We start from the raw sequence: 72089 nt of genomic DNA on the forward strand, positions 1-72089 counted from the left end.
TCTCATGGACAAGCACTGATTTTACAGAAAATGCCAGGCTCAACTAACTTAAAAAAATATAAGGTGTTCTTTCAAATATGTTCAAAAGGTATTATTTTTTTATTTTATATATTACGTTTTTTGTTATGATAATCCCAACATCATTCCGCATAAATCCATAGATTTTTTTTTTTTTTTTTTACAAAATTCTGCGCAGAAATAGCAAAAAATGTCAGTAGATTTTGTCTGGCCCTACTTATGAGCAACTAATCACCTTGATACTGCTGTTAACACTTCTTTCAACAAGCAGATGTGATCATACACATAGGGCTGCTGCTGACCAAAACAGTGCCCCAAGCGAAATTTTACTGTAGTGACCCCACTGAGGGACAAAACACATACCCACACACACAACATCATATGTATTCAAACATGTATGTATGTATATATTTCTTTATATTAATATACATATACACACTAAATGAATCTTTACATTAAAAAATAATAGTTTACATTCAAATAAACACTGGCGTGTCTTCTGCAAGAACATTCCTAATTTCAAACATTTACAAAAGGTAAGGAGTAAATCCTCTCTGTACCTGCATAGCTGGTGTATGGAAGGTCCTCAGTGCAGCATCCTGTGTCTGTATCTGTGCAGCTGCTGGGCTTCTCTGAAGCAGTGCTGGATCATGCCACCTCATCTTCTTTTGAGTCAAATTTCAGCACTGAACCTCCATATACAATCAGAAGAAATTAGTCATTAAAAAACTCATAACACACCATTAGCACATACAATCACAACCAAACTGTGGATTTAACTAGCACTTTAATCTATGTTGACAGAAAATCACACTTTGTGTCTAAAAATCAGAAATTTTTTGGTTTTAAAAGGCAATTTTTCTAAATACAATTAATGTGTACCTTTAATAAACAGTTATTTTTAACATTCAGAAAAACAAATAAACAGAGGAGTCCATGCAATAAATGATTGGTAACAGTAATAATGGTTCATAGCATATGGCTTATTAGTACAGTAATTTGACTAATTTTATACTACTGAGATTTCAGAAATCACAGAATATTACTCAGTTTGGTAACTTTATTTTGATGGCCCATTTGAGTATTATTAGACTGTCTGCTTGACATCTGTTGATACTACTCCTTCAACAGACATTTAACTGATTATAAGAAACTTAGCAAATACATGTCAACTTACACTAACTCTAACCCCAACCTAACAGTCTACTTATAATCTAATGGGAATTAGTTGGCATGTAGATGCAATGTAACTTAAAATTAAACAAACGGACCATCAAAATAGAGTGTGACCGTCGGTTTAGTTATTTTATATAGTAATGTACAAAAAGAAAAAAACACACCATTCCACAAATGTAAATACAGTAATGCAACAAACTTAGCTTGAAGAGCAGCAGTAAAGTGTAAAAGTAGACAAAATAATAAACAAAGATAAATGCACTGAATTATAATAAATATTACATAGTGAAATAAATGTCCAATGCATTTGTATGGTGTGCAAACAGTATTGCACAATTAATAATGATATAATAATCACGGCTTGGTTTATTATGAATAGTCATAGTTCAAAACAATGCACGGCAGCAAAGCAATTATAGCCTATTACATAAACTGAATGTAAACACTTGTGGTGATGTTAAAAGTTCATTAGCCTCAATAATTGACTTGAATAACCAAAAATATAATGTTTTCCAGGTTTATGCACATACCTGAAAGTGATGCATATGATTAGTCTTGGTTTTTTCCCTCTTCTTAGCACCAGACTGCTGTTGACCTTTCCTGGCATAGCAGCTGCAAACACAACTGGGACGGTGCGCGAACGAAAAAAATAAATAAATAAATAAAAATATTAATCGCATATTTGTGTTCGCCATAAAATGCATTGTTAATTTTTAAAAAAATTTACCTGTAGTTTGTGTTATAATTATTATTAATGTTTCTTTAGCAACCAAAATGGTGCCCCCTTGCAAAATTGGTGCCCTACACAATGTGCGTACTGTTGCAATCTGCAGTTATGCAGTGTGTTACTGTATTTTATAGTTGCACTACTGTAAAATATACACATTTTCACAAAGATATTCAAATACATATACAGCAAGATAAGTGGGGCTGTAAATACAGTATTTTTCCTGTAACTGATTTACAGTAAGTTACTGTAGATTCTACAGAAAATTGTTAACAGTGTAACATTCAGCCATTTATGAACACTCTGGAATACAGATCCAAGACCATTTACTTCCTTTGTTTGAAGATAGTTATTAAAGTTCTACTAGAATATTCTAGTAACGACAATTACTATAAATCATGTCCAGGTGAGGCAATGCTCATTTTTATTTATGCAAACTACCGTACAACACTTCATAGGAATGGTACGAAAATTACAGTCTGCAGAGATCAAACACTCACCCTGGCACAAATAGGCCAAGAAGGCATTTGTGACTGCACAGCGGAGCATCAATTTTTCTCACCGTCTGAACAAATTGGTTGGATTAAAGCAATCAGATATACAAAAGTGGAAATCTTGAACACGCATTCCTCTCGACAGTCTCGCTACTTTGTCTCAAACCTATTTAAAGCGGATCTCCTGATGAGGCCAAGCAATTAGACTCATCCCTACAGGCTCTCCAATCTTCTGCCTCTCCTCAGCTCATGACAGAAAATAGAGCTGCACTCTGCCTGTTTATCATTTCAAATGATGTGGTAATTTTCTGCCCTAAATTATAGGTGCGGCGGATGATTATTCCGGTATTGTTTAGCAAGCCTGGATGCCTCGGATCAGGCTGATGCTTACATGCCTCCCTGCCGATTTCTGAACGCAGAGAAATAGGACTAAAAAACAAAAAAACAGAGGCTAGACTTTGTCAGTGCGTCAATTAAGTGACTCAATCATATGTCAGTGACAATGACTCAGATCATGGCAAAAAAAAAAACAAAACAAAAAAAAAAAAAACATAGTGACACATAGAATCACAGTCTGTCTCAAATGTACAACTATACACAGTGCCTGTAGTAAATCATCATACCCTTTGAAATAATTACTTTATTTGTCATACAGCCTGAAATCAAATCACATACCAAATAACATTTTCAGCATTTGAAATGTTTTGTAGCCTTCTCCTAACTTGTGCCAGGGTGTAATGAGAGCAAAGCAATAGATTTTAAAAGGGTATGATGGTTTTCTATAAACTGAAAAAAAGTGTTGCATGCAAAACTGTTGCAAATAATTTATTTGTGTTGAATTTAAACAAACATTAAATTGAGCAATGTTCAACTTAATTTGTTTGTTTAAATTCAGCCCAAATAAATAGTTTACAACCACTTAACGTAAAAAAATTGAGTAAATCCAAGTAATCATCTTTGAATAATTTTTTTCAGTGTAGGTACTATAAACTCACCATATCTACCTACACTCACTTTATTAGGTACACCTGTCCAACTGCTCGTAAACGCACATTTCTAATCAGCCAATCACATCGCAGCAACTCCATGCAAACTGCATTTAAGTCAAGCAGCAACCTCCCGCTCTCCCTTGAAAAGCCAATACAGAAGTAACTAAAACTATAATTCATCGACTTGCCTTTGGGGGCTGGCTCCAGGAACTCCAGATGTTCACTGACTGCAATGGTAAATTGGACAATTTTACAGCTGATGAAAACATGTTTACAGCCTGGTACAAACGATAGTTTTGGTGCATATAGCTAATATTACCTTTCATGACAATTGTGAGAGGGGTAGATTTTTTTTATAACTCACGCGATTCATTTATATTAACTCTGCATAATTAAGGGCGTGGCCACTTGAGCGACAGCTAGGTCTCGTCACCTCAGCTGATTCCAGCTGATTAGCCACTGAACTCAGCATATACATCGTATTTTTGTTTTGTTTTTTTGTGGCTTTACACAGTCACTTACCTTTTGGATTTTTTCCCTACAATTATCAGCTAATATGGCATGCTGTGTGCACTTAATTGTGCTCACAAACCATTCAAGTTGCCTTTATTTCCCAGGTGAGTGAAATTATATACCGTATCTATAAATGTATTTGTTTTATTTAGGATAATTTATCATCTATAATTTTCTTTAGAACTGTAATGCACCCCAGAATCTGACAATCTGATTAACTGTAGGCTATAAAACAGTCATCTGAAACGTTGTCATACAGTTTTATGCCTGAATTTCATAAATAATCTTGCATTTACTAACAAACACTTTTTATATTTCATATTTTAAGTATTTGGAAGTAATTCACGTTTTCCTCCTGTAGCAAAACATCATAAGAACAATGCTTAGTGGCTCAATGTATTACAACAGTGTTTTTTAAAAGCTAAACACTTTATTGATATAGTATGTAACTAAGCAAATGTGGCAGGTGTCTGTAGCTGCTAAGAAAATGGCGACAGTTGGCCACGCCTACTTGTAGCCTCATTTGCTTCTGCTCTTCAGAAACCTATGGGTGACGTACTACGTCCATATCGTTCACAGTCTATGATTTAAGCATGTAGACATGGTCAAGACAATCTGCTGCAGTTGAAACCGAGCATCAGTATGGGGAAGAAAGATGATTTAAGTGACTTTGAACATGGCATGGTTGTTGACACCAGACAGGGTGGTCTGAGTATTTCAGAAACTGCTGATCTTCTGTGATTTTCACGCACAACCATCTCTAGGGTTTACAGAGACTGGTCCGAAAAAGAGAAAACATCCAGTGAGTGGTAGTTCTGTGGGTGCAAATGCCTTGCTGATGCCAGAGGAGAATGGCCAGACTGGTTCAAGCTGATAGAAAGGCAACAGTAACACAGATAGCCACTTATTATAACCGAGGTATGCAGAAGAGCATTTCTAAATGCACAACATGTCCAACCTTGGTGCGGATGGGCTACAACAGCACAAGACCACACCGGGTGCCCCTCCTGTCAGTTAATAACAGGAAACTAAGGCTACAATGCACACAGGCTCACCAAAATTAGACAATAGAAGAAAAGAAAATGTTGCCTGGTCTGATGAGTCTCGATTTCTGCTGCGACATTCGGATGGCAGGGTCAGAATTTGGTATCCACAAAATGAAAGCATGGATCCATCCTGCCTTGTATCAACGTTTCAGGCTGCTGCTGGTGGTGTAATGATGTGGGGGATATTTTCTTGGTGCACTTTGGGCCCATCACTACCAGTTGAGCATTGTGTCAACTACGCAGCCAACCTGAGTATTGTTGCTACCATGTCCATCCCTTTATGACAACAGTGAATCCATCTCCTGATGGCTACTTCCAGGAGAATAACGTGCCATGTCATATAGAGCGAATCATCTCAGACTGATTTCTTGAACATGACGAGTTCACTGGCCTCCACAGTCACCAGATCACAACCCAATAGAGCACCTTTGGGATGTGGTGGACCGGGAGATTCGCATCATGGATGTGCAGCCAACAAATCTGCAGCAACTGCGTGATGCCATCATATCAATATGGACCAAAATCTCTGAGGAATATTTCCAGTACCTTGAATCTATGCCATGAAGCATTAGGTAGTTCTGAAGGCAAATAGGGGCCCAACCTGGTACTAGTAAGGTGTACCTAATAAAGTGGCTGTAAGTGTATCCTGTTTATACACTCAAATAGGAAAACTACTTAAATTCAGTTTCTCTAGATTTACAATTGATAGTTGTGTGAAACAATATTAATAAAAGCTAAATTGTGTTTGTAAAAAATGAGTTTATTAACAATAGATGACATTAAGTCCAAAAGGAAAATGACAATATTGTCATTTATAGCAGTGTTTCTTAACCACGTTCCCGGAGGACCACCAGCACTGCATGTTTTGGACGTCTCCTTTGTCTGTCACACCCATTACAGGTCTTTCAGTCTCTGCTAATGAGTCGATGATCTGAATCAGGTGTGTTTGATTAAGACGACACAGAAAATGTGCAGAGCTGTTGGTCCTACAGAAAAGTGGTTGAAAAACACTGATTTGGAGGACTTTACGGGTAATAAGTGCCATATTTTCTGATTTTTATATTCATATAAAAGTTTATATATTACATTTCAGTTTATAGTCATTTTTTTAAACATGTGAACTTTGTGTTCAATATGAAATAATTGACAATTATTTTGACCAACTGTCATTTTCTGAAAAAATAAAATAACCAAAATTACAATAATTTTATTTGAAAATATCGCCACATCTTTATAAAATAAAACAAACATTAACATTTTACTCAAACTAACACCTACTATAAATCCAGAGAAACAGACTCTTCAAGTGCAAACAAAAATACAACAATTTTTCAGACCTCATTCCTAATTTTTGCAATGACAAATCAGAAGTAAAAGAGTGGCGGAAGCAGGGCTACACATGCATATTACATTATGCTTTATTTCTTCCCAATTCCTCGCACAGTACGTTTTCGCTCCTCCATTTTGTCTTCCCCACATGCTCCCACACACCATCAAAACTGTGATTCATCATCGCAAGCATCCACCCCGTTCACATCCTGCCATTCAGTGCCAACAAAGAGACAGACCTGTTTCAAGTCCCTCACCCTTCCCCTTTTTCCTTTTATGCCATCTTAGATAAGGGCACGGGCTGCGTGCTGCGATCGGCAAATTCAATTACCCATCTGTTACATAAGCATTTGTTCAGTAATTCAAACGAATAGTCCTTTGGGTGTCATTAGGCATCTGGCACACAGTTTTACTGACATGGTAATGGAGAGTCTTTATCATGTGAGTGGCACATATTAATGGTTGGTGACAAGGTGATAAACAGAAACAAAGAACGCTGACAAGTGAAAAAAAACAACACACAACCCCATAAACTTTAACTTTGTGCTATATTTTGTGCGTGAACAGTTTTAGATCTTGAAAAGCAGAAAGTGGTTAGAGAGAAACAACAGTTTTGAATTCATATGCATAAAGGATTAAAGTAAACAAATAACCGTAGTTTAAACATACAGAAAAGACAAATATCAGAGATGTGCAGTAGTGATTTCTGAACGTCTATTCTAAATCTAGCAGCACAAATGGGTTCAGTCTTCCATATATGAGCTTATGAAAACTGTCTATCATCGCAGTTAAAAGCAGCACTAGTGTTCTAGGATAATATATTATGTGCCATATATGATAAAAATCAAAAAAGTAAAAATAAAAATGTAGCTAATAAAAAATAGACAATTGTGTATGAAAAGTGCATTGATTAAAAGACAAACCCTCAAGATTATAAACACTGGTTCGATTAAAAATATATAATAAAACAAAACAAAAATTCCTTCAAGCTCATTTGGCCATTCTTGTACGAAGACGTTTCTTGATGAGGTTTTCACTCTCTTTGTCCTCTGGATTTCGGCCAATAATCTACAAGGAAGTCAAATGTCAGCTGTCAGTCTTGTATGTTATTTTAGACTGAGAATCATTGTAAATATTGATAATATTTTACAGCACAATTTTGTTTAAGAGCTTGTGGTCAGTAAGATTAAAAAATATTGCTTATATAAATATTAAATATGATTAAGATGACAAATAAACAATGTTCTAAGCTTTTTATGTAAAGGAAACCTAACGGTCACCATTTCTACCAAAATATTAAGCAGCACAACTTTTTTTCCATAATTTTGAGCATCAAATTAGCATATGAGAACGATTTTTGAAGGATCACGTGAAACTGAAGACTGATTAATGATGCAAAAATTCAACTGTCATCACAAAAAAAAAAAAATAATAATATTAATAAATCGAATAAATTTCACAATAATTAAAAACATTTATAATAATATTAATAATAATAATAATTAGGGCTGCACAATATATCGTTTCAACATTGATTTCGCAATTTGATCATTCAAAATAGTCGCACCACAGTGAGTTTGTATTATAATTCATCATATGCACGTGTTTTTGATGTCTGTGATTGTATAATGGTTTTAAAAACATTCATGTATAAGAAATTGTACCATTTGTGACTTAAACAACGATTAATTTTATTGAATTATTTTTATCGTTCTGTTACTGTACTTGAATACTGTTAAACTCAGGAAATGATAAAACAAGTACAATTGTATCTTTTTCTTGATTGTGTTTATAGATTGTTATAAATGAAAATATTTACAACACGTTCAAATAGAGAAATGCACAGGACAGACCACAATGAAAATGTGTCGGGGGACCCCAAAAAGTTTATAGATTGCTTATTAGATTTTATGGAGATGCAAATAGTAAACATTAATTCATCAATCATTGACTAAACATGTGCATATAGAGAAATGCACTAAAAGTAGCACAGTCAACAATAAAAATGTGTTGGGGACCCCAAAAATTGTATAGATTTAATTTTAATAAACAATTTTATAAATTGTTTATTAGATTTTATGGAGATGAACCCCCACTGCAAAATCATCCCAATCGATCTAACATTATAAATTCCTTCCAAATAGAGATATTAAGTCTTGTATTAAGAATTGTATTCATATTGCGATACATAATCGCAAAATAAAAAATATCATAATGCTAGGTTTTTCGAATATCGTGCAGCCCTAATAATAATAATAATAATACATTCTTAAACACCCCAAACTTATAGTTAGAGTTTACCACTGCTTGGCATTACCCGATGAGCCGGTATGTCCATTGGTGAGGAGATATCCGGTCTGTCACATTTCCATTTATCACGTTTAGATTTTAGTTTTCGAGAAGAAGTCGACCCACCATCAGGGGATTTTCCACTCATCAATCCCATGATCCTCTTTGCTGTGACAGAGAAAGAATGTGATTGACAAATATGATGCCTGAGTATGATGAAGTCTTGAGAGAGAGTGAGTAATAATGGTGTAATATGTGTCATCCTGACCTTTACTCCCAAGAAAGGTGGGGGAGCTCTGAAGAAAATCTCCAATCTTCTGGAGCGTTTTGTCCTTTTTCCCTCTTTGGTTTGACTCCTGGGAATTTGGGGACTGAGAGGATGGAGAACAGAGTTCATCACTTGCTGTAATCACTCAGCACAGCTATGATGATCGGGATTCACAGCTCTCCCAATCACAGTCTCATGTGATGCAATGATGGTGAGCCATTTTCTCTTGATGAAATGTATTCAACGACCAAATTGAAAATGCATTGAAATGTATGCTCGAAAACCAGAATCAGAAAGTTTTTGCTGTGTGTTTTTATTTTAATTTGGCCAATAAATATACCGCATTTGCATTCAAACACATTTTATCATCCTTTTTTTTTTTTTACCAAGTATGTAAATGAAGCATTAACAGAGGTCAGAGATGGAGCACCCAAGGAAAAACACAAGATATTCTCAATTCATTTGAACAAATATTGACCTTCATTTCTTATTCCCCGATAACACAATGTTCTCAACCTTAAATACAAAGATTAGCCTTTTGTGTTTCATTAAAGCTCATGTTTAAGAGATAACCTGAATATTTTTTCCCACAAAGTCAAAAAAATGAGCAGGCAGAGCATCATATCTCGCTGTGTTTTTACTTTCCATTTAAAAATTACACTCATCTACCTTAAATCACAACCTGTCCAAGCCATAAATAATACAAAATTGGTAATTAGAAACCATGATGGGCAATTTATTGTTTGCAACATACTGTTAAAAATTCTTAACCCAATAAAAATCAGTCTCATAATAATGATGCTAAAACTTATAGTAAAATCTGTGAAAGCATTGAGTAAATGTGCTACAGAAGCATGCTTAAGATACAGATTTATGTGTGCATGAGCTGCTTTACAAACAGATTTACTGACATACTTTCACCCTTAAAAGTGTTTGAAATAACTTTTTTGCGACCAGACGCATATCACAGAATAAAGAAATCATGTAATAAAGACTAGGTCAAATAGCTTTGAATTACAAATATGCTGTACTTTATTCTTCTGAAATACCCAGAATGACTTAAATAAAACATGATCCACATTTTTGCAGCGATCATTTACTGTCATCATATGTTTCTCAATTTATTTGTCTGTATTTATAAATGTTTGTTTTGCCTTCTAGCATTCATTTTTTGTTCAAAAAAAAAAAACTTCCCTCTAAAGATACAGGATTTTTGTCTCTCAGTGTATACATATACAAATTGTTTTCATTGATATCATTATCACAATACCCAGAAAATTTTGTTATAGTGCATATATACAGTTGAAGTCAGAATTATTAGTCCCCATGAATTATTAACCCCCTTGTTTATTTTTTTCAACACATTTCTAAACATAATAATTTTAATAACTCATTTCTAATGACTGATTTATTTTATCTTTACCATGATGACAGTAAATCATATTTGACTAGATATTTTTCAAGACACTTCTATACAGCTTAAAGTGACATTTAAAGGCTTAACTAGGTTAATAAAGTTAACTAGGCAGGTTAGGGCAATTAGGCAAGTTATTGTATAATGATGGTTTGTTCTGTAGACTATCCAAAAAAATGTAGCTTAAAGGGGCTAATAATTTTAAACCTTTAAAAAAAAATGCTTTTATTCTAGGCGAAATAAAACAAATAAGACTTTTGCTAGAAGAAAAAACATTATCAGACATACTGAAAAATTTCCTTGCTCTGTTAAACATCATTTTGGGAATATTTAAAAAAGAAAGAGAAAAAAAAAAAGAGAGAGAAAAAAAAAAAAAAAAAATCAAAGGGAGGGGGGTGGGGGGTGTCTAATAATTCTGACTTCAACTGTATGTTTATAACTCCTCTCTAATTGTCAACTGAAAACAGCTACGATCAGTGCCTCACTATTTATATATATGCAATATCTACCATATTAAAACCTTATATTTGACACCTTTTCAAGCAAGAATCTCAAATTCATTGGTCATTAGATTGAATACATTTAGTACTTCCCACATACATCACCTGACAAAGTCTTGTTGCCTATCCAAGTTTTAGAAACAAACATACTTAGATCGATTACAAGACTTCTGTCAGGTAGTGTAGTGCTTCAATATGAATGTGGTCACTCACCTCTTCCCGATGAGGTGTTAGGTGAGGAGTCAATCTGCACATTGTATTTCTGACGTTTTCACCTTCCACCCCATCCTAAGGAATAGCAAAGCAAAAGAGTAAACAAGACTAGTGATTTGGTTTGCTTTAGTCCCATTTTGCATGTTTAATGTCTGCGAAGTGTCAGTAAAAGTAACACCTATAACAACAGGCTTGTGTTGTGCTTTCACACTTTTCAACAATGTTTCTGCTGTGGAACCCAACTATGACTCTAAACAAGTCATTTGTGGCTAACAGGATGATATTTATTGTAATGAAGCCTATTGTTTTATACTATAAAACCGCTATTGGATATGAGCCATTAAAATCTGACTGAACTTTTGAAAGCGTGATCATAAATCTGAATATTAAAACATGTTTATCCTCAAAATCACAGCATATGAAATGGTTCCTATAATGCTCAGCAGAACTGAGTACACCTCATTGTGAAAATGAATATTTTGATCCATTTCTCAGTGAATATAGGCAATGTATTTGGTGCACTTAAACAAAACAGATTTATTAAACAGATATATTTATTAAAATAGTATTTTAGTCACCAAACACCAAAAATTAAAGGATAATACTATTAAATTCTAGCAAAACATTGCAAAAAATTTACAACCTACAAAATTTCAACGATATTTTTCAATTTTCTAGCTTCTCTTTATTTTTTCTCTTTTTTAAATGTGCATTTAATATTTTTCTGTAACATAAATTTGGGTGTACTAGTTTTTGGACCGTTATTAGAAGTTATTTTGTTAGATAAGCTCCAGATTTGGCTTCAGTACTGACTAATCTAATGTACACGCACAAATATAATATTGTAAAGCTTTCTATTAAAAATATGAATTTAAAAGAGAGATTTGTGAGGGGTGTACATACAAGTAAGATAAGCTGAGCACTGTATAATAAGCTAAACTTTATAATAAGCTGTATAATAAGCTAAGCTTTTGTTCTTAACGTGGGCACGAAAGTGATATGTGCAGCTCACACTTCACAGACAGTGAAACAGGCCTTTGTTAAATTCATATGCTTGGTCAGACAAGATGTGATGGATGTTATGATGATCAATGGTGAGCTGATTTACTACAGTTGTAGTGAATTAATGAAACCTCTCATTGAGGTCAAATCAAAGGCAATCAAACACCACCTGCATTTACATTTACTTGATCCCTAATAATGTATCTGTAAATCAAAGTAGTTACCCAGTCTAGGCATGGGACGATAACAGTTTTTAAAAGGTATACAGCGGTTTGGAAAAGTCAGAATTTTAAAACCACAAAAATGTTCTGCTATAATGTTCCTACAGTATATGTAAGTTTTTTTTTATGCTTTGTTTTAAGATTTTTAGGACAACAGTATATCCAGCCAAAAAAATATTTAAAGATGCCGTTTCAAATTGTAAAGAAATCTGTGTTTTTGAAACTGACATGTTTATTGTTCCAAAATATTTTAAATCTTTCTCAAAATAAAATATTTAGTGTTCAATGGAGAAAAAAGTTTTAGTTTTTTACCCAAACATTTAAAAAGAACTTATTTTAGAGCAGTAATCACAATACCGTAAAACCATGAAACCGTGATTTTTTTATTCAGAGTAATCATATTGTCCGAATCTTATACCGGCCCATGCCTAGCCGAGTCGGAATAAAAATGTAACATGTAGCCACCTCTTTCAGAAAGAACTGGCTGAGGTTCTTTTGCTAGGATAAAATTTGATAGGATAAAAATCAGAACGAGCTGTTGTTGTTGAATTATAAGTGTCAAAAATGACCAGGGTCATTTAAAATAATAATAATTCAACTCATGTTCTGTGAAGCAGTTCTGGAGAATGCTGTCCCAGCAGTCTTTTCTTCAGACACTCATGCACAGATGCACTGTTTCGGTGTGTCAACTGGGAAGGGGTGTTTTTATGCTTAAGTATAAAAAAAAATAAATAAATAAAAAACAGCAAATAAGTAAATATACAGGCTAACATGCACATTTTAAACTATGTCAAAGATTGAATGGGATTTGAAGCTGTGGACAAATTAACATGCACATCAATGCTTTATATAGCATTCATATAAACACAACATTCAGAATGATTTCATTCTGACTGAAACTAAAAATATCCATGTAAACAATTTTATACTAAATGCATGTGCAAAACATACATGGCAACTCCCTAATCTAAACCTTAATAATCCTTATTGACTAAACACAAATTGGTTTCAGGTCGGCTAAAAAGAGTGGCGGTGAAATTTGTGACACTCAAAAGAGCACAAACCCCTGGGGATTAGTTGACAGATGTAGTGCCAAGAGTGTGCAGAGCATTAAAGCATCTTTAACAAGACAACACAGCATCTGCCCTATCCCTCTCAGTCTCCTTCACACACACACATAAACAACTAATACATGAAAAAATAATTTAATCTGCAAAATAAATGAATGATTCAGTCTGAAAGCATTCTTAGTCGCTCTCCAGTGACTCATCAGTTTTAGCCGCTTCCTTTTTCTCGCTCTCTCTTCTCTCTCTGTTTTCCCTCCATCACCCCCTTTCTGTCGCTATCTTTCCTCTAGACAACAAGATCGCATCTGTGACATTGCGTGTGACAGCCAATGCCATGCTCGTAACACCCGGCAGTCTAAACGGGGTGGACAGGGGCGGATCTCTGTCTGTCACACCTGTCACCTGCTGTTTCCAGCATCGGGAGGTGAGCTACTTTTGCCCCTCTCTGACTTGCAGGCTCGCATTAAAAGCAGACTAATTCTTGGACTCCAAGGAACCTGCCAAGTCGTTCACCGTTCATCCGAAGGAGATGCGTGCAAAATCAAGAATGATGGCTTGTTCTGAAGTCAGGGGCTGGTGTTTTCATGCCATGAAATGGGAAGGTGTAATTACAACAATTCAGAAGTGTTGAGGGTGAACTTGTTGCAAGATTACAATGATTTCTGTAAATAGCATATGAAAAGTCATTTTGTGAATGAGTGAGTGAGTGAGTGAGTGAGTGAGTGATGAATTATGGGTTTATTTAAAGTTTTATAGAGCATCATCCTCCAAAGCCTTTGCCTTTTATGCATCACATAGAAACAAATGCTCTACTGGTGAGGGCACAGAAGCTCAGTATTATCACTATAATGGATCTTTAAAAACTAAATAGCAAAACCCGCTCCATTTAAACACCCACCTTAATAGAAAGGTTATTATTTCTTTGATGCATAAAAGGTTTTATGGGATAATAACTCCTAAGCTGCATTTCCAACATCAGAAACTCTAATCAAATGGTCTGGATAAAATTGTCACATAACTTAACTGCTAATACAACTACTGGTAGCTGCAAAGGGTTAAGTTTTTGCACTTTTACGTGTTATGTGCACCTTGTTCAAAGAAGTCTGGATTGGTTATGCAAGTTTAGATACTTAAAAAAAAAAGGCTCCTACTGCATCAGCTTCAGGAAAAATTCTGTGAAGAATTGTATTAACAAGTATTCTGTGCATTATGTATGGAACCGAACTGTGTGTTTACGTAAATGTGTATTAGGAGTAGAGTGTCTTTATGCTGTTTTCATGGTGCAAGAAAATAGGAGGCATGTTTTTAATCATTTGTGTTGCCAAATCTTGCTAATAAAGCAAATTAGAACAAGTCTATAAGAAACTTAAATCCAACCGTATTATAATAGAATTAAATTAGCCACATACCAAAATCTTGCCTAGTTTATGAACTCCATAAACTGAATCTCTCAGACCCAAAGGCAACTTATAAGCATAGCTTAAAATAAGTGGGCCTGGGAATGTTTGAAGAGCATGCCTTCTGAAGCAGCCTTTCAAACACAGCAAAACAAAACCCTATAGGTTTAATGATGATTTAATTATCAAAAATAAATAAATACATAATAATAACAATAATTATTTGCTAACCATAATGAGATGCTGGTCATTGTAATATTACTTTGATGAATGATAGCAGATTCAAAAGATTCCAAAATATTGCTGTGGTCAGTGTCAATCATGGTGATTTAAGGATCGAGACAGGTTCCATACATGCACAGAATGATGAAAACTATTGGATAAATTCCCAGTTGTTACTCATAAAACTTTGAGTGTTTGTGGCCAAAGTCATCAAGCATTTGCAAACTTTAGTATCAGAATATTCAACTAGAACAGGACCATCAGTAAATGCCTGGATTGTAGAACTCAATCTGTTCCATATATTCAGCACAGGGTTGCACCTGAATGCAAAGCTGCATCCACTTTTAATGGAGAAATGGAGGCTAAAGCTTAACCTCTACTGCATTTTTATTTATCCAAGTGGCAATGATTTTTAAAACTTAATTTCTTTTTTATCTTTACTTTTATTTAGTTAATGTTTATTAAAGAGGTTGCACCTCTTCCAATGTCTAATTTCACTACTGTTCAAACAACCTTAAATTCAGCAACTAAGCATTGTGGAAAATAAGGAACGCCTTTCAAAATCATTTAATCTTACTGATTTTTTAACTGTATTTTATACACAATATTTAGCTAATGACTAACATCACATCTGGCCTATGCGATGTCAGATGATGAAAAAGTCCTACACAGAAAGACTGGGAAAGTGCATTAAAGGTTACAACAACTTAACAATGAAAGTTCGGTCCTTACATTACATTATAACAGCTCTGAAAACATGTCTAAAAACAAACTGATTTGAAAAAGAAGGTCCAAATTTGTATGGATTATGCTTAATGAAAATGTTTTCAACTAGAATCCCAACAGAATTGACCTTTTTATTCTGCAATGTGGAAGTAAACAAATTTTTGCGATTCAGTCACCTATAGGAGAAATTACTTGAAATAAAAATTTGCGTCAAATTACAGTCAACATCCAACGGCAAAAAAACGGTCAAATTATATGCTCTACAAACAAATTTGTTCATGACGATACTTAATAATAATAATAATAATAATAATAATAATAATAATAATATAAAAAAACATGCAACATTATGCTACAGTTTGCAACATTATGCAGCATGACAAGCTGTTTTAATGTCTTAAAATCAATGGAAGTGAATGAAACTGGAAGTCTTGAGCCAAAAAGATTCCAATGGCTGCGTCTGCTCATACATGAATAAAATCAATATGAGTTTGGAATGACATGAGGTTAAGATCCTGTATTGTGACTATTATAGATGTGCACATTGCGATATCAATGCAGAAACAATATATTGTGCAGCCCTACTTCCTAAGTTAAATAGAATTCCTCCATCACAGACTTGCCCACATTGATTTGCTGTTCAGAAACAAATACAGAGAGGCCAAAAAAAGATAATTAGATAATGTTTATACTTCCAATCTCCAGCTCTGTGGGTTAACCCGAGGAAATTAACATGACCCTGAGTGTCTAGGGAGTAAATGTCTGGTTCCAGACCATTAGGAGTCCTGAAGGTGGAAGGGCTGCTGTTTTAGCATTCGTCAGGAAAATGTACCTGTGGATTGGGCTCAGAGAAAGCTTTCTTTTTCACAGCGCTGCTCCCGCCTCCTTTCCTCTTCAAGCGAACAGAAACGGCATTAAAAATAGTTTTGTGCCATTCAATTACAAAACTCTCGAACAATTAGCAGTTTCAGAGCCTTGTGAAAGCGTGACTCTGTTGCCAGGGACAACTGGCGAGAGAAAGAGCACACAATTCTTTGACAATAAGAGAGAGCACTTATTCTGAGTGGAAAGCATTCTTTCAGTGAGCAGCATAACATCTTCGCTGCGGTGTTCTGAGAGAACGACATGACCTACACAGGCTAGAGACTATTAAGTGCACATCCACCCTTATAAAGTGTGATTTAATAAAATGTTAACAATCTTGTTTAGTCAGCATTTATGTCAGATTTGTATTTGTGTATTCGTAATCCCTTTGTCTGAACAATTTAATTAAATTCCCACAAGCAGGTTTCTCAAACAAACTATAAACCTACTGTGTATTCTTACAGTTATTGTTACTGCTTCCAAAAACAAGTGTTTATGAGGTTATATCGTGGCACGCTCGACCACAGGCACAGAAATATATTTTTACACACAGAACTATTTGCCTAATAGGACTTCCATTTCGCTAGCCGTGCACAATGAACACTGATCGTTAAGTGTAAGTGAGGAAAATTAGAACCTTGTTAATGACTAATTAGGACGATTTATAGAGCTGCTAGCTGTGCATAGCAGAGTCAGCAACAGATGGACCACTGATTTTATAAAGAATATCAATAATAATTATATATATATATATATATATATATATATATATATATATATATATATATATATATATATATATATATATATATATATATATATATATATATATATATATATATATATATATATATATATATATAATTCAGAATTATTAGCCTCCTTTTAAAATGTCTTTTTTTTTTTTTATAAATATTTCCCAAATGATGTTTAAGGCAGCAAGGAAATTTTCACAGTATGTCTGATAATATTTTTTCTTCTGGAGAAAGGCTTTGTTTTATTTCGGCTAGAATAAAAGTAGTTATTAGCCCCTTTAAACTATTTTGTTTTTTCGATAGTCTACAGAACAAACTATCATTATACAATAACTTGCCTAATTACCTTCTCCTGTGTAGTTAATATAATTGTCCTAGTTAAGCCTTTAAATGTCACTTTAAGCTTTATAGAAATGTCTTGAAAAACATCTAGTAAAATATTATTGCCATCATGGCAAAGATGAAATAAATCCGTTATTAAAAATGAGTTATTAAAACAATTATGTTTAGAAATGTGTTGAAAAAAATCTTCTCTCTGTTAAACAGAAATTGGGGAGAAAATAAACAGGGGGGCTAATAATTCAAGGGGGCTAATAATTCTGACTTCAACTATATATATATATATATATATATATATAGCTTGAAGGAGTGATTTTGTGAACTCAGACAACAAATATAATTGTCACGTTTATTCTTCTTAGTGTTGTGCTCGTAAGATAATTAGTCCTCCTCAACCCCACTCTCAATGGTGTGCTGAAGCTCATTTCCCAAAAGGGCTAAACTATGATAGAGAAGACATGCACTGGAAAAAATGCTTTTCTTACTTAGATTTTATGTCTTGTTTCTAATCCAAATTTCAAAACATTCTTAAAACAAGAAGATTTTTTTAGACAAGCAAAACATTTTGTCATCTTTTAAGAAATAATGTGCCAAAATAAAAGTTTTTAAAACAAGCAAAATAATCTGCCAACAGGGTAAGAAAAATAATCTTATGTCAAAAGGAAAAACAAGATTATTTTTCTTACCCCACTGGCAGATTATTTTGCTTGTTTCAAATAAAAACTCACTTAATATTAGCATATTATTTCTGAAAACAAGACATTATGTTTTGCTGGCCGAGAAAATACTTCTTGATATAAGATGTTTTAGACATTTGGACTAGAAGAGTTCAGTCAAAGCAGGGTGAATCGGCTTTCAGCTACTACGCCCCTCGCTGCTGGAATCAGCTTCCAGAAATGATCAGATGTGCTCCAACATTAGGCACATTCAAATCAAGACTGAAAACACATCTGTTTAGCTGTGCCTTTACTGAATGAGCACTGTGCTACGTCCGACAGATCGAACTACTATGTTTTTCTCTTCTTTTTAACTCTTTTATAACACATTTTATCAGCTTTTATTTTATTTTATTTTTATTCTGTTTGTTTTTATTTCTCTTATAATTGTTTCTTTTATTCCTGTTTATGTAAAGCACTTTGAATTGCCACTGTGTATGAAATGTGCTATATAAATAAACTTGCCTTGCCTTGCCTAGAAACAAGACAAAAAAAAAAAAAATCGAATTAAGAAAAGCAGTTTTTACAGTGTGTCAACAATTTGTCGTCTCTGTATAGTTTAAGATGACCAAATAGTACCAACTGTAGAATGGGGATGGATGTGGACAACGAAAACCATCTCATACAATAAAATGTAGAAATGGCATTACAGAGAACAGCTGTGTCAACAGCCAAGGAAGGTCAACTTCATTAACATCTACAAGGCAGTAAATTAAAACTATATAAAAGGTTTGAGTTTAAGCATGTTCAGGGTTCATTCTGACTCTGCTGAACCCAGGGTACTGCCGTGTACATTGAAGATATTTATTCAGTATAGCAGTCTCATTGAGATCTTCTATGTCTTCATCATTTTTACTTACACTAATGCTGTCGGCCCTTTTGTTTTTTGTACTACAAAAGGAGAAAATTATAAACATGCTTACGCAACTCCAAACAATGGCAAATAAACTCTCCTGCAGAAGACAGTAGGATATTTTAAAAGGTAATGCATTATTAATGAAACTCCTGATTTTGACGGCTTGTCTATGTGCACGACACAAACAAATTGACATGCATTCACAAATCTATGTTTACACCAACATGTCCTGATAAAGCACATAAGTGAGCCACTAACAAATTAAAATTACCATAAAGCCTACAAATCTCCCCAAAAAGTATCTGTATAGTTTATTTACTGAGTTGAATATCTCAAGACTGGATCTCTGGTTGTCAGATGATTGTCAGAAAGAATGTTGACAGATGAATGCAATAATCAGCTTATGATGAGCAAAACAGGTGTTTGCTTCAGAGAACAAAGTGTTTGATTATATACAGTGGGGGAAATAAGTATTCAACACGTCAGCATTTTCCTCAGAAAACATAGTTCTAAAGGTGCCGCTGACTTGAAATTTTCACCAGATGTTGATAACAACCAAAGAAATCCATATATGAAAAGAAAACAAATCTAATTAGTTTACAAATTAAGTTATGTGTAATAAAATGAAATGACACAGGATAAAATATTAAACACGTGCGAAGACCCAGACAGCAGCTGAAATCTCTCAGTAGTTATTCAGCAACCCTCTGTCCTTCCTCATTGTAAATTAATATTAGCTGCTTCAGTCTAACATCTACATTTATTAGGATTATGAAGACGAAACCAGAGTAGACATTTCAGCAAGATAATGATCCAAAACACAGCCAAGGAAACTCTCAAATGGTTTCAGAGAAAGAAAAACAAGCTGCAGAATAGCACAGCCAATCACCTGACTCAAATCCAATAGAAAATACAAAATAAAGATCAGTGCGATATTTATTTTCCCCACTGTATTTATGATGCTTTTTCATAAATATGGATCCCAAAATAAACAAATAAATTAAATAAAAATAAAGCTGACATGCTAATGGTAACATAAACACATTGTTTTGCACAAAGACAAATTGCCTAATGCGGATTCATTACACAATACAATTAGTTTAGGTTTTTCACCAAACATGATTAGTATTGGGGGCCAATAAAGCATTTTTTTTACTGACAAGATCTCTAAAAATTAGGATCTAATATTAATACTTTATTGCTGTTTTAAAAAAATTAATGCTGGTCACTTTTCCCTGTTTTTCACTTAAAAACAAAAATGTCAGTTTTTGTGGTATAATAAAAGGACAAAGAGCATACATCAGAGTAAGTGCCTTCATTTTAGGTCAAATATCAGTTTAATCTGCTATATAATCAGCTGAATATTCTACACAATTTCCAATAATTCTTAAGGCCAAGAAATAGCAAAGATTAGACATAATGCTAAAGTACAAGATGACTGAAGGCCATTCCAGTCACAGCACTCAATTCTAATTTGTGTGAACCCTGCTCTAAACCCCCTTCATGCGATTCTCACCTTGTCCATCTCGCCGCTCTTCCTCTTGCGTGTGGGTCTGGAGATTTTAACAGTGACAGCAGATTCTTCACCCTGACGCTTGAGAGCGAAGCGATCGGGCTGCAGAGGACTGAAGGAAATCTCCAGCTCAGGTCGTGGAAACCTGGACCGTCTGCCTGTTTCCGTGGAGATCTCTGATGAATCTAGCACCAGCGGACCGCTACCGGATGAGTTCTGCCATATGAACATTAATATCAACTTCAGTATTGTAATCAATGGACTGAGAAATATGTGCATTTATTTAGAAGACGCTTTTAATAATAGAGAAATAACCTCAAGCAGAAGCATGAGAGCTGCTGCAACTGTGAAACAACAGACTACTGACTATTAATTTATTTAACGAAGACAAATAAGATTTATTCATAACTAAAATTAAAATTAAATAAAATAGCGAGACCATTTGAACTGACACTAATTGGGATGACTGTTAAATGGCGAAAAATTTGCCTGGATGTTATACCATTTGGAAAAATGTGCGGTTTTTAAGGTTCCAGATGTAAACATTTCAGACTTGGATATCTCTGGTACTGTTTCTTCCCATTTCTCTCACAGACCATTTTAAATTTCAAAAATAGACTTTCGATCATCCACTGTCTCCCTAAAGCAAGGTGTCCCCCAGAGATCTATTCCCAGATCGTTATTATTCATAATTTACATGTCTCGTGGTCAGATTTTACTATGCCATGGTCTAAATGATCAATATTACGCTAATCATAACATCCAATTATACTGTCTGTATCTGTAAATCTCCCTGCCCAAATTAACAAAATATCTGCTTGTGTGAATGAAATAAAAGATTGGCTTAATTTAAACTATTTGAATCTCAGCATGGACAAAACTGAGATCCTTTGTACCATCAAGTACTGTTAAAAATGTGGGTGCACTTTTTGATTCTTCTCTCTCCTTTCAGGCTTTTAAATTCTATCACCAAATCAGCATTCCTTTACATACAGTCTCAGCAAGTACTAGAAGTCCATTTCATACAATATTTGAAACTCTGCTATTGTTTTCTTATTGACTATTGAGTGAAAAGAGTCTTCAAGTCCTGTATAGGCACTATATAACAAAGCTTTATCTTATTATTATCATTATTATTAACATTGCTTAATGCATTATGTAACACATTAAAAGAAGATTCACTAGTTTTACAGCATTATGAGATGGTTCAAATGTATTTATTTATGTTTTAATGCCATATCAGCAGCATTGGCTATATTCATGGCAAAACCTATACTAAATACACAATATATAACATACAATCATATCAGCTTTTTAACAAACATACATTGTATCAAGCTGTGGAACCAAACGATACAAAAATAGTTTTGATACCAGCAGGCATTAGACATTTAATTAAGGCAAAGACTAAAGCAGAGGTCTTTCTTTCTGTATTGTACATTTTTATAGATGCTTTTAAACATTTCTTTTTTGGGTAGACACTTGAAGTGATTGTTTATTCTTTTTGTTTTGAAAGAGTGTTTTGTATGTTTGTTTTATGTCTGTTTTATGTACTCTATGTGAGTTTTTTGTGTGGCACTGTTATGAAACGAGGACTCTTGACTGCAAACCAAATCTACCTTTGGGTATAAATAAAGTAACCTAACCTAACCTAACATAACTGTGCAAAAAAACAACAACCCTACAAATAGCAACAACACTCCCTGTGTTTGCGTGGGTTTCCTCGAGGTGCTCTGGTTTCCCCCACAATTCCAAAGAGTGGTATAGGTGAATTGGGTAAGCTAAATTATTCGTAGTGAATAAGTATGAATGGGTGTGTATGGATGTTTGCCAGTGATGGGTTGCAGCTGAAAGGGCATCCGCTGTATAAAACATATGCTGAATAAGTTGGCGATTCATTCCGCTGTTGCAACCCCAGATTATTAAAGGGACTAAGCCGAAAAGAAAATGAATGAATAAATCTCCAATTGTAGGGCTTCCTGGGCTGCTTTATCTGCACGTTCATTTCCAATGTGATATGGTTCAAAAGTTGCTTAAGAATATGTTGTATTAAAAACTGCTGTGCTGCATATTAGAAAAAAAATCTAAATAATGCATTTCACTTTGGGCCATTTATGTATCCTGGATGAATAAAGTATTTTTTTTGGGGAAAAAAAATTAAAGATATTTTACACACTCTAATCTAATCGTTTGATCAGCAGTACGTTTACATATATTTTTCCCAAATACACACACTGTATATATTTAGCATTTTAATTTCATTTATTATAATCCAAGCTACCATTAATCTATAATGAACAGCTGACAACTGTATATTAATTACAGTATATTGTAATTAAAATAAAGTCTAATAGTTAGTTTGTGACAGTTTTCCTTGTAGGCTTTATCTAATGTTACCAACGTATGGATTGTTCAAAACTAGGGCTGTTTGTACCTGGTATATAGATTGCAGGTCAAAATCAATAAAAAACACTAAATAATACAGGGATAAACAAGGTGTAGAACCACAAAGGTGGAAAAAACATATCAGAGGTAGTCATAAATGTATTAGACTGGATCGGCTTGGTAGTGTTGTCATTTATGTGGTCTAAAAAAAAAATCCACAAAAGTTAACCTGAAGAAATGGATTAAAACAACAGGCATGAACCATAATGCAACTTAGTATCTGGTTAAACCATAATGCAACGTAGCATCTTGTTAAACCTGGTGTAAAAGAGATGAATGTGTCACAATTAGACTCTCGATGTACTTGTGTTTTACCTGACTGATGACAGATCCTCTGGTTCTGCTTTTGTGCTTGATCGTACTGCTGTTCAGAGGCTTCATATCAGAAAACTCAGCTTCCATCGTCTAGCACAGCAATTACAACACAGCCAATCATTCAACATTCCTCACTTTACATCTAATTACCAGCTCAATTTAATTACATAGCTATGCCTAACAGAGACATATCACCACAGGTTGGCACAAAAATTTTTTTTGAGATATATACAAATCAGACAGGGTGGAGGCATGATGCACTAAGGAGTGCAAAGTAGAAGAGCAGTTTAAATTCTGTAGACAAGAATTATACAATAGAAACTATATAAAAGCTCCATTCTTGAACCTCTAGCTCTTGAAAACTCAGCTTATCTTATTCAAGGTGAGTTATATAAAATAACAATAATGGTTTAAAGGACAAGGCTAGTCTTTTAAACAGAACATTTAGAGTAAAGCCACTTTAAATTACATTTCTGCTCTGTTGATAGTAATTTTATTTGTCATGAACGGACTCTAATGACACATCAAAAGGAATAGATGAATAGGCAGTAATAAGACACATGTATGTCTGACCTGTGTAGTAGAGTTTCTGCGAATGCTGCTGTGTGTGCACTGCTGCTTCAGTTTCTGGATCTCGGCCTCTTTTACATTCAGCTCTGCCTGCAGTGCCTCTGTCCTGCTGTCCTCACTGACCTCCTGACATACAGACAGAACGTTAAACCACTTTACATAAGGAAAAACTGAATCAAGAATGAATTCTAGAACAATGAGGTATTTAAAAACTATGAATATTTTCAGTAAAACAATTATTGTGGTCATTAAAAAAATAGTCCCCCGAAAAACTAAAATTTCCCCACCATTTTCACTCCAAAAAAAAAAAAAAGTTTGCTGTTTGTGAAAATGAGCTAAAACAACACAATTCTAGAGTTTTTGTAAAAATTAATAAGCTACGTTAGTTTTACAGAGATGGGTTGCGACCATAGACTGTAAAATATAGGTTGCAGCTGTAAGGGCATCCGCTGTGTGAAACATGTTGGTTCCAATTGTGGCAACCACTGATTCATAAAGGGACTAAGCCGAAATGAAAATGAATGAATGAATAAATTAATTAATAAGCCAAGTTAATCGCAAATTGATTAGGTGGAACCCAACATTTTTTCACAATATAGTGAGGAGTGAGTGGTTTGTAACGTTTTTGAATTTCTGCTGAGCACAAAAATATATATATTTTGAAGAAGGGCTGCATGATATTGGAAAAATCTGACATTGCGATATATTGTTTTTCTGCAATATATATGCGATATGAATACAATTTCACCAGATGGCTTAAATGGCTTATTTAGGGGGGAAAATCATTCATTTAGATTGTTTGGTGAGATTTTGTAAGGCTGTGAATCACATATAAAAATATAATAAACAAATTGTAAGCAAGAATAATTACAATACAGCAAAAAAAAAAGAAGCAAAACATACAGTGCTTTATGGTTTTCCCGACAGTCAAACAATATTCAGGTACAGAAAGTGAAAAATTTTATGGAAAGTAAAACTGTATAGTCTTCATTGTTTTCATTCATTCATTCATTTTCCTTCGGCTTAGTCCTGAGGCTAACATGCAAATTCCACACAGAAACGTCAACTGACCCAGCCGCGACTCAAACCAGCGATTATTCTTCAATAAAGTTACAAATGTGGTACGTTATTCTGCTTGAATGCTTTACACTCTCTTGAAATGCCTTTAAAACGCATGCAAATGATAAAGTTTCACTCTGTTATCCACTTGTTAAGTGTGATGTCATGTGAAGTGGCTTTCGGCTAGGCATGGGATGATAACCGTTAACAAGGTATACCGCGGATTGGAAAGGTCAAGGTTTTAAAACCGTACAAATTTTCTGCTACGCCGTTCCTAAGGTATGTGTACTATTTTTTCAAATGTTTTTTTTTTAGGACAACAGTATCTGAAGCAAAAAAGATACCCAAAGACGCCATTTTAAATCGTAAAGAAATCTGTGTTTTTGAAATAAGCCAATGATTCATTTGACTTACTTAGCCTGACATTTTTAGCTACTGCTCCAAAATATTTTTAATGTTTCTCAAAATAAAATATTGTGTGTTCAAATGGGAAAGAAGTTTTCGTTTCTAACCCAGACATTTAAAAAGAATAGACGTTAGAGCAGTAATCACAATACCACAAAACTGTGAAATCGTGATATTTTTATTCAAAGTTATCACACCGTCAGAATCTTATACCGGCCCATGCCTACTTCCAGGTCAAATCACTCTATCAAACTGTATGGGGAGACTCGACAAATGGTAATAATAAACGGTTACTTTTGAAAAATCACAATATATATGTATATCCATGCCTAACATCTGATGGCCAGAAAGTGATACATTTTTTTTTATAGATTGTTAAATTATTGGTGTCTGTGACGCAGCTAGTCCAGAGACTGTTGTGTACACCATGATCTTATCTATAATTCATTTTAACGTGTGATACTGTATGACTAAAATGTGGTTATAAACAAATATCTTCTCAGTTCAAATGAGTAGTGGCTTGGACCCGGAAACAGTATTCCATACGTCACCGATACATCACGACTTAACAAGTGGATAGTTATACTTTGCAATGACTCCACAAGTCTCATGTATTCTCAATTGTTGATCAACTACAATCCCAACTCAACATTGCATATCCTGCGATGTGACTATTGTGGACACACGCATTGCGATATCGATGCTGAAACGATATATATCATGCAGGCCTATTTTGAAGAATGTTGGAAAAAAGCAGCAACTGACATACAATGAAGGTACAAAAATACTATGGAAGCCAATTGCTGTTTTTGTCAGTATATCTACCTTTGTGTATAACAGAAAAAGAAACTCAAACATTTATTGAAGAAGTGGAGGATGAATAAATGATAAGATTTTTATTTTTGGGTGAACCATTCCTATAAGATTCAATCTTGAGTCACACAGATAACTTAAGTGTTAAATAGGCTACTTATGCCTCTGTATTATTGCAATGTTTTTTCAGTGGCCTCATTGAGCTTTAGTCATGCTAAAAATAACCCGTCATTTTTATTAGATTTGCTTGGCATCAAAAGAGCTGTATGGTCTTTTGATGTTCAGCTAATTTGAGTGATATTAAACTGTAACAGTAAACAAATGTGAACTAGTTCGCAGCAGGAGTGTGGAATATTCATTGAAATCCTAACTGGTGCTTTAACAATGCTAGCATAATTTAGTAATAGGTCACTCAAACAAACAAAAGCACATCCAAAACATTCACTGTGTTATGATGCCTATTAGAAATGAAGTATAATTACAACTATAATTCAAATACTTTAATTCATGTTATTTTATGAAATCCAAATATATAAATAAAAATAAATAAAGAATTAGAGATGACATCACACAAGCAAATGTGCAGTTTTCGCATAAATCAGCTCACGAGTACAATCACAAAAGTAAAAGTGATTTGATACAACAAAAAGTTAATTTTGAAGGAGTTTCATTCATTCCCCTTCGGTTTAGTCCCTTTATTCATCAGGGGTCACCACAGTGGAATGAACCGCCAACTAATCCACCAAATGTTTCACACAGCGGATGCCCTTCCAGCTGCAACCCAGTACTGGAAAACATCCATACACACTCATTCAAACACATACACTACAGCCAATGTGGTTTTTCAATTCAACTATTGCGCATGTCTTTTAGAAAGAATATTTCTTTTATATCTGTTTCCCCAACAAAAATAGTTCCAAAAATGCTGTAGCATAATGTTTTTCTTAAAAGAATTGAGTAAAACAACAATTCACTGATCCATTTGTAAAGAGTCACTTAGTAGACTTGTTTCTAATTGATTTTCTCCATAATATCAGAATCAACCACTCTTTTATATTAAGTAATTTTACTTAAAAACTGACTAGTTGGATGAAAAAGTTAATAGCAGACATAAAGTACAGACTGTAGAAAGATTATTTTTAATTATAATGCACATGGCATTAAAAACATTCCATGACATTGTGTATATGATACAATTCATTAATGATTTATCCTTAAATAATAAAGCTGAAATTTTAAAACTAATTAGTCTTTAGCACAACAAGATCCTCAAACAAATATGCTGACTTAATAAAATCAACAAACATTTCTCTTCATAATTAATCAAATTAGAAAACATCTGTCCTTTTTTCATGATTCTTCAACAAATAGAATCAATCGAAACCACAAGAATTATTAGAAACACACTGACACTTTTAAATCAAATTAATACCTTCTTGATAGGACTTGGCGATATGACCTAAAATCAAAACCACAATTAATTGAACACTTTACCTTAAGATTAACTACTGAGCGAATACTTTATTTTTTATTTTACTTTAATATGTATTTACTTACACAGATAGTAAATAAACTGACATTAAAGAATATGATTTATATGCAGGGTGTCAATTATCTGATGTATGACAGACTCGCATGCACTTTTTTTTTTTTTTTGAAGATATGAGAAAAATCATGAGTTTATTATGTTGCGTCAGACTGCCAAACATATAAACAATGCACTCAGTAATCAGTGAAACTCTCAGTCATGCCGTATTTTGTTTTTATAGGAAAAGTATTAACAGGACTACAAAAAAACTACATAAACAACATGGGGAAATTACTTATTACTGGTTATAGCAGGGTTTCCCAACCTTGTTCCTGAAGGCACACCCACAGTAAACATTTTCCACTTATTCCTAATCAAACACACCTGAATCAACTCAGAAGAACATTAGAAGAGACTCCAGAATCTGAAATGAATGGGTCAGATAAGGGAGACACCCTAAATATGTACTGCTGGTGTGCCTGCAGGAACAGTGTTGGGAAACACTAGGTTATAGTTTATAATTTTCGGTTTTGGTTTCTTTTCGAATAATCCCCCAGCTCCAAATCTCGGTGAAATCAAATATTAAATTTAGCAAAGAAAAATTTTACTGACTGCAGATTTATAAAAAGATAGAAAAGCAGGACCTTATGAGAGCTGCATTGGATACTTCACTGACCTCTGCTGTTTGGGCAGTGTTACTGGACTGCAGGATCTTGATCTGTTGGTCTTTCTCTCCATTGGACATGAGGAGTTTCTTCAGCTGAACCTCCAGAGCAGAGACGAGTGTGTCTCTCTCCTTTCTCCACCTTTCCATCTCTTCCTCACGGGCATTAAGACGTGCAGCCAGAGACTCCTAATAAACATGCATCAACAGACATTCATTAACTCTAGACCACATCTGTCTGATATTGACTTTAAAACCACTCTTCTCTTTACCATTTCAGCCTGTTGCCGAACATGCCGTTCTCGATCATCAGCGAATCGTCTCATGTCCTGATTCCTCCTCTCCTCAGCTTCTTTAGCCTGACCAATCAGAACCAACTTCTCCTCCATCCACTTCTTGCGCTCTGCCTGCTGCTTCTCATTGGCAAGCTAAAAGCCATGAAGAACCGAAAAAAAAGACCATGAGCAAACTTCTTTTTTTACACTTGAAGTGAAATCGAGAATAAATTTGGACCATGCACCTGTAAGCTCTCTTGGGCCCGAGTGATCTGTTGTCTGGCCTGTAAAACGTCTGTAGAGATTGGTCTGGAATCACTCCTGTCCCTCCCTTCAGGCAGCAATTCTCTCAAACTGGCCAGTTCTGAAAATAAACAGTCCAGAAGATTGACCACATTGAAAAAATGGGGTTTTAATCTTTTTTGGATTTTAGTTTTTGGATTTTAAAGGGGTCATGGACTGGGAAATCCCTTATTCTTGACATTTTAGAGGTCACTGTAATATAAAAATCCTGTAAGTTTCAGAATTTTTTTTAGTCCTCAAACAGCTTATGTTGAAATCAAGTTATATAAATGACAGGCTGTGTAATAGTGTGACTAAAACCACCTCTGCATATTTAGTATTGCCTCTCCGCTGTCACCACTGGCTTGCATGGTTGGGATCTGTAGAGCTGCGCATCGTTGGATTTGCTCTTCAGTGTTTGGACTCTCAGTAGTAATTTTTAAACCACACGGAGCTAAACTGAACTAAAACACTACAAACTGAACTACACTGTTCCAATTTACTGTGACCTTTTATGTGAAGCTGCTTTGACACAATCTACATTGTAAAAGTGCTATACAAATAAAGGTGAATTGAACTGAATTTTAGATTGGTGCTCAATAAAACAATATTAGGACACAGCTATTTTTTTTTAGAACCTTTGCTTTGTTCAGAAAGACAGGGAGAGAAACATTGTCTTGTAAATTCTTGGTTTTGTTTTCTTTCACAAAGCAACATTTCTAAATGAATCAAAGTTTGTTCACTTGATTAAACTTGAGTTCCTACTTGAACACAAATATCAAATTGCTTGACTTCTCCATAACTAAAAAGTAGATTTTCCATGACATCTTATAAATGGAAAAACTGCTGTTGTGCTTATATACAGTATAGAAATATAAATAACAATACTTATTTACTCCCAGGGCTGTTTATATCAAAGTTGATATTTATCCACACCATGTTAGTGTTTAGTAACATCTTATTTTTACGAGGTGGGTCGTTAGCCCAAAGCTCAACCTCTAACCTGGAGGACCAGGACATACACTCTGGACAATTTAGGTTACTCAATTCACCTATACCGCATGACTGTGGGGGAATCAGAGCACCCGGAGGAAACCCACGTGAACATGGGGAGAACATACAAACTCCACACAGAAATGCCAACTGAGCCCGTCGAGGCTAGAACCAGCAATCTTCTTGCTGTGAGGCAACAGCACTACCCACTGCGCCACAATGTCACCCCATATAAATAGTAATATAACATAAAAATAATAAGTTAAAATAATAACAGTATTAAAACAGTTTGTTTTGCATGACTTTAATAGCTAATGTGAGAAAAACAACAATGAATAATTTACCTCAGGTAAATTAGCTTATAAAAATAACAATAGGAGTGAAATTTTTCTGTATAATTTATAGACAAAGCACATTAATTAATAAATGGAAAAAAGCAAAAAAATTAAAAATAAATTAAACTCCAAGATATTCCATAACTTCAAAAGAATTTTTTAATTCTCTGACTTTCAATGTAATAGACTTTTTCTGTAACAGACCTTTTAAAATCCCATGATATTCCAGAAATTCCATGACCTGCAAAAACCCTGAAACTTGGTCCGCGTAGTTTGTTCCTTGATTCTGCTCACCACAGCCCATCAATTAAGCCCAAACATGACTGTAATATTCTCCATTTAACCTGTACCTTGAGTAAGCTCATCTATCTGGGTGTCTCTGTTGTCCAGCTCCAGGTCCAGCTGTGTCTGTGTTTCCTCCTGTTCTGTCAGAGCCAAGCGCATGTCTTCAATAACACGCTCACGCTCTTGCAGATCTAGACACCGTTAATACATACATTAATATATGTATTGCTGCTTGTTGTCACGCATTTAATGAAACACTTAAAGATAAATGAAAACCAATTATGCAAGAGAGATACCTTTACATGCTTTCTGATAGAGCAGCAGATTCTCATCTGACTTTGAACCAGAGGATCGTTCCTGTTCAAGAAAATTGAAAACATTCAAGTCACATGACAGTTTAATCAATGTTTCACTATCTGTAGATTTAGGTGTTCAATTGCTGGACATGCTTACAGCTTTTAACTGGTTGATAGTGCGATCTCTATTGGCGATCTCATTCTGAAGCTGCACTTTTATTTTTTCCAGATCGCTGAGCTTCAGTCGTAGAGATCTCTCAGCCTCACGCATGGATGAGATCTAAATCAGTGCACAAAAAGAGTTTTAAGACAGGTCAACAGCACATAGATTCAATGCAAGTTCTGACATGTTTCAGCTCAGACAGTAAAGATGTTCAAAACAGTGGGAGTTCTCACCTCTTTCTGGACCTGCTGAATTTGTTTCTTTGAGTCACAAAGTTTTTCTCGAAGATCAGATGAATCATCTTCCCTTCTGCGCAGATCAAGGGCCAGACTGCTCATCTTACACTCGCTAGTTTTAATCTCCTCTTTTAACCTAAGAGATGAAAAACAAAACACGGGAACAAAATGAATATGAATGAATGAAAAAAATCAAGCAAAGCATATCAATGCGCTTCATTTGCAAACAACACTTCTTAAATCATTAAATGCTTGCTCACTTAAGAGGGTTTCTCCTTTACTTACTCAGTTCTGAATACTACTTTTTACTAATTCTATTACATTTTAACTAGTGGCTGATTAATTTTATTTGCTGTGAAAAGGCAACTTGCAAAGAAGGTATTAGGGCTGGACGATATATTGTTTCTGCATCTATATCGGCACGTGCACATCTGCAGTAATCACATCGCTAGATTTGCAATGTTGAGTGTGAATTATAGTTGACCAGGAGCTACAGAAAACATTTGGTTTGTAGAGTCACTGCTAGGTTTAACTACTGTATAATAGTGAAAGTTTATGATTTGCATGTGTTTTTTAAGGCCTGTGAATGAGCATTTCAAGACAGTTTAAAACATTTTGGAACAAAAAATGATGATGCTTGGAGGTGTAACAAAAGATTAATTAAAGATTAATACATTAATTGTTTTTAATTATTTACACTTGGAAAAAAAATGACTTATAATTTTTGTCTTATTTATAATACAAATACTCTACATTTTAAAGATTGTTTTATTTACCTCCTTTTATTTACCTTTGAAACCAGTGTATTTTAATGGAAAACACGTTGAAAGGATACAGAGATATAAGCATCTTGGCACAATCTTTGATACCACATTAAAGTTCCAGCAGAAGCTGTTACTAAGAAAGTGCATTAAAGAATGAGTGTTCTAAGGAAACTGAACTGAACAGTTATTCACAAAAAATACACCGAGAACTTTTTATACTATCTATATTGAGAGTATATTAAGCTTTTCCTATTCATGCTTGTACCTCTCACTTTCCATTAGAGGAGAAAAGAAGAAAAAAAAATTAATAAAAAATAAAAAATAAAAAAAATAACTACTTTATAACTTTGCCTTCATAACTTAGTCAACACTTGCTCCAAGATTATTGGTTTGCCTCTGTGGAGTCTAGCAGAGTTACATGAACAGCAAACAAGGAAAATTCAAAGTGTGATAGGAGATGATTTCCATCCTCTGAAGCCATTTTTTGTATTGTTGCCCTCTGGAAGAAGGTTTAGAAGCATTAAATAGATATATTGTTTTTCTAATAGATATGAATTCACCTTTGTTCCTGAGGCAATAAGGCTTTATAATGTTACATTTCAGCAAGTTTTAAATTTAATGTATGGGTCTTTTGTTAATGCTGTTTTTAGTACTATTTATGAAGTGATTATGAAGCATGCTGGATTGTGTTTTTTAATATTGTTTGTAAGTGATTTGTCTCTTATGTGTTTGCATTTGTTGTGCTACCACTGCCCTAATTTAATTGCCCCTGGTGGGATTAATAAAGTTGTTAAACTTAAACCTCATTGATAGATAATTTAGCTTGTTTTAAGAAAAAAAAAAAACAGAGAAGAATTTTGTTCTGAAGGTGAAATAAAGCAATATTTCTACTTGATCTATGAATGAGAGATTTCGACTAGAAACATGAAAAAAAAGCAAAGTAAGAAATTATTGTTTGCATTGTGATTAATCAACTTCTGTACCTGAATAGTATTAGACTCCCAAGACAACTGACACAGAGCTATTCAAACCATTTTGTGAAACTGTAATCATATTGCAATATTTATTCGCAGAAAAATAAAGATTGCAATATGCAATTTTTCAAATATCGTGCAGCTGTAGTAGAAGTTGTTTTCTTTTAATCGTTACTATACTTCTCCACAAACTTTGTCATTATTGTACTTTTTTAGCGTCATTATTATATTGTCATATAATATTACCACCCTTGCCAATAAAAAAAATCTAAGTAGGTAAACCACTAGTTAAGATTAAAAACAGACCTTTATAGAAAAGGAACTGACCACACTTTTTAATGATAAATATTCATGTCAACTGTCTTTTTGTCTATTTTGGGTATAAGAAAAAAACACAAAGTTTTCAAACTACTAAAATAAATCACTGTCTTTTTGTGTGGGATGATCATTAATCCAAAAGAAGCAGAAATCTTGGGCAATATCTTTGAAAATCAATCAATGGACTGCATTTCAGGGTATAAAGAACACAATTTCTCATGCTGTTAGATGCTATCCTGATCACTTAGTGTTTGGGAAGACTGTCAGCACTTTAAGGAAAGCTAATGCCTAACACCATTTAAACAAACCAAAAAAACAAGCTTTGTTAAAAGGGGTATATGTAAGAATATATAATTTGAACTAGCCCCTATAATCAGATTCCTGTGATGCCTAAGATTATGTTTTTATAAACTCCAAAAAAAACAAAAAAACATTAATTTCTATTATAAGGGATGAAACAGATGTGCCATTTACTATCTTATTAAAACAATGGTACTTATACGCCAGTATAATAGACAATTTATTCATATAAAATGCAAAAGAAATGTAAAAAGTGTAAAGAAAAAAATTGATGAACAAAGTCTCTGTAGGTTTCACCAAGTAAATTTAAGACATTTTATGACCATTATGAATTTATGAAAATTTGTTTTTAAATGTACTAAACTTCAAACCATCCAAGATGCAAGTCAACAGCAATTAGCACTACATGAGTCACAAAGCATATAGAGTGCATATATAAACTACACCCCTCACAAATCTATCTTTTAAATTCATATTTTTAATCCGAAGCTATACAATATTGTATTTGTGCATATACATTAGATTAGTCAGTACTGAAGCCAAATCTGAAGCCTATCTAACGAAATAACTTATGTTAACGGTCCAAAAACCAGTACACCCAAATTTGTTATAGAAAAATATTAAATACAAATTTTAAAAAAAATGTAAAAAGCAAAACAAAGAGCAGCAAAAAAAGAAAAGAAAAAGAAAACAAAATTCAGTTGAAATTTTGTAGATTGTAATTTTTTTATTTTATTATTTTAGTTTTATATTTTGCTTGAATTTATTTGTATTATCTTTCAATTTCTAAATGTTTGGTGACTAAAATATTATTTTAATAAATATATCTGTTCAATAAATCGGTTTTGTTTAAATGCACCAAAATAGATTGCCTATATTCACTGAGAAATTGATAAAAATATAATTTTTCAAAATGGAGTGTACTCAATTTTGTTGAGCACTGTAATTCAGCCAAAACCAAATACCCTGTACTTTACAATACAAACCAAAATATATACACTATACTCACGATACTTTGTCTTTTGAAATGTACTAATCAATCAGTGCAAGAGATTGAACATCATTTAATCAAATCATCAGTCACAGGTATTCAATTTGCTGAGCATGTAGGTTTGTGAGACTTTCAGTGTCTGCTCCCTTTGACATACATTTTATTAATCAATCTGAGCTTAAAATCTTTTTTAATGTTGTACTAAAGAAAAACAAATATAGCATTGCCTCAGTGTGAATAAGTCAACAGCCAACTATAATGCAACTTGTGTTTTAGAAAACTGTGTTAATGTTTACAAGGCAGACAACTGACCGGCTGATCTCTTCTTGTCTCTTCTGTAGCTCTGCATCTTTCTGAGCGATGGCCTCCTCTGCCACAGCCAGGATCTCTCTCCTTCTCTCCACCTCTCTCCTGCGCGCCTCCTTCACCGCCTGCGCCTCCTCCTCCTCCAGACGCTCCTGTGTTTGCTTCAGACTCTTCTGTAGTGCTGAAAGCTGAGTTTCCTTTAAAGTTAGAGCATTCTCTCTCTGTGCCAGTTCAGCCTCCTTTCCAGACAACATGAGGTGTGTTTGGCTATCTGTCTCTTTACTTTTAGATCCAAGAGCGTTAGGGTTTGCCAGCCCCACCTCCTTATCTTTAAGCTTCTCCTTCTCCTTCTGAAGGCATATAATCTTCTCCTCGAGTTCAACTTTGACCTTACATATCCTTGTGACTTCAGCTTGCAGTTCAGAGTTGAGTTTTTTGAGATCTTCATAGTCAGATGTGTGTTCAGCTTTCTGTTTCAGTAGCGCAATTTCCTTTTCAAGAGTCAAGATGCGTTTGTTCTTTTCTCTCAGCTCAAGATCTTGCTTAGCCATTTGTGATTTAGCAGCAAACGCACCTGTAGTGTTGCTACATCTGGACGCAACTGCTACGTTCAAATTGCTAAAATCCACAGCAGTTGCCATCTGTTTGGTCTCCAATGTTGTCTGACAAGTGTCTTCTTTCAGAATATGTTCCGGTGAAACTCTTTCTTCCAGATTTGACTTTAGATCCTGAATGCACACTTGTAATCTGTGGCATTCCTGCTCCAGGTCTGTGATCTGCTTGTCTTTTTGTTTGCCTTCAACAAGGCAACACTCCAGCTGACCTTTGACCTCAAGAAGGGCGGAGTCTTCCCACCCATCATCTGCTTCATCTTCAGGCATTTTTAAGTCCTCCATGGGACCTACAGAGAATTGAGAAAACTTAATAAGGTGTGTATATTTTAATATTGGTGATGATGTGTCTGTGGCATGCAATATTACTGTGTATGCGCTTAAAATAGATCATTTTACATATTGACATTCAGATTAGCTTGGTACAACCAAGCATTTCAGATTTACTGCTATTGGTCTGGCAACAAAGCCAGTAATTAATTTCATCTAGAGTGCATGACTTACACACTGGGCCATAAAATAAACGTTCATTCTGAAGATAAAAGAGGAGAATTGGAAGCACTCAGTCTGAAAGCTTCCTGTTTATTCTCAGGAAGCACCTCATGTGTGTCTGGGATACTTTGATACTATAAGAAACATTTCTATTACTCTCTCTTTTTGAGAGGAAATAGAAGCATCCTTGACACTGCATGCTCTTATGTGACTTACAGTGCTTTTAAGTTTGTGCAATGTTGTCCATGTGCAAAATAAAAATACTTTATTCAAGTTGTGCTCATAAAAACAGTACACTTCACAGAAGTATGTCAGAATACAGGGCTTAATATGCATTGGGTTAACTTTCTAAAACAGGTTTAATATGATTATTTCTTTACACTCGAAAGCCTTTTTCGAGCTCTGAGGTATTGACGTCCTTTGGCTCGATTCTCTCGGCCAGCCCCTCTGGTTGTGACAAATGATGGGAGGGCTTTTTCGAGACGAGGAGCGGAGTCTGTACCTTTCTTGAGCGGGGGCTGTCCTTCAAGCCCTTCTCCTTCCTGACGTCGCTTTCTGGTTTCTGTCCGGGAGCTGAGGGGCTCTTTAGTGGTGCAACTGCACTGGGTGACCTCCTTTTTGACAGAGTCAATTTGAGCTCTCTGGAAATTTGTAATAAAAATAAATAAATAAATGTTTAATAATTGGGATGATAAATTTACATGATTTTTTTTAGGTTTATGTTTGTTTAAATGTTTTTTGTTTAAAAACTAAAATACACATGTTTTTTCATTACAGTGGTTCATGGTATCAAAAAGCTATCAAGCTCCATATAAAACAAACACATAAAAGTTAATAATTATCACTAAATAATGATAATTTTTAACTCTCACAGAAATGTATACTACTTTTCACAAATTTGCAGACCTTTTATCAATTAAATTAAGCTCAATGTGTTTTCACAATTGATATTACTAATATAAAAAAATGACCCCCCCCCCCCACCACTAAATATATTATATTGTATTGTATTTCTGAAGAATCATGCAAGACTGGAGTAATGACTGATGAAATATTTAGCACTGCCATCAATGGATTTAACTACACAATTTTCTTTTACATATGAATAATTGGTAACACCATTTCTTTTTTGTTTCTTTATACTTTTATTTCTATTTGAGTATTACTAGACTGTCTGCTTAATATCTGTTGATACTGCTACTTCAACAGACATTTAACTGACTAAAAGAAACTTTGCAAGTACATGTCTACTTCTAATCTAATGAGAATTAGTTGGCATGTTGATGCAATGTAACCTAAATTCAAACAACGGACCATCAAAATAAAGTGTGACCGAATAATTTTGCTAAATGGTCAAATTAAAAAAAAAAGTCTAAAATGCAGTTATATTCTACAATATTACAGTTTTAACTATATGCAAGCAGCCTTGGAGACTTTCAAACTTTCTAACTAAACAGTAGCATGCATCTAATAATCCTGAACATTAAAAAGTCTGTACATTCACACTTACATCCTGAGCCTTTTTTTCTACATTCTTGTCCAAAGTAGCCTGCAGTTTGGCAATCATCTCATCCTTCTGTCTGCACATGTCACTCAGATTAAATTCCCTTTCCCTGTGGCGCTCCAGAGTCTAAAATCAGCACAACAAGCCACAACATCACTACTGAATGCACAATTTCAGAGGAAAACCAGGGATTGCTTGTGTAAAACAAACAGTGATGCAGAAACTGGCAGTCTTGTCCTCATTTTGCCTGTAAAAGTGGCAGAAGCCGTTTACGGTGGTGTTGTTTACCTTCTTCACCTCCTCCAGTTCATCTGACAGCCGGCTCTGGGTTTCCAGCTCTGTGAGGGAGTATTGGGTTTGGCATTAGATCTAGTGATTAGGAAGCCTGGTAGGTTGGTGAGTGAACTTAAAATCAAGCGTATGTGGTTACAGTTTTAATGTAAAAGCATGCATATTTAATAAAACAAGACTAATGGTTAATGATTATCTATAGAAGTCTGAACCAACAAAAATCAATGTGACTGAAGAAGCACTTGAGGACTGAGGAAAAATAAGCAAAAAAACAAAGTTTGCCAATATGAATTCTGAATTCACCGCCCACCCCAACATTTATGCTCTAATTTAAGTTGTTTTTTAAGCTTTATTTTGTGCAGGGGCCAATTAGGTCTTTTTACAACCTGCAGAAACCCTGCATTAAAAAAACTTTTGCAGGTTTTAAGTTGAGGAGAAAACAGCTTTTTGATATCTTGAAGATTACAAAACCATGGAAACCCTAAATGGTAGGGATGCAACGATACAGACTTCGGTTAAAAATAAATAAAAATACTAAAATAAAAATAATAAATAAAAATACTAAAATAAACAGAGCTTTTCAGGTTTCTTATGTACCAAACAGTAGTTTACAGTTACATAATATAAAATCAAATATAACATCGCATAGTGTTGTTACAATCTGCTCCTTTTCTAGGGTTCGGAAAGAAGGTAACAAAAATAAGGATCAAATTAAATTAGTTTGAATTAAAAAAGTAATAATAATAATTATAATAATAAATTAATATTTCATTATGTGTGGAGAAATCTTAAAAAAGAATGTCATTTTTTTTATTTACGACTTAGCAAAGTCAAACTTTTATAATATTCAAAGAGTTTAAACAACACACTTAAATAGCCAAATCGTCAAGAGAGTGTAATGCCAAAATAATAAACAAAAAGCTACATAAACTTTTAGGAATTCGTACATTTCCTATTACAAAAAAAAAAATCAAATTAAAGACATTGGTCTTACCTCACTCCCTGACTAAAATCAAAACAAAAGAAAGCACTGAGATAGTGAAAACAGGGACTCTCTCTGTGCTCTGCCTCTCAAAAAAGCCTGGACGCTCTAGCAACAGAACTAGATCACACCATAATCTTCACTGTATAAATTAAATAAAGGTTAACATTTTGAGCTATATAGCTATTCAATCTTTTGTTTGATCATTATTAAAAACACAGCCAGGAGGAATAAGAGGTTTTCACTTTAAGATGCAGCACACTGAGAAAGTTTAGATTTTAAGGCAAAACCAAATTAATACTCATCAAGTCGGATAGGTGGACATAATTAATGGTCATAGCTGAGTTTTATAGTCGAGAAGACTTAATATGCATGTCATAATTTTCACTTATCGGATGTCCGGCATGCACTGACGTGGCACACACTTTCATTTTCACATGAAAGCATCTATTTTTGTGCTCACTGAAGAGAAATTTACTCGCAGGGAGCCATGTTTCAGTACATGGACATTCATTCTAACATGTACAGGGCCAGTTCAGGAAGTAAGTAAAGGAATGGGGAAAACGCAAAATACTTTAATTTTAAATGCAAAACCGAAAAAATTAAAATAAATATATGTGCATTGAAAGATGAAGCTCGTACCGAACGGTTCGGTATTATACCAAGTATTGCAGCATCCCTACTAAATGGTAACACACAAGGGGAAGGGGATGCACCACAAATTTGTGAAAGTGTGAAGGTAAAGATTTTTTATAGAACTGCTCATCTTCAAAAGATTCTCACCCTTTGTTTTGAGCAACAGCTGATTCTGAGATATGCTGAGCTGTTCTGAAAGTTTTGTGACCTTTTTCTCGAGGTCATGCAATGTCGCTGAGACTTTGGGATCAGAGGTCACCAAGCAGGACTGGGCAGCCTGGGCATCATGTCTGATTCCTGCCAGGTCACCACTCATAGAGTCAAACAGGCTGTCTAGAGAGACGCGTTTCTCCTCCTATACACGCAAACAAACAAATTAAATTGAACACAGAAATAGAGACAACACTTGATGTCCATGATGAAAACTACAAACTATTAACTAAACTGATATAAACCTCTGATTTGGCCACAGTTGAATTCATACGGTCATCCTCCATAGCTGTTTTTTCCACTAGGCTTTTGAGAATCTCCAGTCTCCGTTCACACCGTTCCTCTATCAGCTCCCGTTCTCTGGACATACGTTCACTAAAATAAAAAAGCCATGAAAACGAAATGAATCCGTTCAGTTAATCATAACATGGACTGTCATTGTTTATAATTACACATAACTGAGCAAGGGAGCTTGTAATCTCTGACCTGTAATCTTCATGCATCTGGGTAATGAGTTCTGAGAATTCTTTTGTCACTTCATCTCGAACACGTGCTTCTAGGGTTAAGAGTTCGGCTTTCACTGCCGTCAACTGCTGCTGAGTATTCACTATTAACCGCTGCTGGCCCTTTACATGCAAACACAATAAACAGCCATAGTGAAGCAGAAACCTCACTGTCATACAAACAAACACAAATACTACAGAAGTTAAAGGTTACCAGTTTACTCATTACATCGTTTGTGTTCAACAGTACAAAAATACTGTTCTGAAACAAGTTAAGAGTGAGTGATGTCAGAATCTTTATTTTTTTGGCTGAACTATTCCGATGCCAAATCCTACCTCATAAAGCTTTTTATTGATTTGCACAGTCTCTGTACATTCATCTTCAGAATTTAGTATGGTGTCCTCTATTTCACTCTGCTCTTCATACTCGTCCTCAGTGTCAGAATCTTCCCGGACATCCTCAAGACTTGGGTCCCATCGTACCAATGAGCTGCGTCTCATTTCCCGGCAATCAGCATTGTTGATTATGAAGGAGACCTCTCTTGCACTCCTTTTCACTCCCACTGGGATGTTCTTAGTGGTGAGGACCACCACCTATAAAAAAACATGTTTAAATTCATCCCAAATAAAGCTGAGAAACTACTCAGAATTTCAGAAAAAAATATAAACTAATAATTATTTACTAAAAGTGTAAAATGCATTGCCTTTAAAGAAATGGTTGACTCATAAATGTAAATTCTGTCATAAGTTACGCAGTTACTCATAAGTTCCTTCCTTTCATCTGCTAAACACAACTGAAAACTTGAAAAAGGTTTCAAAACATTGGTTGGTAACTACTAAATTCCTCAGTATTTTCCCTTAGCATGCAAATCAGTGGTTTCCATCACCTATTGGGTACCTCAAACTTTTATCAAAACTTTGCTTGTTTTCAGCAGAAGAATTTATAAAGGTCCGAAGGTGAACTATCCCTTTACAGTTATTTCAATTGCAGTTATTATTGCTCACCCTTACATCATTCCAAAACTATAACACATTAATTTATCTTTGAAACACAAAATTTCTTTTTTTTCAAATGAATCCAGAGGTATTTTTGTACTCCATTTCACCAAATATGGAGATCATAAATGTATCTTTAAAACTTATTCATATGTAGGTCCGTCACAATACTCAATATATCGACTTGTTCAATACTTAGAGATGAACTCAATTTTTGCCATTGCAATATATATATAAAATGCCATATGCCATATAAATATATAAAATTATAGAATCTAAATAACCTTAAGAATGCTTAAAAGTCTTTTCATGTGTTTATGGCTATTTGCATTATGCTGTTATATAATCATTATAGAATCAGTGGCATAAAATGATCTAAAAATGACAATAATATCGCACAGCAAATATTCCTTATTGTGACAAGCCTATTCATATGAAAAATTTCTTATGCTTAAACTTTTATGCTTTCTTATGCTTTATATATTTAGACTCATATACATGCAGAATTCTTTTACTTGCATGTAAACATACAGACTGCACATCAATTATGGTAAACTGAAGTAGAAGAACCATAACGTCTCTTTAGAAGATTTATTTTTAATTTTCATCAAACAATCTTTTTATTTAAAAAATTTATCGAGGAATCGAGGTCTCAATCTCATCTTTTATTTTACATTTCAAAAATGACAAATGATTAAATATCAGGTTACATTAATTCACATGTTAGTGATGCGTTATACATCATTTTCAGTTTTCTAAATGATACTGTGTGAATAATTTTGACTGCGTTGTTTGATCTAAAAAAATGCTAATAAATTTTTTTTTTAAATTCTGTTTTATATAAATAGATCTCAGGTGCCCTAAAGCCACAGATGGAATGTCACAGCTAAATAACTGATGACAGAAATTAAACGAGGGAGACCAAAACTTAATAGGTTGTCACAAACCTTCTGAGCCACGGCAGAGAACTTGAGCACATTCAGCGTCTCATCATACATGGAGGAGCACTGATTAATGTTTACAATCATACAGGCTGAGCCCCGGCCTGTGAAGTAGCCCTGCAGGTAGTGAGTGAGTTTACTCTCTCTGAACGGAACATGCTGTCTGAAAGGACACACACACACAAAAAAAAAGAATGATTAAAAGACAAGTGGAAAAAAAAGAAAAGAAAAAAAAAAAAAAAAAGAGAGAGATTTGTATACCTAGCCTGTTGGTTATTCCTTAGTGCATTAATGCACTTTCCAAGACTGAGCAGAGATGTATTGATGTTGCCAGCCTCTTTTAGCCGTTCACCTTTATTTTGAGTCTTAGCACAACGCTCTGATCCAGCCAGATCACACAGCGCCAGCCTGGAAGGAGAATATATATACACTTTTACAAACCATTAAGCCCAACCTAAACACCATGCAGAGAGAGAGAGAGAGACTCACTCGCTGACTGATTCCACTCTGGGTATTCCCACATCCTCCACCTTCAGGATTCGGACAGAGAAAATACTGTGGCTAAAAAAAAAGAAATCAAACAAGTAGACATGGACATGAAATTAGTGTAACAGATGCAAATGAGCTCACTATACTAAAATGGATGAACAACAGGAAGTTGCAGAACTTTTGTAGTCTACCTTCTGCTGGAGAGCAGGTTGAGTTTAGTGCTAGAGATGCTCTGGTTTCTTTTGCCCAGTTTCATCACTTTCAGGGCTTCCTCTGCACTGCTCACCTGGACCCATTTCAGATCTGGGGATTTAAAATGCACAGTTATGAGCAATGACACAGTCTGCTTAAGTTACACACACCACATATCAGGCTTCTTATCATCTGACAAATCAGCCTTAACACATGAGAATGCTGTTAAACCTATGCAGGTTTTTCTTTGTTGCTCTAGCACCAGCACCTGGCCAGTTTGAGCTATTACACAGTATTTCCTTTAAAAAGGGTCACTCCAGTACCTACAAAATTAACATTTAAATGCTCTTTTGAATTAGTTAATTAATGAAGGACTATTGGAGCTTAAATATATCACTGCAAGGTCACGGGTTTAATTCCTAGGGAATCCATGAAGCGATAAAATGTGAATGCAAGTCATTTTGGATAAAAGCATTAATCACATGCATAAAGATAAATGTAAATAAAGATGCTTTAATTGCATTTCCATTCTAGCATTAAAGTCATCTTTTACTTTGATGCACCATCAGTTCCATCTTAATTTGTTGACAGAATAAACTAAATTACAGTGGAAGGTACTGTATGCCTTTACCTTTTATGAAAGAGTTTCCTTTGACATCCTGACAAAGGCGAAGGTTGGTTTTCCGTGAAGCATTGCTTGCATGCTGTTCTAGCAAGTCGTGGATGTTCTCGTTGTAGATCTCGCAGAACGAGACCCAAATAGAAAACCTAGTGTGCATGTCCATCTCCACATCCAAAACCGCAGAGTTGACGTCAGAGAGAATGGAACCATCTAACAGGCAACACATCAGCCAGATAAACAATAAAATCAGACTGTCACGCACAACTTCAGAGTTTAGAAATAATTAAATTAATTATTTCTTTTACCTTCAATATCAGACTTTGAGCCGTGGCCAGAAATATTCCTCTGAGCATCAGACTAAAAAAAAAAAAAAAAATCAATGAGTGAAACCAAACATCCCTGTTAAAATCAAAAGCGTTTACTGTGGTTTTACATTTAGTGACTGTCTGCAAGTACCAGGTCTTGCTTACACTTGGTATATGCAAAGTCAATACATATTTGCTATTAAGTGGCATTTTTTTACAATTAGACAATGCCAAAAACAGTGCCAGGTTAAATGGGGTCTAGCTCCTCCACTCCTAAAGGTAGTCAAATCTAGGCCTGTCACAATAGTTTTTTTTTTTGTTTGTTTTACAATACATTGCACCTAAATATATTGCGATAAACTATATTAGTCATTTCAAGACCATTTTATGCCAGTCATTATATAATGCCAGAATGACAATATAATATCATCACAATTCAAGTACCCTGCCAAAGAACAAATTATATTTTATACTTAAGAATATTTAAATAATTACTCATTTTAAAGTCCTAAATAAATAAAATGTTAAAAAAGTGCAAGGTAAAAAGTAACAGGAGCTACAATATCTGGTACCAGATGTATTTTCAGTTATATTAGGCACCCACATGAAAATATACTTCAGAAATCTACAGTAAAAACTATAGATAGAGATGTTGTACAATCAGCTAAAGTGTTGCTAGAATTGTTTATGTATGGGCAATATATATATTGCATCACCAAAAATGACTGAGGTCATGTCCATGTGTTGAGCAATAAGTTGATATATTGATTATTGTGACAGGCCTAGTCAAATCCATTTTCAGTACTTCACTGTATGTGTTGAATGAATGTAAATGCTATCAAAACAAAAGCAGCCTCCTCTATGCCCACTGACCCAGCCCATAAACATTACAGAATGTGTTGTTGAATCCTAGCAGTCTAGCATTGAAAGTTTGCTTTGATTGTGCCTGATTAGTGCTGAATGTAACAAACGCACAGCACTGGGTGTGGTTTACAGCTATGAGAGCAGAAACAAAAGGTGCTGCTCTCTGTATAGTTTCATATTCAAATGTAAATTACACAAGCTCATTTCAGAGCGTTAGATTAAGTCAAAACAGGCCCATACATAAACATTGGGGTGAAGATGTTTTTATATTCACACATTCAGACTTCTCCTTAATAATATAATTTCAGAAAAGTATTCTATCAAAATCTAAATAGGGAAGTCATATTAGTAGCCAACGACTATCAATGTACAACAATGTTCACAGTAAAAAAAAGTGCTTATGTTGTTTTGAAGTTATATTTACATGCCATTCAGAGCGAATATATAAACTAGTCTGGTAAACTATATAGGGAGCATGTCACCTCACGGTTCAAAAATGAATGAATGTGCGAATATAAAACCCACCCATAAACTTTCCATATTATAGGAAATCAGAAAAGACTAAAAACAACACGTTAACAGGAACGGGTCTTCCTCATCTATGGATCTTAATACCAAGGCTAATCATGGCCTTAGAGTTTAACCGATCATGGTTTACATACATGACAACAAAGTATAAAAAACACAAATAGTTAGAGCCAACCAATTCAATAGCTCAATAGCCGTATCACTTTTAGTTTTATGTTCACATCAGTACGCCAGACCATCCTATCACAGGTACATTCAGGTATTATTTGTGGGTGTGCACACAAGTATAGAAACCAGCAGTCACATTGCCTAAACACACCAAACTAGTCAAACAACTCCAGGCGAGTGTTAAAGCCTGCTCAAACACAATACAGCTTTACTGCACCTCTTTGAAAAGCTTGAGCAGGTTGCGTTTGCTGGCTGCTTCCTCGTTTTGTTGCTCTTTAGTGAGTCTGATGAAATCTCGGCACCTCTGGGGTTTCAGGCACATCTGGGTGAAGATGCGACCCTCCAGACTACTGAAGATCATGTTGAGGGAACGAGGCAAGATGCCCGGATTAGTGTCTGGACCTAATACATAAATGCAAAATCAGGATATTATGCTTGAATTTGCTTTCTTTTGGTTTGAACATTTTAATCTGAAATTCACCCCATGGATTTGTATGATGCCACTGTAAACAACTCATCTGTGCATATAAGATCATAACCCGATCTTCGTTCATCAACATACGCCAGATGTCAATAATTGCAAGCTTGCATTACAAGGCTTCTACATAAACAACCAATGTTTGACACACTTTTTTTTATATATGATCCATAAGGAATGGTCTTTTGCTACTGTACTTCTGTTTCATTGTAGCTTTAAGCATCTGCAGCGGAGTCAACAAACACCATTTTAAATGGAAAACATTCCTTTATTACGGAAGTTTTTTTTTTAAAATCACTATAAATTAGAAATAAACTTCTTTGTAATCTTTCATTGAATGTAACAACTCCGAAACAATGTTTATTGCTTGTTAAATGTAAAATGTATTTTAAAAAAAGTAAATTTTTTGGTTCTCCAGACATTAATAGCACCATATTAGTTCCAACAAAATTATAAAAACAAAATATACCAACCTAAAAAAGTAAAGGTCTTCCCAGCATTGGTGACACCGTATGTGAAGACCAGAGAATTTTGCCCTTCTAGAACATTTCTTACAAGTCCGTTTACTGTGCCATCAAATATATCCTTCTGTGTAGTGTCTGGACCATAGACCTAAAAATACCACAATATTTAGGAAATGATATTTGTTCACAAACAGAGAAATATAAAAAGATGATTTAGGGTTGTCAAAATCAGAAAGCTATTGGCTTGTTTCAACGGTTATTATTTAGGACTGTCTGTGTTGATGTGTCTGCTTGCCTGAGAGAACTGGAAACGCTGAGCTGTAACTGGCACTGATTTATCACTGAGCCTGGCAGAGAGAGATGTTTGCGGAGGTTTGAGAAGGACAGTCTCCGGACGCTGAATGGTCACACAGTCCTTCAAAAATATTGAATATGCAGATAAATTTTAAATATTAACAACAGTTTTTCCAGGGGCATTTTCCAACAAACTTACAAAAACATTTATACTCAAAAAGAGTTGGCTCTGGAAATGTGTGCAATACATTGCAAATATAAATAAATATGTATTTTTTAACCTGTGATTCTCCATTCTCAATCTCAACTGCTGAAAATGGTCTTATCCTAAGATACACCTTCAGATGTTCCTTCAAGTCTGACGAGTCCTTTAAAAGAAACATTACGGCTCAAACATTTCATTAAAAAAAAAAAACAACACAAAATCATGCATAGTGGGTGCTCAACAAAACATAATTGAAAAAACATGCTACGTAAATGCTTTTTGAATAAATACTTTGAAATTATATATATATATATATATATATATATATATATATATATATATATATATATATATATATATATATATATACACACACACACATCACTGCATTTACTTTTAGTTTTGTGCATAAAGTTATGGCCTGGTTGTCCTCTATTAAGGTAAAGTTGGTTTGATATTCACACGTTCCTTTGTTTTTTAACAATAACAACTTAAATAGCAGAAATAGCATGCAAGAATGACTTCAAAACAACATTATCTGTAATTCATTGACTGTGAACAATGTTGTACTTTCATAGTCATTGGCTGCTAATATGATTTACAGTTTAGAATTATGAAAAAATACCTTTATGAAATTAAATAATTAAGGAGAACGTCCAAATATGCGAATATAAAACCAAATTTAACCCAATTTGTCATCTTACCTGCAAATCTGAACAATCAAATTCTGTGGACAGATTTCTCCTTAGATCTTCTACAACTAATATAGCAGGTCTTGCTGGATCATCTTTTAGCCCTGACTCCATCATCTTAATCTGAAAGAACGCATAAACAAATAAGAAGTCATGAAACGGTATGAGGGGGGAAAAGCCTCAAGTGACAGAAAACAACCCATGGGCAACCTTTAATCGATTCGGATCTTTACCATGCTTTCATATAAAACAACGCATGTTTTTACATTTTCCCGAATGTAATATTTTACGTACAATATCACAGCTTATTAACGTTAAGTTACATAACTTTAAAACATACTTTACAGGCGAAACAACGCAAAAATGGGACATAAAGACCCTCCCAAATGTACAATCGCGGGCGTTCATTGACTAAAACCACAAATATAAACAAGACAGCAAAACATGCTAACTGAAACAAATTCATTTGGTTGACTTACAGAGCTGTCAAATGAAAAAGTGCGTATTTGATTGTTTTGACTTCGCTGTAATGTTTTATTACAGCTGCCTCATCCCCAAACTGTCGCGCGTACTTATTTTCAAATTCTACCAATCGGAAACGAGAGGGCAACGGCAAAGGCTGCTGGGAGCGTGTACTAGTGCGCGTCATAGTGGGGCTCTAAATGCGCAGAAAAGCATTCTGCGCATTTATAGCGCCGTTTTGTTTGAACATTTTTATTCCAGTTCAACTCGCAAAAAGAGATAACAAACATATTACTACATTAAGCCAAAGTACAACGGAGCGCAAACAAATAAGCAGGCAATTAATACATAAAAGACTTGAAACTAATCATGAAAGAAAACGTTGTAGATAAATTATTTAAATTAGAGGTTACACAAACTGGGAATGAAAATGAAAACATTAAGAATGTTAAAAAAAATACACATCACAAATGTTTAAAAGGTTTTTATATACAATTAATTTTATTATAATATTCATTTTTAAAGATGTTGTAACTATCTAAATCAGAGATGGTGACCAAAAAATTGGGGCCCACGGGCCAAAGTTGGCTCATTGTAACCTTTGACCTTTGATTTTATTGCTGAGCTGCAAAGAAAAAAAGAGAGAAGCAGCTAATTAAAATTAAATGTTTCAATTAAATGTTGTAAATAAATCTGTAAATCTTAAAAATGTAAACAGTCAACTCCATTATTCTGTTATAAATTTATTTTACTGTAATAAGTTATAAAGCTATTATAAAGCTATGTTTTCTAGCTATCTTTAAAATGTATTAAATCAATTTGGAAATTACCCATACATGCCAATTATATTTACATCCAGCCCACTAGCCTCAATCAAGTTTGGTTTTTGGCCTTTCATTAGGACAAGTTTGGGCACCCTTGATCTAAATAATTTTTTAAAATGATCTTGGTTGAATGCATTGGGCTTTGGTTTGTGTATTTAGATGTATAAATGTAAAACTAAAGTTACTGTACATATAAAGTCTATTTTTGACATTCATATACAAGACCTATATAATAAGAAGTAAAATAAAGCATTACTGATGCACAAGCATTAATATAAAATACTAATTGGTACACCAAGAAGCACACAGTTATGCATAACAAACCACTTTATTGAAATGAAAGACAGTTTTATTTCATCTTTTAAAAAAATACAAAACACATTATTCAATGTACATTTCATAATGGATGTCCATTTACCCTGTACTAAAGTCTTTCACAAATCCTGTCCAAAATTATAAATCATTTACAATAATGATATCCATCACAATAAACATTCTCAGACCCGCATTCACATTCTGTTCCATTTCTGCACACTTATATAGTTCAGTCTCAAATCTGTCTAGACATTTTCCTGTAAAATCAAACAGTCATGGACATTTTTCAAATACAGTCACAAGAAATTAAATTAATATTAAATCAACATTAAATACACTTAAGAGCACACAAACATGTTGATGTCTTGTGCCACTCCCAGAAGATTAATTTCTCTCAAAAATCAAGTGAGAAAAAACAATATTTACAAATACCCTCATCAATATTTCAGACGCTCCATCGCCAGCAATTAGCGTCATAATTATGTAAATTGCAAAGTACTATTCAATTTTTATTGTTCATCAAGCAAGAAAGAAAGAAAGTAAAAAGGAAAGGACATCTGAAACCCTTCAGTGTATCAAATGTTGAAAAGCTGTTCATCTGACTTTGGTGCTTCACATTCATTAAGATTAGTTAGTATGTTTTTTACACCTTTTTGCCATGACAGCAGAGTCTCCATTGGCGTCTTTCCATCCTGTAAATGACAAAGTATATTCATTAAATATATATATTGCATATAATACTTTATTATAAATATACATATAATAACTTTCACATATTTCAAATGATAATTATACTACTAAAACTTCCAAACAAAACATTAGACAATTATTTCATTGCTCTTATTACCTGCATCGCATTATATTATATTATATTATATTATATTATATTATATTATATTATATTATATTATATTATATTATATTATATTATATTATAGACATGCGGTACAGGTGAATTGGTTAAGCTAAATTGCCCGTAGTGTACGAGTGTGAGTAAGTGTGTATGGATGTTTCCCAGAGATGGGTTGCGGCTGCATAAAACATGTGCTGGATAACTTGGTGGTTCATTCCGCTGTGGTGACCCCGGATTAATAAAGAGACTAAGCCGAAAAGAAAATGAATGACTATTATATTATATTATATTATATTATATTATATTATATTATATTATATTATATTATATTATATTATATTATATTATATTATATAGTTTTGGGCCTAAAACACGATCCTGTAGTGCCTCAAACTGCCTCAAGAGGGTACCATTTAAACTTCAACGTCATCCAGTAAACAGTACGCACCCTGATCAAACTTACATTGTTTTTGGCATTTAGACTGGCTCCGTACATCATCAGCAGTTTAATCATTTTAAATCTGTTTATCCTAACTGCATCATGCATTGGTGAGTCTCCGTCCTACACAAACACAAAATACTAACATTAGATAAGAAACCAATATGTGTTACATTATATTTGTCACTTTTCCCTTAAGAGCTTTGCAGCATTATTTGAGAAAGGAGTTGCAAAAAGAACTCTTACCCTGTCTTTAGCATTTACATCAGCTCCACAATGAATGAGATGCTCAGCACATTCGTAATGTCCCGTCCGAACTGCAACATGGAGTGGAGTGCTGGCTAGCTGGTAACAGAAAGCGCAACAGTCAAACTTAGTCAAAGGTGCCCAGAAGTGCTTGGAAAGGTGCATTTTTATTCGATGTTTGACATAATTTCAACTGAAACATGAAGATAGGGTGGTACATAGAGTAGCTTCTTCCCTTTTAAAAAATCTGAAAAGCTAGAAGAGAAGCGTCTTGAAGGGGGTGTGGCATGTCAGATAGTGAGCCTTTGATTGGTCAAGATTTGATGAGAAACTGAAGTATGAGGTGATGTGAAAAAAAATGTGACAAATTGCAAGCTTTTTTATGTTTATATCAGTTTACAATATTCTAAACATGAATTTTGTCTTGTATTTTGTCTTTAATTTTGTTTTGGAGCACACTAGCTTATAGATGTCCATAAACTAACAATACTCTTACTAACATCTAAAAAAATGGGACATTTAAAAAGGTAAAACTCTCGCTTGACCCACAATGGCAAACTTTAAAATATAAGGAGGATAAATAACAATGTATCATTGTTCGCTGCAAAAACTATTCCTTGAAAGATTTGTGAAAGTCACTATCAGTGTCCATTGACCATCTGGTGTCTCATCCGCTTCCAGGAGCTTCATATCTACCTTGTCTCTGGAGTTGAATTTGGCTCCTTTATTGAGAAGCAGCTCCAGGGCAGGCAGGCTTCCACCTCTGCAGGCCCAGTGCACAGCTGTGGCATCCAGCTACGAATATGTGATGACGATATTGAATCTCAATTTTATAGTATAAAAGAGACGCAAGATAATGTTCTTGTAGCGTTAATGTTACAGTCAAATCAGTCATCTGTGCTACCTTGTCTTTCTGATCCATGGATGCTCCACTCTCCAGGAGCTTCTGCATGATCTCTGTGTGACCTTGTGCACTGGCTTTATGCAGAGCTGAACGCTTAAACTGAGAGAGAGAAAGAGAACAACAAAGACTCAGTGTTGGTGTTACTAATGGATTTAACTGAATTAATGTAGAAAAATAAATGTTACATGGAAAACTTAAACTTAGGGTAGGTTTACAGGGGATTGGTTTACTTAAACCCGGAAAACATTTTTTCTTTGTGTTTTTGAAATCTTTAGTATCAAGTACAGGCAACAATGTTGTCATGATGATCCCGATTTAAAAATGTAAAATAACTAAAACTCAAGCTTAAAAAAAACAAAAATTTCTACAACTATTAAAAAGAAAAAAATAACTAAATAAAATTGCACGAGCAAACACAACAAAATTATATAAAATACAATTTAAAAACATTAAACATAAAATAAATAAGAGATTATTCAAAATACAGTATCGATGAATTAAGGAAGCTTCTCTCTACCATTGAATAAAATAACGTTAGTAAGTTCTCCCATATGTGGGAAGGACACTGACCTGCATGAACATACTATTGTAAGTTTAGTTTTTTATAGTTTTAAAAGCTTGTCAAAGAAAAGTATGTATGGTTTGCTTGTTTGACACATTATTTAAGTAATAGCCTATTTAAATAGCCCTGTATACGCTTGAAATTTCATTCATAATGGTCTTAAAAAGGTCTTAAAATGTCTTAAAGTTGACTTGGTGAAACCTGCAGAAACACTCACATGATCACAGGCATTGGGGTCTCCACCATCTGCTAAATATTTCTCCACAACAGGCAGTTTATTTTCTGTGACAGCTTTGAGAAACAACCCCTGGTCCACTGTTTCAGGCTGAAAAACAATATCACCCAATGATTACATCTCAATTCTGTATATTTCAGGGGTTTAATATGATTTATAATCCATTAGGAAGGGAACACCTCACCAAGATATCAGGCTCTGGCTCTTTCTTTAACATCTGAATCTTCCTTTCCTTTCTCCTCTTTCTCAGTTCCAAAATATTGAAGAGATCTTCCACAGTTTCTAGTTTTAGATGTCCGGATCGGTCAACCTAAGAAGAACAAGACATGATGCTATACCATGTGGAAAATATCAAGCCATGAGCACTTCATTAGTTTCTTGCATTCTTACATTGAGTTTTGGCTTCTGTTCACTTGGTTTGGTCTCATTCTGGGTGATGTCATTCAGGTCCTGTTGTGTGTGAATGCCGTCCTGCTTCTCCTGGATGATGCTGGTTTCATATTCTCCAGCAGCGAACACCTCTGCACAAGCAGTTTCTCCCACCCTTCCCTCACCTCTCTTCCCGGTGACCTGTGATTGGACGAGACACCCATTAGTCTTGGATTTCACATGCGTATGAATGGAAATCAATGGAGCACAAGCAACTGTGTGTCAGCCTTGACCACACTTGAGGTTTGAAGGCTTGAGCAGCTTCCAGTGAAGGAACAACTGTGTAGTTTAAAGCAGATGTAGTTTATATTAGTGATTGCGTAGGTGGGGTGAAGGGAGTGTTCAGCTGTTTGCAGAAACTAAAAAAACGAATCACACATGTTTCAGTGTCATTTCTGTTGTTTAAAATAGAAGGGCAGGCCGGGGTTATTCTAGACATGCTGGATCCTCCCTAATCGCTAACAGTTTTTTTAAAACATCATCACAGAGCTCACTCCTACCATATTTCGCAATTTTTTGTTTGTTTCCTTCATGTATTTTCTCTCTCTTGTATTTCTCACCTTTCTTTACATCTCTTAAAGTGATATCCATTCATTTATTTTCTTTTCAGCTTAGTCCCTTTATTAATCTGCGGTCACCACAGCGGAATGAACCGCCAACTTATCCAGAACATGTTTTACACAGCAGATGCCCTTCTAGCTGCAACCCATCACTGGGAAACATCCATTCACACTCATTTACACACATACACTGCGGACAATTTAGCTTACACAATTCACCTATACCACGTTTTGGACTTGTGAGGTAAACCCATGCAAACACAGGGAGAACATGCAAACTCCACACAGAAACGACAACTGACCCAGCCGAGCCTCGAACCAGCAACCTTCTTGCTGTGAGGCAAACATGCAACCCACTCCGCCACCGTGCAGCCCCTCTTAAAGTGATAGTTCACACAAAAATTTTGTCAGTGCTTACTCACTTAAGAAGATACTCTTAATGTAAATAAAATGTTGCTAACTGATTTACATTGCATTGTGGACGTCAACGATTTTATCGGTTATAAAACTTATATATTTTTTTCTTTAGGTGATATCTATTCTAGCTTTTGGTAAAATTTCTGTAAAATTTCATAAATAGCTTTTTTTTGGACTGTAATTCAGCAATTTAGTTAACATAACTAAATAATGACCCTAATATTTATAGTTTAAAAAATGTGCAACATGAAACAAAATTATTTAGAAAGTAAATGTGACGAAACTCTCTTTAATATATTTATGAAATTATAATGAAGTAAAACATATATTTTGCATTGTTTTATATGTAAAGGCAGGCCAGGGGGTTTCAGGTGGTTCGAAAGACCTATCCCCCACTGACAAAGATCCAGAATTTGCCATTGGTCCAGAATTTTTGCCTTAATTTTCTCATTTGTCCTACTTTGACTGCTATGCCATCATAAATTGTGGAAAAACCCATTAAAGGTTTTAAGACCACGCAGAATATGATGTAAGTGAAGTCAGGTTTTAAATGTTTAAATTTCAAACGGCCAAATTCTGACTGAGGAAAGTTGAATGTGCTGTTTTGATGAGCATCTAAAGCTAATCCAGCTAAAATAGTGCTTAAAATGTTACTAAAAAGATATTTAATCTCGTAATTAAACAGAAAATGAGGTGGATAAGTGCAAAAAAGCCCACTTTTTGAAAAAAAGAACTACCCCTTTTACCAGAGCTACGGGCCTGAAAGGTTTAGGTTAGGTTTGTGTTTTAATACAAATATATGTATATATTAACTACAGAATTTTGTCTGATGTCCCCATACTAAAAAATAGGCTATTTACTAATTTTGTTAAATTTTATCAAGAGAAGTGGGTGCAAACAATTTATATTGGCTAGATTTAAACAAACGAATTAAATTTAGTAATGTTCAACTTAATTTGTTTGTTAAATTCAACCCATATAAATAGTTTGCAACCACTTACATTAAAAAAAGTAAATCCAATGAATTTCTTTGTAAAAACATGTCAATAGCCCACTACAGTAGTTTTTGCATCTGTGCATTTTGCACAAAAACGAACCCAATAAATCTTAAAGAGAGTTTATAACATGTCAACATTCAGATGAGACTCCCAGAAAGCACTGCAAGCATCAGCACAAAACTTACCAGCTCTTCAACACGCAGCAGCCCCATGTCTATGATCAGGAGTTTGTCTTCAGCTCTCTACTGTCTGTGTGTGTGTGGTTTTTTTTTTTTTTTTTTTTTGCTGTTAGGTTGTCAGTGATGAGAGATGCAGTCCTCTTTTTCTCTGTAGTTAATTAGAGTCCCCAAGTGATCGGTGTTGCCTGCTCAGCTGCCTGATGATCTGTGCAGCTCCTCTCCATCACCTCCTGTATATATAGCCAGTTCCAGCCTCTGGCGCGCATTGAAAAAACGGATCATAATCCTTTACTTTCTCTCTCCTTATCTGACCGCCCACAAATTCCAACAGCGCGAGACACCTTTATTCATCTTTCCTGAGCCTCCACTTTTTCCTGCGCGCGATGACTGCACGAGGCTGGAACGCGCGGCTTCTGTTCCGGTCTCGACGCCGCTGCTCGCCTCGCGCTCGCTGACCAGCAGCAGCAGACACGCGGGTGGGCGACAGGTGCTCGACTGCATGACTGCACGGGCTATTTTGTGCGTGAGAAAAGCGATAAAGAAGTGTGAGTGGCCATTTTGCCAATTATAGAACGGGGGCTAGTTTTCAGGCCCACTGAAAAGAAGAATTTGTCGGGGTATGTGTGCTTTATGCTGAATAATACATTGAAAATCTCATGTCTCATGAACAACCATTAACATCCTTTAACCTTTTAGATTAATATGTTCTTCACACTATGGAAAAACTATGGTTCATTCTATGGTTGTATTCATCAGGGGTCAGTAGGCACAGTGGAATGAACCGACAGCTTATCCAGCATATGTTTTACACAGCGGATGCCCTTCCAGCTGCAACCCAGTACTGGGAAACACCCATACACACTCATTCACACACCCATACACTCTGGCCAATTTAGTTCATTCAATTCACCTATAATGCATGTCTTTGGACTGAGGGGGAAACCGGAGCACCAGAAACCCACATGAAAGTGGGGAGAGCATACAAACTGCACACAGAAATGCAAACTGATGGTCGGTGCCAGTGGTGTAGTGGTTAGTGCGTTGACACATGTTCTCCGGTGCTCACGGGTGGCCCGAGTTCGATTCCAACCTTGTGGTCCTATGCCGATCCTTCCCCTCTCACTGCTTCCCACACTTTCCTGTCATTACTCTCTACTGTCCTATCAATTAAAGGCTCGAACCAACGACCTTCTGGCTGTGAGGCAACCGTGCTACCCACCGCGTCACCCCAAATTTTTTATTATTAAATTAATTTTATGGCCTGCTTTTGATGCTTCACACCTTTTAATTGCTCGTTTTTGTTTCAAGAATAAGCTGCAAAATTTAAAATAAAAGTTACTTAAAATAAAAATGTTTTCTCCATTTAAAAACAATACAGCAGTGAAAGATGTCTTCACTTACATCTGATTATGTTTTCTTGCACAACTGGATGTTGGACTCATGAAAAAGAATAGTTTGCATTGGCCAAAACTGATCAACTGAAGTCACACTGATGTATGACAGGCAACAGATGTTTCGGCATGGATCTAAAACCTTTTCAATAGGTTATTTCCACAAATTATGATGGTGTAGCAGTTGAAATATGACAAATGAGCTCATGTATGGGACAAATTCTGGACTGTTGTCATTGAGGGGTGAATCTTTCAAACCACCCCAACCCCCAATGGCTACGGGCATCATAATGCACCTCCACATCCTAATAAAACGTATATTTTTTACAGTGTTCACTTGTAGTGCAACCGATATATTTGCTTGCACAGAACATTACAGTAAACTCACAACAGAGCACAGTATGCATACTATTTAATTGTATTTACATTTACAAAGACTATATATAAGGACATTTATTCATCTGTTACTCTCTATTTTCATGTCTGTTTTAGTCTTCTCATCACCAAGTGCCCTTTAGCAAATGCTTCTTGTGAAGAACTCAAGAGATGTTAACACTCACTATATTTAATGACCATTTAAATTCAAGTCTCCATTGTAACATATGTTCAGAAATAACACGTCAGTCTGTCAAGTTGCGCAAGTCCAGCATGAGCACGACAGGTATGGAATGAATGAACATGCTTTCACATGACAATGCCGTCTGATGACAGTCAGCAACACAGGCTTTTAATAGCCTCACAGTAATCACAGGTCTGAGACACATATCCACCTCTTATGGACAGAGAGCGATATGTACAGATAAATGTGAGCTGATGTCATCTGTCAACGGCTGTTTTTGCAGGTGTATGTGTGTATTTGCAAGGCGCTCATGTCCTTCAGACTTGAGTTGAACAGGTGCCGGACTGCATAGAGGAGTGATCACTCATACGATCAGTTTCTGATACGTCTGAGGTTTACTGTAAAGATTGAAGCGCTCAACCAGTCTATCTGTTGCACATCTAAATCAATCACAAGTTGATTGGCCTTATAAGGAGACACTTAAGCCATGGTGTAGATCTATATCTGAGAGTTACCAAAGGTCATGAGTCTCAAGACGAAGACAGCGTGATTAATGAGAACAGATTTCAGTAAATTTTTTTCAGTACACAGTGTTTTTCTTAAGGACACAAAGTATAAATTCTCTTGATATTTTTATTTACAATATATTTTCTTTATATAAATATATTACTTGATATATTTATATCAACATGATATATAGCGATTCCGTCAAGTGGAAGACAATAGATGGATGTATGTCTATATGTGTTTTTTTGGGTCGGTGTTGTACTAAATAATTCTTGTTTGGACATTAAACTGATTCCACTGGTGACTAAACGCTATTTGAACTCTACATTAGGAGCCACAAAACATTAAGTGGACACAAAATATAAACCAAAGACCAAACCAAAAGCCTGTTAAAACCAAACCAAAAGTCTGTTATTCACCTCTTCTTCAAACATATTTTGAGAATTTTTAATCCAAATAATCAATGGAAACTAAAATGGTTGGATTACCAAAATATTGAAATATTGGTACATTTACAGAACACCTTTTTTAAATCTAAAAACGATGTTGGTATCTCAACGTGTACTACAAAAATGTGTGTTCTGTGAAAAAAAGTGACATCATGTGTACGTGTACTAAGCGTTGGCAAGTTAGTAAGCACAGTGACAAATTGAAATCGCATGTCATTTGGCAGTTTTTTTTTTGGATCAAGGTTAACAGTCATAAAGATTTAGAATGACCTAATGTTGAGTAAAATATGACAGAATTTCAGGGTTTGGGGTGAACAATCACTCTAATATATATTAGTATAGCATATTTCTTCTTAACCAATAAAATATTTATAATTTTAAATAAACTAATAGCATTATACAATTTTCTTACCTTACATGGTCAAGGATAGCATTTCATGGCATCAAGAAACATCAGGTGACCCTAGCATATATATAGACAGATAAAATAAATGAAAAATATTTTTTTAAATCTTAGTTTCAATAAAATTCAAAGTTTACAATTTAATAATAAAATTCCAGTTGTTATTATTAGCTATTATTATTATTATATACACAGTTGAAGTCAGAATTATTAAACCCCCTGAATTATTAGTCCCCCCTGTTTATTTTTTTCCCCAATTTCTTTTTAACAGAGAGAAGATTTTTTCAACACATTTCTAAACATAATAGTTATATAATACAGATATATAGATAGATAAAATAAGTCAGAATTGAAGTTGAAGTCTGAATTATTATCCCCCCTTTGAATTTCTTTTTCTTTTTTCAATATTTCCCAAATGATGTTTAACGGAGCAAGGAAAATTTCACAGTATGTCTGATAATATATTTTCTTTTGGAGAAAGTCTTATTTGTTTTATTTCAGCTAGAATAAAAGCAGTTTCTAATTTTTTAAAAGCCATTTTAAGGTCAAAATTATTAGCCCCTTTAAGATATATTTTCTTTTCGATAGTCTACAGACCAAACCATCGTTACACAATAACTTGTCTAATTACCCTAACCTGCCTAGTTAACCTAATTAACTTAGTTAAGCCTTTAAATGCCACATTAAGCTGTATGAAAAATATCTAGTAAAATATTATTTACTGTCATCATGGGAAAGATAAAATAAATCAGTTATTAGAAATGAGTTATTAAAACTATTATGTTTAGAAATAGAAATAGAATCTACTCTCCGTTAAACAGAAAATGGGGAAAAAAATAAACAGGAAGGCTAATAATTCAGGGAAGCTAATAATTCTGACTTCAACTGTATATATATATATATATATATATATATATATATATATATATATATATATATATATATATATATATATATATAGGGGCTTATAATATTGACCTTAAAATAAAAAATTTTAAATTAAAAACTGCTTTTATTCCAGCTGAAATAAAACAAATAAGACTTTCTCCAGAAGAAAAAAATAATATAGGAAATACTGTAAAATACATTTAAAATTAACATTGGATTGCTTTAATGTAGTGAGCCAGCACAAAAGTAACACATCAGCTTAAGATGTTTTACAGTAGCTCTCTGCAGGGTGTGGGGCAGTAGCCCCTGAAATATGACACTTATGCCTATTAATAGTAATATGAATCCAGTGATGGTGTTATTTTTTTTATAGAACACCTTATACACTGCTAACAACTCATACTTTAGTTAAATTTAACTGCATCAACATTTGTCCCATAAACAGGGGCGAACTTAGTGATTTGGGGGCCCTAAGCAATTCCAGTTATGAGGCATCATTGAAACTATAGATATTTTTTTTCTCTGTAGATTCTGCTTTTTTCGTGTTAAAATATATTTTAAGTTAAACTTTTATCTTCTTAATGTATAATTAAAATTCACAAATAAAAACAAGTTCAATAATATGTACATAGTTAATTAGCCATACTTGTGATTAGATTTTAATATTTGCATGTGCAGTATGGATGGAACGTTCTATTATTCATGGGGGATCCAAGAAAATAAGTAATGACGTTAAAATCTTATTGGTTATAGACAGATTTTACAACCTATAATAGAAAATGTATAAAGGAGCTACAGTTGAAGTCAGAATTATTAGCCCCCCTTTAAATTTTTTTTCTTTTTAAAATATTTCTCCAATGATGTTTAACAGAGCAAAGAAATTTTCATAGTATGTCTGATAATATCTTTTCTTCTGGAGAAAGTCTTATTTGTTTTATTTCAGCTAGAATAAAAGCAGTTTTTAATTTTTTAAACACCATTATAAGGTCAAAATTATTGACCCCTTTAAGCTATATATTTATTCGATTGTCTGCAGAACAAACCATCATTACACAATAACTTGCCTAATTACCCTAACCTGCCTAGTTAACCTCATTAACCTAGTTAAGCCTTTAAATGTCACTTTAAGCTGTATAGAAGTGTCTTAAAAATATTTAGTCAAATATAATTTACTGTCATCATGGCAAAGATAAAATAAATGAGTTATTAGAAATGAGTTATTAAAACTATTATATTTAGAAATGTGTTGGAAAAATCATCTCAACATTAAGTAGAAATTGGGGAAAAAAATAAAAAACTAATTTCTAATAACTGATTTATTTTATCTTTGCCATGATGATAATAAATAATATTTTACTAGATATTTTTCAAGACACTTTTACACAGCTTAAAGTGACATTTAAAGGCTTTATTAGGTTAATTAGGTTAACTAGGCAAGTTAGGGTAATTAGGCAAGTTATTGTATAACGATGGTTTGTTCTGTAGACTATTGAAAAAAAATATAGCTTAAAGGGGCTAATAATTGTGACTTAAAAATGCATTTTACAAAAATTACAAGCTGCTTTTATTAATATTTTATTAAGGTTTTCACCAGAAGAAAAATATTATCAGACATACTGTGAAAAATTCCTTGCTCTGTTAAACATCATTTGAGAAATATTAAAAAAAAGAAAAAACATTCAAAGGGGGGCTAACAATTATGATCTCAACTGTATCTTCCAGTTCAGTCAGAAGTAAACAGTGATAAATCACAGCATCTTTTACCTCTGAAATTCAGAATCAAGCTGCATGATTTTTTAAAAATCAACTCCACCTTCTGAATCTCTCTTTAAGTTATACTGTATCTGTTAATCACATTTTTAATGGCGTAACCTCAAGTTTTCATTCAAGATTGCACACATGGTTGTACATGTCTTTATATTGACATGCGTGAGGTTTAGTTAAATGTAGCCATTGTGGGTGTCTTAATAAGGGTTATTTACAGGGTGTTACCAAGTGTACTTGTGTCAGTATCATTGAAGGCCTGTAGGGATTGGGAGTTGTAACCCACTAACCTTGGCAAAAGGGCTTCTCTGGCAAGTGACTGTGCATGCACAATCAACAGCTGTTCTAGTTGCTATTGAAGTAGTGATGGTTTTTAATTTTAATATACACAGGAAACACTGCCCAATGATTTATACAAACAACCCAGTATTCCCTGACCACACAAAGACATGCTTGATATAATGAAGAAACATGCATGTATAAATTAAATGAACAACATCAGAAACCAGTTGTCTGTTCTGCTGAAATAAAATAAAATCCCAGCGCAAATGGAATCGAATCTATTCCAGAAGCCAGCCCCAAACTGAAATGGGGGGGGGAGGGGGGGGGGGGGGGGTCAGGGGGGGGTGGGTGAGGGGGGCAGGCTGTAGTGGAGATGGTTATAGGGTTAGTAGAACAGCAGCAAATCAAGCGTGCAAATGTGGAATCATGTTCTCACAATGGCAGAGGCTTGGAATGCTACATGGATTCGGAAGTGCTGTGAAGTTTTGGAGATTTAAGAAGCTCCAGTTATGCGAGTTGTATGTCCTCAGCTGTGGCCATATGGCTCATGTGTTGTTTTAAGATGAATTATCTTCCCCCCTATGACAGATCACGTGTCTACAACTCACATATATTTTCTCTTCACTCGATCATTCCGAAAATATGTGGAGAACGTCTCTGACATGATGTCATGTTTTACTGATAACAATACGTCTATTTGAATGCTTTCAGATTTAGATATATTTGTATGTACATTAAGGTTGAATGAAGTAAATAAATCAGGGGAAAACATCAAGATCACACACTTCCTCACTGTAAAACCCAACAGTTAACTTTATCAAATGAAATGAGTGTAGTTAACTCAAAATTGACTGAAAGTTAATTCTACTCATTTGTGAAGAGTTTTGAACTCAGTGTTGAAGGTAATGAGTTAATTAATTACGTCATTACTTCAACTTATATGGAGTAAGTTCACAGTACTCATATAGATTAGTTTTTTTAAATGGTGTGTTGCAATCGGTTTGAGTTGCCCTAACTTATTGGGTTTTACAGTACTCATTTGGTCTCTTAATTTATTGGTTTTTACTGTGCTCAAATTTCTTTGTTTACTCAAGTGGATTAAGTTCACAGTAATCATTAGGATTAGTTTTTTAACTTAAATGGTTTGTTGCAATCGGTTTCCTCAAATGGTTTGAGTTACCTTAACTTTTTGGGTTTTACAGTGTTGGATTCAGTGGTCTATTAGGATATTCTGTTGTTAGACACTCAATATATTATTTTATACACCCTTGATATATATATATTTTAAATTACAGTAAGATGTTTTTGTCAAGGGCGACACAGTGGCGCAGTAGGTAGTGCTGTTGCCTCACAGCAAGAAGGTCGCTGGTTCGAGCCTCGGCTGGGTCAGTTGGCGTTTCTGTGTGGAGTTTATGTTCTTCCTGCGTTCGTGTGGGTTTCCTCTGGGTGCTCCGGTTTCCCCCACAGTCCAAAGACATGTGGTACAGGTGAACTAGGTAGGCTAAATTGTCCGTAGTGTATGGGTTGCAAAGATGGATTGCAGCTGGAAGGGCATCCGCTGCGTAAAACATATGCTGGATAAGTTGGGGGTTCCTTCCGCTGTGGGGACTCCGGATTAATAAAGGGACTAAGCCAAAAAAGTAAATGAATGAATGTTTTTGTCAAATGCTCATCTCAAACAGCTTTTTTGCATGCAAAAAAAAACATACAATACTAATACTAAAGTCAAATATAAAGAAGGCACTTATTCACACAAATACTAAACAACATTATTGTAACCCACATAAAATGTAATGCAACAAATGTTGTTTAGCAATATTTATTAGCAGTAACATAAAAAGCTAATGTACTCAATGGATGAGATAGAAAAGAAATAAAATGGAAAAAAAAGTCCTGCAGGGAATTCTGGGAATTTATGGTTCTCCACCAAATAACTCCAATAGCATCTGTCTGCGGACTGCAAGAGAGAGGGCATAACATGAAAGGGGTGTAATTTGTAGTAGAGACATAACTTGAAGTTATTGAGATCCCATTGACCCATGCGAGATGTCACAAATTCCATGAAATCATGCTTTCCGGAGAACATTTTCAGCAAATGTTCAGCAAATTTCATTTATTATTAAATTAATTTACAATAATTTAGCCTACCCAAGTCACCTGTAGCGCATGTCTTTTGACTGTGGGGGAAACCTGAGCACCCGGAGGAAACCCACGCGATCGCAGGGAGAACATGCAAACTCCAGCTAGAACTAGCTACCTCTTACTGCGACACTGCGTCACCCACTTTCTTGTCTCTTCTACATTAAATGTAGTTGATATAAACATACTGAAATGCTGAGGTTATTCTTCAGCGTGATACTTGACCATACAAGAATATTATAGTGATATTTAAGCCAGATAATTACTTAGCAGAATTACTGCTCATAAAATGTGTCAGAGGGTATTTCATTAACTATGATACATATCTGGGCTGGGTTTGAGTATTGCAACTTCTATAAATCTATAACACACAATTTCCAATTCATATGGATAATTATATATTTAGGCCAGACAAATATTTCTTTTCATGAGATCTAGCAGAGCTAAAAGTCTCTTCAAAATATGATTTTTTTTGACCAGTTTAAGCTGAATAAGTTGAACAAATAGAGGTTCAACAAAAGCACACAATTGATTAAAAATCTTGGAGCACACAATAGATCTGTCTGTAAAGTTTTAGTAGTTATTGTTAAAAAAATAAGTAACTGGAGAATATTAAAGAGACAGTTCACCCTCAAAACCACATTTACTCACAGTTTACTGCAGCTGATTCGAATGTTATTACTCGATTGGGCGTTATCAGTGGTTATCAGCTGATAGCTACTGGTAAGCTCAGAAGGCTGTTATCATCCATCCACATGGTTAATCAGCTATAGATCGCCTAAGGCTGCGACCAGAAGTTAACGAGAATTATATTTATATTATTTATTAAATTTACCATTAATTGAATTTTATTAACGTCTACCCCAACCCAACCCTATACCCGTCACAGTATTGTAAAAACAGATCTGGAGTCTTCTCTATTAGTGTAGTTGATTAACCATGAGAATTATTTATACTATTTATTAAATTTCCCAATAATTGTATTTTATTGATCCCTCAAACCCAACCGTCACAGTAATTTAAAACAGATCTGATTATATAGCTGATTAAGCATGTGGATGGATGATTACAGCCTTATGACCCTACCAGTAGGTGCAGAAGGCCCATATCTATCAGCTGATAACCACTTATTACACCCATTCAATCGGGTGATAACATTCAAAGCAGGTGCTTACTCACACACACACAAGCGATTCCATACCTTCAGGACTTTCTATTCTGTTTAAAACAAAACAACATATTTTGCAGAATGTTGGAAACCGGTAACCATTAACATCCATTGTAGGAAAAATACTTTAAGTCAATGGTAACAGTTAAAGAAACTCAAGCAGGTGATATCTTAAGGCTTTTCTCTTAAAGGAAGTTTTTACCTATAAGAAACTGAACTGTTGTGCTTTGTAGTAGTCTATTAGTGTGTGTTAAAGCACTGAATATACAGATGCATAATTACATTATATTCAAGACATTAATGTTATGGTTATTCAACAACATTTAAATGCTTGCTATGAATAGTCAAGTGTTAAAGAATAAATACCTGTTTGAAGCTCTGTAGGATCAGTTGGTTTTCTAACAGAGACCCAATTTTGAGAGAAGACCCAATTTTACTCAACATATTCTACGATGTATGCTAATTTCTGATTTAGCACCCCTTGCGACAGAGCTGAGAGTGCAGCGTGTACTTGTACTGGTTAATGAGTTGCACCCCCCCTTCCCTCCATTGACACATTTAATGACTTTTAAGAAGGTTAATGGTTCTAGGATTGAACTAAATAGGTCAAACTGAAATCTAGCTAACACTGGAGGTGAATTTAGTCAGAAAATATACTGTAGGTCTGTTTATTGGCAATAATCAAGGCATTTTAAGATTGTTTGGATCTGCATATGGTTTGTGAAAAACCACACTGCCTTTTTTGTGTGTTTGTAAACTCTAAAACAGCCATGAACACAAGAGGGAATAGGGATTAAAGTAGACACTCCGGTATGAACATTTGGTTTCGAGATTTAAGATTTTATTTTTACGACCTTTCTTGCTGCTGCTGAAGTGATATAAATTACATGGACAGAACACATACACACACACACACATCGGCTGTGTATTGTGTTTCCCTCCTTTGTGCTGAATTTGATCACTCTTTCACATACAGTCATAATGTGATGATCACCTGGGTCTCAGGTTCTTCTCATAGCTGTTCACTTTTTGCTGAATTGACTCTTTTTAATTCTGTGTTTTGACTTGTGAATATGTTGTCTGGTGTTATACAAGCAGCGTTTATTAGCTACTGCTTTCACTGTCTTTACGTTCTTCTCTTTTACTCATCTGTTTCCTGTCATCACAATCAGTGGGAGGTGAAGAGTTCATTGTTCATTTCTTTTAGTGAAAGCAACAGAATCTTATCTGCTTGTGTGAGAGGATGAGAGCGAGAGGAAGAGAAAAAAATAAGTGCGGAGCAAGACAGAGGGTGGAACAAAAGAGTTCAAAGAAGTTTAAACAGCAGAATATTTTAATTAATATACACTCGCCGGCCACTTTGTTAGGTACACCTTTCTCGTACCAGGTTGGACCCCCTTTTGCCTTCAGAACTATCTTAATCCTTTGTGGCATTGATTTAACAAGGTACTGGAAATATTCCTCAGAGATTTTACTCCATATTGACATGATAGCATCACGCAGTTGCTGCAGATTTGTCAGCTGCACATCCATGATGTGAATCTCCCATTTCACCACATCCCAAAAGTGCTCTATTGGATTGAGTTCTGGTGACTGTGGAGGCCATTTGAGTACAGTTAAATCATTGTCATGTTTAAGAAACCAGTCTGAGATGATTCACCCTTTATGACATGGCACGTTATCCTGCTGGAAGTAGCTATCAGAAGATGGGTACAATGTGGTCATAAAGGGATGGACATGGTCAGCAACAATACTCAGGTAGGCTGTGGCGTTAACACGATGCTCAATTGTCACTAATGGTCCCAAAGTGTGCCAAGCAAATATCCTTCACATCATTACAACACCACCACCAGCCTGAACCGTTAATACAAGGCAGGATGGATCCATGCTTTCATGTTGTTGACGGCAAATTCTGACCCTACCATCCGAATGTCGCAGCAGAAATTGAGACTCATCAGACCAGACAAGGTTTTTCCAATCTTCTATTGTCCAATTTTGGTGAGCTTGTGCTAATTGTAGCCTCAGTTTCCTGTTCTTAGCTGATAGGAGTGGCATCCGGTGTGGTCTTCTGCTGCTGTAGCCCATCTGCCTCAAGGTTGGACATGTTGTGTGTTCAGAGATGCTTTTCTGCAGACCTCGGTTATAATAAGTGGCAATTTAAGTTACTGTTGCTTTTCTATCAGCTGGAACCAGTCTGGCCATTTTCCTCAGACCTCTGGCATCAACAAGGCATTTGGATATATATATATATATTTTTTTTTTAATCATTCTCTGTAAACGCTAGAGATGGTTGTGTGTGAAAATCCCATCAGATCAGCAATAATGAAATACTGAAATACTCAGACCAGCCCATCTGGCACCAACAACCATGCCACGTTCAAAGTCACTAAAATCACCTTTCTTCCCCATTCTGATGCTCGGTTTGACCATGTTAACAAGCAGTTGGACAGGTGTACTTAATAAAGTGGCCGGTGAGTGTATTTAAATGGTCTGTGCAATGTTAATGATTCAGTTATTCTCCTTTTTAGATTACTAGAATAGATTTTATTTCCTACTTAAATAGCATGACAGAAATGTTGCAACTGCATTATCAAAACTTGGTGACAGGTTTCACTTTTTATGGTCTTTAAGTTAATAAATTATTGAAATATAATTTACAGTTTGTTTGTTTGATTGTAACATGTTATTTTTATTAGTTTTTCTTGCTTTCTTTTGCTTTGCCTATGGATTTGATTTTGTTGTTATACAATCAACAACATAAATCATGTCAATTATATTGTGAACCACACTTTTGATTTTATTGGATAAAGCAATGTTAAACCATGTATGAACTTAATAATAGTTATTAAGAAGCTGTAAATACTTTTTCTTCATATCTTCATCTTATCCAGTGAATTTCCTTAAAGGAATAATTCACCCAAAAAGAAAAATTACCTCATAATGTTTTCATTAAAATATCCAAAAACCACTATAAGAGTGTCATTTATTTTGTAGACTTGTGTACTTATATTATCAAAATTTGTCAGGGAACGTTCAAATCCAGAAAAATAAACAATATTAACTAGTAACCAGAGGCAGATTTAACCAATAAGCGAGGTACGCAGCCCCATAAATATCTAGAAGTAAAAATTATACCTATATAGCATCATTTTCTACCTTTTTTGTATGGTGAGAGTTAAAGATATTTTGAAATACAGTTTTATTCATTCATTCATTCATTCATTTTCATTTCGGCTTAGTCCCTTTATTAATCTAGAGTCGCCACAGCGGAATGAACCACCAACTTTTTCAGCATTTGTTTTACACAGTGGATGCCCTTCCAGCTGCGACCCATCTCTGGGAAACATCCATCCACACTCATTCACACTCATACACTATGGACAATTTAGCCTACCCAATTCATCTGTTCCGCATGTCTTTGGACTTGTGGGTAAAACCGGAGCACAGGGAGGAAACTCACACGAACGCGGGGAGAACATGCAAACTCCAGCTAGAACCAGCTACCTTCTTGCTGTGAGGCGACAGCACTACTTACTGCACCACTGTGTCGCCCTGAAATACAATTTTACCGTAATTAAATATTATTTAATATACAGTTGAATATAATATTATTATAATAATGCTATGTTATGTAATAATAATAATAATATTACAAAATAAAATGTCCATCATGGAGCAGTCCATGTAAATTATAAAAATATATATTTATTATTTTTAGTTGTAAATTAATTTTAAGAAACTAATCATTTAAAATGTAGAGCTTGCATTAATTCAAAATGTTAAAAAGAAGATTGAGTGATATTAAAAAACAGCAATATAAATAAAAATTAAATAAAAATAGAATAGGTGCATTTCAAGACTTGGGCCCTGTGGCTGGAATTGCTTAGGGCCCTAAAATCAATAAATCCGCCCCTGCTAGTGACATGGAAGGTGTCCTGTGTCAGCATGCTGATTACCAAAATTAAAAAACATGTTTACAGATATTAAATATTTTCTATAGGAATCCATAAATATTGTTTGACTGAATGACTGATTGATTGATACTTTACACATTCCTCATCATGACAGTTTAGCTTAGACAAGAAAACAAGCAGCTCCTTGTCAACAGCTGTCAGGCTGACTCTAGCAAACTCAAGCTTTACACTGTTAGTGAGACCCGTCTCTGCTGCTGGAGCAGCGTATCAGTGAATGCTTTGAAGTTAGTCTTAAAAAATTTTTATTTGCACGTGAATAACTCCCGCTCTCTGAGTTGTACACATTAAATGCCTTTGATATGACAGCTGATCACTTCCCTTGTTATTTTCCAACATCTCCCTGTTTTCATGTTTTGTTTCCTTGGTTTTTCTATAAATAGTGTTGAACGGCAAGTGAAATTGTTCGGATTTGAAGGACAGTCAAAGGTGTAAAAAGAAAATCTCTTTCTTGTGTTTTATAGGCTGTCAGATGCAAACATTTCAGCCGTGTATGCATAAAAAGAATGAAAGGAATATCGAATATTGTCCTGGAACTGTCTGTGGATGCTCACTCATCATTTTAGTATTGTAAAAATGTGTTTATAGACTGTACAAAATAAAGACATGATAAATCTCAGTGCATGAGGGAGCTGATGTGTCTTTGTTGAGGAGGTGGATGTGGGGTCAAAGGGCACTGCTCTGATGTTCTGTTGCTATCAATATATACACCAGTGGAGAGTGTTTACATTATTCAAAGCTTCAACACAGATGTGTATCTCATTAAGAAATGTACATGTTTCACCATTCACCCATCAGAGCATGTGCTCTCACCCACACATACTGTACAAAACCAGAAGATTCACCCACACACTTATAGGAGGGAAAAGTTCAAGAGCCCTTTGGTACAAGTATAGGGTATGATCTTGTATAATATAGAAAATAGTTAGTAAAGGTTTCCAGCCTCTTAAACTGGATTAGAGTGCATGAGCAGAAACTGAGGTGATAGTGGTCACACTGCAGGGAGGCTGTCTCAATATCAGTCTGTAAAAAGCGATTAAGTCCATGACAAAAAATATAAATAAATGACTTTGGTCACCTAACAAAGATTGTAGTGTTTTTTAAATGTTTCTCTTGATTTTTCCTTTTTATTAAAATTATATTTACTATTTGCCCCAACATATTACTTTGGGTGTAGTCATTTTTAAAGTTTTTAAAAAGGTCTTTGTTAGATTTGTTCCAGTTTGTAGTTTTGGTTTTGTACTGACTGTTCTAACAAATATGCACAAATATATTATTGTAAAGCATCATATAGACAAAATTTATGTTAAATAGACTTGTGAGGGGTGTACAAAACAATCTGGTTTGTAAGCAACAATAACAAAAATAAAATTAAATAAATGAATAAAATAAAATAAAATAAAATAAATAAATATAAATGTGACCCTGACCCTGATCTGAACTATGCCCATTCCTTTTCAGCCTTACCTGAATTTAAAATAAGGGGGTTAATGTCAAAAGTAGTTTTGGTTTTGGTACTGACTGATCTAATATGCACAGATATATTATTGTAAAGCATCCATTGAAAATATTCATGTTAAACAGATTTGTGAGTGGTGCACTCATTTATGCTGAGCACTGTATGCATTGTATGCCCTTGAAGATTTTTGTTCTTCAAAACTTGTGGTTTACAAAAACTTTTGTGGTTTACAATAATAACAAACTGTGAGCTTTATTATAGTCTTGCTATCAGTATATGTTGTTACAGCCTTGTGTTTTTTTTCTTGCCAAAAAGCAATCTGGTTCTGGTTTACAAAAATAAAACAAAATGAAATAAATAAAGAACTAAATAACTAACTAAATAACTAAATAACTAAATAAATAAATAAATAAATAATATAAAATAAACGAATAAATAATAAACGAGACCCTGATCTCAACTATTCATATTCCCTTTCAGCCTCACCTGAATTTAAGGGGGTTAAAACGTCAAAATTAGCGTGTCTGCCTTTACAGAATTTATAATATATAAGAATATAAGAAACTAAATACTGTTTCATTCCCATTCAGTTCTGTCCCAAAGACTTTTAGAGTTTCTCTTAATAATAATAATAGCAATGTTATAAAGTGTTCGCTCCCTCCCGTGGTCTCGATCCACGGCTCCGCGTAAACAAGCGCGTGAGTCCCCCGCCCCTCCTCTGCGCGAGCGAGTGAGCGAGCGAGCGCTCCTGTGTGCGCGTGCTGCTGCTGCTGCCAGTTCCGTGTCGGCCGCGAGTTTACCAGCCACGCACTGCCTGCACGCGCTCCATCCACCGCCGGGCTGCCGCGATGTGACTCTCTCCGTCTCTCACAAACCCCCTTCTACAGTCTCCATTACCGGCCCGGCGCAGTGAGGCGAGGGGATTCGTAACGGTGAGTGTATTTCGGATGGCCACGGAGCGGGGGAATCTGCGCTGCGTTTATCGGTTTGGGGGCACCGAATATGTGTAAAGTTTGGGGAGGGGAGAAACCGTGTCATGTGGTACGACAGAGGCTACGAGCCCGTCAGGCTGATCAGCTGGAGCAGAGAGATGCGTAATTACGGAATGTAAAAACAGCGTCGCGAGACGAGCTCAACTTGCCATGTGTTATAATTTCCATGGGGATGACGTCACGCAGTCCTTGACGCCCGTGCGCGCGGCTCGCTCTGATGAGATAACGGGACTGTGACACAACTGCGCGTCTCGGGTGCACACTAAAAGCTGAACAGGAACAGGTCATTGCTTTATAACGCATTTACAAATGGACGGTCGCAGTCTGCTTGTGTTAGTTATTAATCACGTATCAACCCGTGAGTTGCTGTTTTGCTCTTATACAAGTATGTATTACATAAAAGCCAGAGAGCGAGTGCGACGTCATCGCGAAAAATGATTGACCGATGATGTTGTTCCTCTAAAACACAGTACAACAGTGCATGCAAAATGTTTAAATGTGTGAAAAGTCTGACCCTCAGAGAACCAAGTGCCTACGTAGATGATTATGTTCTCATCTCGTTGCTGAAAGTGCGTTTGGAAAGACATTAGTGATAAAAATCGTTGTTTATTAAGGCATAGTATGTGGCATTGTAGAAATGCTGGACTTTCACAGCTGAGTACTACAGGCAGCTTCACTACTGTACTGATTCCATATGCTATTGGGGTTTGTTGTCACAAAGGCAAGTCAAGTTTATTAATATAGCACATTTTATACACAGTGGCAATTCAAAGTGCTTTAAAATAATCAGGAAAAAAGACAAGTATAAAACAAATGATTAAAGTGATTACAAACAGCTTAAAATGCGTTAAAACAGGTTAAAAAAATAAAAAGCGTGTTCAGTTTATAGGTCTGCACTGACCAGTTGGAGGAGGCTGTTTGTTTCACTTAAAAAAGAAAAAATTACTAAATTTGCCCAAAAGATGTGCATATATGCCCTTTGTAAGTGTAATTAGTTTTTTCTTACTAATAAAATTTGCTTTCATACAGTTTAGAGTGTTAAAGGGATAATTCAGTTTTGTTTTGTTTATTAAAATGAATAGATGACATTCAATTGCATTAAACTAGAGCTTCACGTGATTCAGCATTTAAATAATTTAATTGTGTTTAATATAATGCAAACAAACTAAATATTATTGACCCACAGAAAAATAGCTTGATATTCTCCTTTTTAAAACTTAACCATACTGAAATGAGGCTCATGTACAGCAGTGGTT

At 34.8% G+C, this 72089-nt stretch overlaps 3 protein-coding genes across 5 annotated transcripts in view; 1 reads left to right on the forward strand and 2 right to left on the reverse strand.

Annotated features, from left to right (window-relative positions):
- Positions 1-6155: 6155 nt before the first annotated feature.
- kif20ba (kinesin family member 20Ba) lies at positions 6156-48012 on the reverse strand. 2 transcript variants are annotated; one of them, XM_056477328.1, is made up of 35 exons: positions 47918-48012; positions 47451-47561; positions 46823-46909; positions 46543-46662; positions 46257-46395; positions 45523-45707; positions 43746-43797; positions 43450-43650; positions 42818-42929; positions 42627-42698; positions 42399-42545; positions 42144-42300; positions 40537-40794; positions 40184-40323; positions 39943-40072; positions 39635-39842; positions 37867-37916; positions 37585-37704; positions 36577-36715; positions 34978-35872; positions 31316-31454; positions 31077-31199; positions 30920-30980; positions 30689-30814; positions 28974-29092; positions 28726-28881; positions 28466-28642; positions 23988-24110; positions 23415-23504; positions 20658-20870; positions 16444-16503; positions 10977-11051; positions 8850-8952; positions 8610-8749; positions 6156-7360 (listed from the first exon to the last, which is right to left on the reverse strand). In XM_056477328.1, the coding sequence occupies exons 2-35, from the start codon at positions 47553-47555 to the stop codon at positions 7283-7285; spliced, it is 5100 nt and encodes a 1699-aa protein (XP_056333303.1). In that variant the 5' UTR covers positions 47556-47561; positions 47918-48012; the 3' UTR covers positions 6156-7282. The 2 variants fall into 2 exon arrangements, with proteins under 2 accessions (XP_056333303.1, XP_056333304.1); XM_056477329.1 differs by lacking the exon at positions 16444-16503.
- Positions 48013-49052: 1040 nt separating this feature from the next.
- On the reverse strand, positions 49053-55258 carry ankrd1a (ankyrin repeat domain 1a (cardiac muscle)). The gene is made up of 9 exons (XM_056476913.1): positions 54868-55258; positions 52669-52848; positions 52463-52588; positions 52261-52368; positions 51482-51580; positions 51274-51372; positions 50578-50676; positions 50356-50454; positions 49053-49731 (listed from the first exon to the last, which is right to left on the reverse strand). The coding sequence occupies exons 1-9, from the start codon at positions 54892-54894 to the stop codon at positions 49615-49617; spliced, it is 954 nt and encodes a 317-aa protein (XP_056332888.1). The 5' UTR covers positions 54895-55258; the 3' UTR covers positions 49053-49614.
- A 15327-nt stretch (positions 55259-70585) lies between these two features.
- The window catches only part of pcgf5a (polycomb group ring finger 5a), an 18053-nt gene continuing 16549 nt past the window's right edge, over positions 70586-72089 (forward strand). The window contains exon 1 of one of the 2 annotated variants that reach the window (XM_056477172.1): positions 70586-70773. The gene's annotated coding sequence lies outside the window, so the exon portion shown is untranslated. Of the gene's footprint in view, positions 70774-70988; positions 71117-72089 lie in introns of those variants that run through there. The other variant, XM_056477173.1, reaches the window with a different exon arrangement.

Source organism: Danio aesculapii, chromosome 17, assembly GCF_903798145.1.
Source record: "Danio aesculapii chromosome 17, fDanAes4.1, whole genome shotgun sequence".
NCBI classification, from domain to species: Eukaryota; Metazoa; Chordata; class Actinopteri; order Cypriniformes; family Danionidae; genus Danio; species Danio aesculapii.

Bases quoted from the DNA above. Each gene is read 5' to 3' on its own strand.
- kif20ba (XM_056477328.1), bottom strand. From the start codon at position 47,555: ATGATGGAGTCAGGGCTAAAAGATGATCCAGCAAGACCTGCTATATTA. The intron at 30,815-30,919 runs GTATCTCTCTTG...AACGGTGTCTAG, and splicing joins CTATCAGAAAGCATGTAAAG to ATCTGCAAGAGCGTGAGCGT. The intron at 24,111-28,465 runs GTCAGTGAAGTA...TCTGTATGTCAG, and splicing joins ACACTGCCCAAACAGCAGAG to GAGGTCAGTGAGGACAGCAG.
- ankrd1a (XM_056476913.1), bottom strand. From the start codon at position 54,894: ATGGGGCTGCTGCGTGTTGAAGAGCTG. The intron at 52,849-54,867 runs GTAAGTTTTGTG...GTCCAATCACAG, and splicing joins TGCTGCGTGTTGAAGAGCTG to GTCACCGGGAAGAGAGGTGA. The intron at 52,589-52,668 runs GTAAGAATGCAA...TGTTCTTCTTAG, and splicing joins AACAGAAGCCAAAACTCAAT to GTTGACCGATCCGGACATCT.